General features: G+C 40.1%; 5 protein-coding genes across 11 annotated transcripts in view; 3 read left to right on the top strand and 2 right to left on the bottom strand.

The window, feature by feature from the left end:
- Positions 1-12,959, bottom strand: part of LOC103706247 (DEAD-box ATP-dependent RNA helicase 20-like) — a 23,662-nt gene extending 10,703 nt beyond the window's left edge. For 2 of the 5 annotated variants that reach the window (XR_005511183.2, XR_005511185.2), the window contains exons 1-4: positions 12,583-12,954; positions 2,809-2,901; positions 2,524-2,688; positions 2,274-2,369 (exon numbers count right to left, since the gene is read on the bottom strand). Coding sequence is in view for 2 of the 5 variants with exons in the window: in XM_039124901.2 (XP_038980829.2) it covers positions 2,274-2,369; positions 2,524-2,688; positions 2,809-2,901; positions 12,583-12,903 (675 nt within the window). In the remaining 3 variants the exon portion in view is untranslated. Of the gene's footprint in view, positions 1-2,273; positions 2,370-2,523; positions 2,689-2,808; positions 2,931-12,582 lie in introns of all 5 variants that reach the window. The other 3 variants (XM_039124901.2, XM_088703397.1, XR_005511186.2) reach the window with 2 other exon arrangements.
- A 17,381-nt stretch (positions 12,960-30,340) lies between these two features.
- Positions 30,341-34,978, top strand: LOC103706246 (trans-cinnamate 4-monooxygenase-like). Its single transcript, XM_008790299.6, has 3 exons — positions 30,341-31,177; positions 31,891-32,024; positions 34,166-34,978. The coding sequence occupies exons 1-3, from the start codon at positions 30,393-30,395 to the stop codon at positions 34,762-34,764; spliced, it is 1,518 nt and encodes a 505-aa protein (XP_008788521.1). The 5' UTR covers positions 30,341-30,392; the 3' UTR covers positions 34,765-34,978.
- Positions 34,979-37,216: 2,238 nt separating this feature from the next.
- LOC103706245 (mediator of RNA polymerase II transcription subunit 10b-like) lies at positions 37,217-40,493 on the top strand. Its single transcript, XM_008790298.6, has 5 exons — positions 37,217-37,544; positions 37,651-37,731; positions 37,815-37,917; positions 39,440-39,529; positions 40,190-40,493. Exons 1-5 carry the CDS (start codon positions 37,222-37,224, stop codon positions 40,259-40,261), a joined length of 669 nt encoding a protein of 222 aa, XP_008788520.3. The 5' UTR covers positions 37,217-37,221; the 3' UTR covers positions 40,262-40,493.
- Positions 40,494-41,017: 524 nt separating this feature from the next.
- On the bottom strand, positions 41,018-59,607 carry LOC103706243 (phospholipid-transporting ATPase 1-like). 3 transcript variants are annotated; one of them, XM_088703396.2, is made up of 9 exons: positions 56,901-59,307; positions 55,441-55,765; positions 54,414-55,278; positions 54,089-54,212; positions 52,869-53,088; positions 48,668-49,126; positions 48,299-48,563; positions 43,815-45,584; positions 41,018-41,318 (listed from the first exon to the last, which is right to left on the bottom strand). In XM_088703396.2, the coding sequence occupies exons 1-7, from the start codon at positions 58,321-58,323 to the stop codon at positions 48,383-48,385; spliced, it is 3,597 nt and encodes a 1,198-aa protein (XP_088559522.2). In that variant the 5' UTR covers positions 58,324-59,307; the 3' UTR covers positions 41,018-41,318; positions 43,815-45,584; positions 48,299-48,382. The 3 variants fall into 3 exon arrangements, with proteins under 3 accessions (XP_088559522.2, XP_089781200.1, XP_088559521.2); XM_089925074.1 differs by lacking the exons at positions 41,018-41,318; positions 43,815-45,584 and adding an exon at positions 45,628-45,962 and having other exon boundaries at positions 56,901-58,484; positions 58,930-59,256; XM_088703395.2 differs by lacking the exons at positions 41,018-41,318; positions 43,815-45,584 and adding an exon at positions 45,628-45,962 and having other exon boundaries at positions 56,901-59,607.
- Positions 59,608-62,551: 2,944 nt separating this feature from the next.
- On the top strand, positions 62,552-69,483 carry LOC103706242 (transcription elongation factor TFIIS-like). The gene is made up of 2 exons (XM_008790295.6): positions 62,552-63,141; positions 68,090-69,483. The coding sequence occupies exons 1-2, from the start codon at positions 62,983-62,985 to the stop codon at positions 69,080-69,082; spliced, it is 1,152 nt and encodes a 383-aa protein (XP_008788517.3). The 5' UTR covers positions 62,552-62,982; the 3' UTR covers positions 69,083-69,483.
- The last annotated feature ends 1,786 nt before the right edge of the window (positions 69,484-71,269 follow it).

Here is a 71,269-nt window from a genome sequence, read left to right as displayed (position 1 = left end):
GCATTTTCATGCTGGGCTGAGACCAAGCTAAGGTTCCAACCTATATTACCTAGACATTTCATTTTTAAGCTATCTGGAAATGTTGACACTTTCGGATACTTGGACACAGCATGACACAACATAACTGGACACTCAACTTTGAAAAGTCCTTTCGTTATCAACAAAAAGTGTCCAACACTTGGAACCTATTTTTTTGAGTGTTATGTAGGAGAGTCAGTTTTAAGTGTCAGGACATTTTAAGTAAAATGTCCTAAATGATATATGGACACTTCAACTGAAGTGTCCTAATATTTTTAATATAAATGAAGTACATCAACGCTTTAAGCAAAGTGTCATTATATTTTTAATATAAAATTATCATAGTTATATGAACACTTTTAAGTATTCCAATTAAGATTCGTCGTCTCGGTATCGGACCTCGTACCGTGCCACACTAGCATAGCATCGGTACGGTACAGTATGAAATTATTTTGGCGTATCGAGTTGTTGGCGGAGGCCTGAGGGGCCGAGTCAACGTTGGCGGAGGCCTGGAGGGCCGAGTCAGTCCTGCCGCCTGCCAACGTGGATGCGCTGGAGGAGTAGGGTGGGTTATACCACTAGGGGGTCCCTGAACCCACTGGCGAGGCCCTGTCGGAGTCCGGAGTTGGGCGAGGCTTGGTCGGAGTCGACTCGTGGCGCTATGGGCCCCTGCGCTAGTTTAAGGAAATAAAGTTGCGCCTTTACTAACACCTGCGGGTTTTGGTGTAATGGTAGCGCTTGATCCTGACAATTGGTATCAGAGCAATAGGTCTCGAGTTCAAAACCCAGGCATCACGTGGGGGGGAGGATTGTTGGCGGAGGCCTGAGGGGCCGAGTCAACGTTGGCGGAGGCCTGGAGGGCCGAGTCAGTCCTGCCGCCTGCCAACATAGATGCGCTGGAGGAGTAGGGTGGGTTATACCACTAGAGGGTCCCTGAACCCACTGGCGAGGCCCTGTCGGAGTCCGGAGTTGGGCGAGGCTTGGTCGGAGTCAACTCGTGGCGCTATGGGCCCCTGCGCTAGTTTAAGGAAATAAAGTTGCGCCTTCACTAACACCTGCGGGTTTTGGTGTAATGGTAGCGCTTGATCCTGACACGAGTGCCGGTGTACCATCGGTACCGGTACCGGTACCGAACCGGTATGGGTCGGTACGTCCGGTACCGTCCAGTTTGGTACGGTATAGCATACCATGATCCCAACACATATTATTAAGTGATTTAAAAAAAATAGTGAGTAAATTAGACAACTTGCAAACTCAAGGATATTACATTGCATTCATTTGTTAGATGGCGTCTATGATTCTAAGTTTCTCTTTTGTCAAATAATCATCGAAACAAAAACATTGTGCATGTATACAACAAATGTCGTGTCCCCATGCTAGGTTTTTAGATGCTGCTGTGTCTGATTCTTGAGGACACTTTGACACTTGGCAACCCTGCCAAGTGTCTACATAATAGTAGTTCCAACACATGCCAAAATTGAACATGGGATGGCCAAAGTCAGCCCACAGACACCACTACTAGCCCATTTTGCTGTAACTATCTACAGTTGAAGCTATCCAAAATGCCTATAGAGATGAATTGTAATGGTATGTAACATTACATGTGAAATCCCAACACCACACTAAGCTTCTGGATCCTTGACTGATAAAATACTCCTTAATTATGACACTATTACCAACCCAAACCCATCTAATTTTAATTTTTTTTGAAATTTGGCAATACAAATATGGTCTAATTCTTAATGTTTCTAAAATCTGAAGTTTATCGCCATATATTGCAGATTTTTAAGAAATAGCATTATTTAGTATGACTGCTAGACTTTTTTTGAAAAAAAAGCAATGGAAATATGGCCTCTATGAAACTAGACCACAATCAGAACACATCCGATAAATATATGGCGATAAACTGCCACTAATTTGGCTTGCTTGATAGCTTATAGCTGAACCAGCCTCTCTTGAGTTTAAGCCTGAACTATCATGCATCAATCTCTCAAGCAACCCATATTAAAGACTAGAACCCCCTCTTCACCCTATAGAAACTCCCTCTCCACCTCAATTGGCTGCTACACGCTAACAACCAATTCATTATTAAAAAGAAGCATGAAAGTGCATTATGTGCAAATGTATCTCATATCATCATAAAGGTAGGACTCAATACAAACTGTGACTATCGGAGCACAAGTGACAATGTAATCGTGCTGTCTCCTAATTGAAATGCAGTAAAATCACCATTGATAAAGGAAATTGTGACAGACCTCTTTTTCTATTTGCTGGGAAAGCTCTCTTGTGGGAGACAAGACTAATGCTAATGGTCCATCTCCATGCCTGAGAGGTGGTTGAGCCAAGCAATGCTGTAAAAAAGTGCAATAACTAAAGCAAATGCTCTTCGGAAAAAATAAAGATCCAGAAATGTACAATAATAGAATAAAATAAACTATATTGAACAGATGTACAACATAAAGAAGCACTAGTAATTTTCATGAGCAGAAAAAGAACTGTTGCTACCTGAATCATGGGAATAGTAAATGCAGCAGTTTTCCCACTCCCGGTCTCAGCACAGCCTAGAAGATCTCTCCCACTTAGAGCAACTGGCATGGCTTGTGCCTGAATAGAGGTTGGTCTTGTGTACTCATGAAAAGCAATATCTTTCATGATGCTTGAGTGCAAACACTGAAGGCAAAATAGACAAGATGTTATATAAATTACCCAACAAGGCAATTTAGTCTTAGTCTTCCATATAACTAAATAAAATTTTAGGGAACACTCAGAGGCAAACATAGGTATAGTTACCATATCATTAAATGATTCAATGGGTGCAGCCGCAGGAAGGGAATCAGGAGAAACTGTAACATCAACATTTAGCCGCAACCTAACCTCTTCAATCTGGAGAAAGTTGAGATACATCAAATCCACTGGATAAAAAAGAAAAACGAGATACTTAGTTTAGGTTTATGTAATTTCCACCAGCTCACTGATTTTATATGGGAATTGATTAAAGATGAAAAAGCAACATTAGGAGCACAAGTTTGAACATCAAGTCTGAGCAACCCTAAATAGGCTACTTATGTTGACACCAATCTTCTCCACAAAACACAATGGAAATTTTACAGCAAAGAGTTCACTTGTATATCACTCTCCTGATATAAACCCCATCATAAACTAAGCCATATTAGTTAATATAAGCAATATGTGTCACGCCCCAAATCCAGGACATAACATGGCCGTGCTACCAAGGGGTACAACCCACGACAACACGAAACCAAACATTTCATTTAACTTTCAAGTTCATCTCAAACAAAATATAATAAATAAAAATCCAATTTCATTATCCATTAAATGCAACCAATACTGGTTTAGAGTGTCTAAATTCAAATAATAATACTAAACCCATAATCCTTAATATTCAGAAAATCATTAACTACAAATTCATAGTCAATTTAAAATACTAAAATTCTTCCACAAGATCGTCAAGCTTTCTAGCGCGAACTCCAAGCCTAGACCATCCTTCGTTTCTATCAACCCTATTCATCTGAAGAGGAAAAGATAAAAATAGAGATATAAGCGACACAGCTTAGTAAGTAAATCTTACTCTACCTTATCGGATCAAGTATAAGTTTTTCCATATCAATGCATCATTTAAGAAAAATAGTGGATATTACAAAATAAAGCATTTCATAGTATAGTATGTTCAAACAAATCATAAAGCCAATTGTGTATTCATAATTCATAAATATGGTTCCAAGTTCATTTTACAAATAAATTCACAAATCATTCTTCTGCCATTTAGCCATATCATAGTTCAAAATATTGCTCACAGATATTCATACTACAGTCACTTTATACCCATGACAGGGTATGTGTTCATAATCGACATAGATTCTTATTTCGTATGCCAACTTTATGCCCGCTAGCAGGGCATGTGTTCGTATGGATGTTAGCTCCGGATGTCGATTTTTCCAATTCTAGGGATCATATATAGCTATCTGAGAGCCTTTAGAAAACTTAAATTTTTTTCTTAAAATACATACATATATAGACGAAAAATACTAAATGGCATAATCAAATTCATATCTCACAAACAAGCTATTTTCGTTAAAAATATTTATGAAAATATTTTTCATAATAAAGCAAGATTTTCATAACACATATGATGATCCATAATTTTAAGAAAGCATGATATCTCCACAAGCAAACTTTATGCATGAAAAACATGATAATTTAAAAAATAATAAGAAGTGCACAATTTACTTACTTCTTTCGTCTTAGACCGTCTAACTTTACTAGGCAAATCAATTAACCCTACGTAAAAAAATTAAAAGCGAAATTAATTTCTATTCGATGATTTAATAGGATTAAAATAATAAAAAAAGAAGATGGTTGGTTGAGTGACAGTGTTCGGTAGCTCTAGGCAAGTCAGGTCTAAGCAACTCGATCAATGAATCATGGAGTATAGACTCGATCAGGGCCAAGGTCTTTCGATAGAATTCATAATTAGTAGGTTCTAGGGACACTTAACATGGTCGGAGTAATCGGTCTAGCAGGCAGTCCGAGCACCAAGGCAGATCAGGGCCTTTGCAGGAATCAGCTCGGGTTCATAGATCAGGTCGACAGGACCCTGTACTGGGATCCATAGATCTCCTAGAGAGAAAATAAGAGAGAGAGGGATGGGCTCTCTCTTCTTTCTTTCTTTCTTTCTTGGTAAAGAGGGGAGAGGAAGGGAGGTGGGTTGGTGGCTGTCGTGGTCGTGGTCCGAAGTAGCAGCAGGCAGTGGTGGCGGCTAGCAGAGGGTGGCCGGCGACGGCGGCTGGCAGGTCGGATTCAGCCCAAAAGAGGGCCGAACAAGGGGTCATTGCTCGGTCGATCTCGGATCCCAATCCGCTCACCGGTGTCTGGGGCTTCGGCATCTACCAGAAGTCGATGCAGGGGAGAGGCTGAGAGCTTCGGCGACAAGTGCTGATGGCGGCGGTGGTCGAAAAAGAAAAAAAAAGGATCAGTAAAAACAGAAAAAAAGCAGGGGGTCTGATTTTCGGTCGATTTTCGGCCGATTTCACGGTTGGCGGCCGTGTTTCGGGTCATGGAAAGAAGGGCAAGAAAATCACAATATTACCTCAGCTCCAAAGGCGTCGGCGACCCCAATTTCTGGCGAGCACAATGACCGGCAACTATGAACTCAATGGAAAAAAGAAAGGAGTGATGACCATCGGTTGAGGGATTGGAGGGGTGGGGAGGCGTTTATATAGAGAAAAATCGGCTCAAACATGGAAGGATTTGGCCTCCTTCCGTTTTCTCCTCCCGACGGAATCAGGGAAGAAGAGGACTCATGTTCGGAGTCCGATTCATTCTGCTCCCACGTGCACGGCCATGCGAGCCATTGCTCCCATGGGCTTACGACCCAACTCATGTGCAGGCCAGTGATGGGCCAGGCCAATCAAGTGGAACAGGTCCAGATCGAGACTTCACAATATAAGCATCGGTGCCAAGAACTCAAATTTAAGAGGTAAAAGAGTAGAATCTTTAAATAGAAACTTCTTGCACTGCCAAATTTGCAACTAAGTTACATAAAAGGGGACAAAAATTGCAAAAATTTTAGTCAAAATTGAGTACAAAAGCTTTTGCAACTTAAGTTGCAAGGTTGGAAACCTTTTCCATCCCATCCGATCAAGATAATACCCCCTCACCTTGCTGGCCTAGGTTGCACACCTCCTCCCTGCCAGCGTGATCCCTCCCCCTCTCCAACGACCATTTCAGCCAGTCCCCTCCCTGTTTGGCAATTCCCCATCCTCTTCTACCTCTCTTCTACCTTTTCTACCTCTCTTCTACCGCCACCTCCCTCCATCACCAATTGCCCATCGTTGTCCTTCTTTTCCACCACAACCTCCTTCCTCTATCATCGACCGCCCATCATCTTCCTCCTCTTCCATCTCATCTCTTTCCCCCACTGTCCACCATCCTTGACTACTGTACACTATACTCTTCCCCTTCCACCATCAATCACCTTCTTGCCTCTCTTCCACCTCCTCCAAGGTTGTCAAAACACCTAGATGGTCCTAAAGAATGGCCCCCCTAAATGCCTAGGTGGCACACAAACATCTAGAGATAAAAATAACAAATTCAATGATAGTCTTGCATATTCAAATTATCACATTTATGATAAACCTACCCTCCGCCTAAACCTCTTCTCTTGCCACTTGCAATGGAGGGGAAGGTTTAAAACTAAGTGATGGCAGCTTGTTGGATGGTTTTTATTGTAAAGATGAGGGAAGACCCAAGATCTACGCTTTGATCTTAGAGTAGTCTTAAAGTGCTCTAGGAAATACATAGGTACTCATTAATGTATCTCAAATTACTCAATAGTAAACACACTTCTTAAAAGATATGCAGAAAGATGGATGAAATTTACCAATAACATCAGAAAAGTTAGGCGCCCATTTGATGAAAAAGTGGTTGCCAAGAAACCAAGCACCTACCTAGGTGCCCAGACAGCTGCCCCCCGTAGCTACCTGGAAGGCGGCTAAGCAGTGGACTATCCAATCACTAGAAAAGACTACCTAGGACCAAGGCAGCCACCTGTGATACCCTTGACCTCCTCTCTCTCTCTCTCTCCCCCCCTCACCCCCCCCCCCCCTCCCCCTCCCTCTCTCCCCCCAACTCCTCTCTTCCACCACCAGCAGTTGACCATCCTCTTCCATATCCTATCTCACTGGTGATCTAATCTCAACCATACAGCCAAACAACAGCAAATGCATTTGCAATTATAGTTGCAAGCAACCAAACAAGAAACAGTTACTGCAACTGCAAATAGATTGCAGCATTTCTATTTGCAACTACAAGTCCTCTTTACGTGCAAATGGATTTGCAGGCAACAACCAGCCCTTTAATTGTGCCGAGTCAGAAAATATCGCTTGCAAAAAGATTTCATGACTGTGGTCTAAAGCAATACATCATTCTCATCTAACTAAATAACATTAGATCATCATTATTGCCAAGCTCATCAATTATTGTCAACAATAATTGAAAAGACAATGCCACAGCCAAGGTGCACCATTGCATTAACAGCAGTGCGATGAAAATGCAAGTTATTTGATTTTCTGAGCTTCGAACTAAAAATTAGACTTGAAAAGCAGTAACAAGTTCAGAGATTGTCATGAAGACTATGGTTCAAGTAAGCTTAGCTGCTTGGTGTTGAAAACTGATATTGGCAAAACAAGAATAAATTCTGATGCACACATGTTTAAGTCAAAAACAACACTACAGGTATCATACATTTATCACAAAGTCAACTGATCAGAGGATGTTAACATGAATGTATATTCTTAGGTATCACACATTGATCACTAATACTGTGAATAGACATCAGAAGAGAGTCCTTAAGGCTGAACAACAAGCAGAGGTACATTGGAAAGAAGATAGGAGAATAAATTTTGATGGCTGGGTTATCTCCAACATAAGATTCAAAAGAATATAACATAATGTCAATGGAATGAAAGGCTTTAACAAGTATAGAAAAAGTAATGTAAGACTTGGAGTAGAGATGACCATCCAAACAAGATTAAGAAAAGTAAAACATTGAGGCATCATGAAGACCTTCAATAAATGTATGGACTTATAATATACTAGCAAAAATGTACATGCAAATGCACATGTAGACAGAAGAAATATAATAAAAAAACTGACAATAATTGAATTATGAAAGTTCACCAAAATTATACTAATATATTATTCCATAAAATCTTGTTAGAATTATAGTTTTTAAAATAAAAAAATTTGACATATAATTATTATGTTGCATAAGAGGGTGGGCCTTGATGCAATAGTAAAGTAGCTCCATTGTAACTAAAGTGTCACAAATTCAAATACGGAAACAACCCACACCCATAGTGTGGGTAAGCGTACATCTGACCCTCTCCGGACCCCATAGCGGAAGGAGCTCATGCACTAAGATACCCCTTTTAATTGTTATATTGCACAAGATCAAGCTACTCAATGGTATTATGCTACACTTATTATATAATTATATACGTATAGCATAACTTATACAATTATTACATAATAATTCATAGTGAAATTACAGTTTAGAGACATATTAGACCAAATGTTTGAATATTGTTATAGTCTATGTGAAACCTGTAATTTTTCAGAAGGCATAACTTTTCATAGAAATACCGGATTTTGATGATTTTGGATTTGTTGGAAAGGTCTTTTTGAGATCTATAATTGATATCTCACAGGTCTCGATGAATATCAATCATATGGCTCTTAGGTCAAAACATGGCTGAAAAATATAGTTGTAAACTAAGGATGATTTTTTCCAATTTTCTGGAAACATACAACTTATTGAAAAATTTTGGATTTCAATGATCCTAGACTCATTAAAAAAAGAATTTTCAAGTTTTACAATTGATATCTCACAGCACTCGGTGAAATTCCAGTATTTTATAGGTCAAAAGGTGGCTAGAAGCTATGGCTGAAATTTTATAACAATTTTCTTCCATTCTTTAGAATTTTGTTGATATTAGGAATCGTTTAGAGAGTAATTTTGATGGTCAGGATTTCTTCAATTAGATTCAAAGGCCCTGATTGCTTCTGGACAGAAACTTATTCATACTTTTGTGTATAATATAGATAAATTCATTGAGGAAGAATAATGCAAAATACAATAATAGCACCAGTCATAAGAAATATATCCATATGTTGGACAACACAGATTGTGCATATCCAATGATTTTCGAAGGTATGAGGACACTGAGATGGAGGCATGGCAAAAAAGAAGAAGACTAAATATATGTGTAAAGAGGATGTTTGGTAAAATGACAACTAAAGAGTGAGGAAGATCTTGATATAAATGGTAAAAGAGGCTTTTAAGTTTATACTGTAACAAAGATTACCATTTGGCTAGGAATTCAGTGGAAAATGGCATATAAAGCCAACTCACATATGAGGCCTAATAGTCATTTTTAGTGGTACATTGTGCCAATGAAACTTTATGTATGACTCCAATATCAATGTGTATGAGCAACTATGCAGCAAGCAGAAAAGGTTGAATTATAATGAAAGAATCTACAGATAAGATGAGTTTAGCAGATGCGAGGGCAGTGAGATAAATCTATTGCAGAACAATAAAAGATAATAAATTAAGGTTTCAGTATATTAAGGAAAACTTGAGCAAAACCAATATGGCAAAAACGTATTTAAAACAAATAGTGATACTCAGATAATGTGCACAGAAATCTAAAATAGGGCCTTGAAAATAGTAGTGAGATGCTGATGCAGAATGAGTTGCTGAACAATTTCTCGGGCAAGAAGAAAACATGAAAGCAAATGCAGAGTTGTTTAATAGCTAACAGGCAACATATTTGCAGAATGGGGTTGTTCTTCATTTTTCTGAGTTGTTTGAAATGACCATAAGATATGATTAAAACTGAGGAAACATGTACAGTTGAATATAGTTTTTTTAACATCAGGTAAGCAGATGGAAATTATTTTGCACTGGCTCCAAGGCACAGAATATTGCTGCAAAATTTTGTAATAGAATTGCATTCCCTTGGCTTGTCTGCTTATCTATAGTGGCTAATGTATTTTCTCTGTATTCACTTTTTATCTCTTATTGATACAAGTATGCAGAAGCTTATTTAAAGCCATGAAATTTTTGTCGGAGTTCTTGCAAAACAGGTTGGTGCCACAGTGAGATCTTTCCATGAATTGATAGCATGCGAAGGTTAGATTGTCATTTGCAACATCATAAGCAAGATTCCAAAAAATATACACTTGATCAAAGATTTAAAACACATTGTTGGGAAAATCAGTGACCACTGCAATAGATTAATGATGCAATTATAGGAACTTTTATGGGCATGGCCATCTAGGTCCCTGACATAATGACTAGTGCACCAACAGTGATTCACTATTAGTAGAATCATGAGGCATCATGAGAATCAAATCATGGAAATTAAGTGACAAAAGAAGAGCTTAGGAACAAGGAGATTGCAAAGAGATATATGGGAGATCATAGTGAAATAAGACGTGTAATTAAGTCAAACTTAAAAATACTCAAATTTAAGACGAGTTTAAGAGCATTTAACAGGAAGGAGAAAAAGAAAGAAGACAAAAGAAGAAGCTTGTTTTTTGTCAAATTTGAACCGTCACTTGAAGGAAATCAATATTAGTGCAACCATCATGAACACCACTTGGAATAAAAAGCACCTACAAAAGCAATAACTCACGGAATTCTAAACAATTGCGTCCTATTAGCCATGAAGTTGCAGCAATATATTTTTATAGTTTTTTTTTTCATCTTTGTACATTTGCTGGAAGCATAATTGAAACGTGCTGCTGATTATACAACAAGGATTTAGGTAATGTAACAAGCTCATCCATACTATATGGCACATATTATGCTGAACAGGTACAGACATGAATGTAATGTCCTTATATATCATGCCTACTAAGTTATACCATTGGCATCAATGTGTGCCAGCCAGCGCGGATCAATACAAGCAATCACATGCCCATTTTTTTGGTACTATTACACTTGGCACATAATTGGGGAGAACATAGCACACATGAAGCAATGCTATGTTTTACTGTGCAAGCCCATCACTGGCATGAGTAAAGCGTGTGGTATTTTAATCCGTGATATAGAATATATATAGATATATATACCGATTATACATCATTATCCAAGACCACATGACCATGCAACTAGTTAGAAGTTAGAACATATTACTATGAAGCTCACAGTCCAGTCCAAGTAGAGAGAAATTTGGCAAACTCCATAAATAAACCTAAACATAGAGCAACAGTTTTGTATTTTCTGCTTTGAGAACAAATTGCCCATGCATCAAAATAGAGTCCCCCCTTGAGGACTCGAATCATGACATCCTAGAGGATGATAATAGTGGTGCTCACTTTAGTGGTGATGAGAGTGATTAGGCCTATGGATATCGCGAGGAATACTCAATGAGATAGAGGATCATAAAAAGCAGGACAACTAAAGAAGATTCGGGCAGTACAATATTTTCCAGGCAAGATGCTCATGAACAAAAACATTATGATGCATAAATGAAGATATTGTTGCAAATGTGTAAGCATAATCTATTGAAAGGAATGGAGAGGCACCCATCTTCCAACCAGTGGACGAGTTATGTGAAGCAAAATAAAAAGATGTTAAAAAAATCACCAAAATAATTTGTGATGCAGCTAACGATATCTGCCAAATGGCTAACTTTTTAGATCATTTTTGAGGCAATATGATTAAAAATTTACCCTTGTCCATGCAGAAAAGAGGGGAGCATCTCGCTCCAATTCTTCCCAGGTGGAGACATTATGAAGATTTCAAGAAAATAAGAGAGTATCTACTTTGATAGTCAAAAAGAAGAGATGGAACCCTCGGATAATCAGAATTAGCAGTTCAATTGAAGACATTAACCCATTTCAGTAAAGAAAATGGCCCAAATAAAAATAGAACCAAATATCCCACTACATGAAATAAAGGCAGCACTTTGGATCACTATATGCGCAAAGAGGATCACCAAATTCCCTGTGAGTTCGAGGTGGTGATTTCTTCTCTTAACATGCTCATGTGCTTTTTTTGGGGGTGGGGGGCTGGGGGCACGGGGTATAAAACAGACATTCATGCGCATAAATCCAGGCCTTTCTACTTCATCTTGTTTCCAATTATACCTGCTTTGACCTATGAGGACCATCCTGCATTACAAAAGGTCTGATACCATGATAAAATACGGGAAGAGAGAGAATATGTGAAAGATATTCGTTTATTCTCTGTATCTTGTATTCAGCGTCACAACAATATGTACATCAATAACAATGGGGCTAATAAGAAAAGTGTATCAAGACTAATAAGGAAATACAAATCATAATTGGACTAGTACAGTAACAATGGTAAATATGCTTAACAGCAATCAACACTCCCATTCAACTGCGTGAGAATGAGGCAACAAACTTGCAGGACAACATGGGTGACTAAAAAGCACAAGAGCTCGGTCAGCCTAACATGCTCAAGATGTCATCGGGGTTTGAACAAGATTACCCACATTTAGCAATGGAGGTGTTGATAAAATAATGGCATGTTCGAATGCCAAACAAACCTATTGTGAGAACAAATCCACCATGTTTATACGAGGCCAAAAAGACAGCCCATGCCATAACCAAAACCCAGCAAGCAAAACTCATTAAAGAAACATTCAAGAAGAGCATCACCAAGCTCAATGAATACCAATGGACACAAAAAATCAAGAACTCTAAAAAGATTAATCATTAAAGCATTATCCAAGAGAATAAACAACCTAATCTGTCTAAAGAACCCGAAAAAGAAGATAAAAAAGGGATCAAGAAACCTACAAAGCCTAATATGCAAGAAGGATACCAGTAAGCTCACGGAATTCCAAATATAATCCCAAAACATTAAGGCATTAACCCCAGAACCCGAGAATCTAAACCGACCAAAACCTTAAAATTCATTCTACAAACCAAAAAAATCGTGACCTAAGCGCAGCACAAATGGCTCCACTACAAGAAACATCCAGAAAGGAATAGTAAAACGAAGACCTGCTCGGGACTGAGGGCAAGAACACGATCAGAAGGCTCCCATTGCCCGAAGACGGGCTCCGGCACGGAGGGCGCCCTCGAGTGCTGCGACTCCAGGCTGCCGCCGTCGGCGCCAGGCCGGCGGCCGGGGGCGAGGAAGGAGGAGGCGGCCGCGGCGGCGCCATCTCCGGGGGTGGAGGACGGGAGCCTCCGGACGGTCTCCAGGGTTCCGGCGGAAGGCTTCGCGGTGGCGCTCCGGTGGTGCGGTGAGGGGATCGCCGCGGTGGGGGATGGAGTTGGAGTAGCTGCGGCCGCTCGGAGATGAGGCGGAATATAAGACATCCCTTTCGTCTCAAGCTGGTTTTCTTGGATGGGTTCGGAGATAAAACAAGGTTTCCAGGTCTGGAAATCTTCGCTCGTTTATATAGCAGGTTGGCGTCCAGGACGGACAAACGGTCCTCTGGCCGTTTGATTGGAATCAGACGGATGTTTGATCGGGTGGATGTTATTCTCGCTGTCGGTGTGCCATCGCTTTCGCTTGGCTTTAGCGTATAAATCACAAACGGCCATATTTTAATGGATATATTGACGAGAATCTTGGTACATCACTCTGCGTGCTATGAGATGATGAGAGCTTCTAATGGACGGCTGGGATGTTACCATACAGTGGGGCAGTGCTTGACGGGTGGCTGAGATATCGCGTTAGGGGAGATCAGGTTGATTTTGTTTTCTTTGCACGATGTCAGCGTGAAGGACCTGCGAGGACATGCAAGCCCCCAAAGCAACAAAACAAAACAAACAAAGTTTTCGAAAACCAAATGCTTCTAGCTTAATTTCAATCACAATTCATAGAAATGGAGTAAAAACAAAGAGCAGGGAACATGGGAAGCCGATGAAAAATGAGGAGGAGGTGTGAATGATTAAACATCTAAGTGAACCAGCATTGGGATGTTCAAAATTTTGAATTGGCTTGTTCTAATTTCATGTCATATTATGTCTCAAATAATAACTTCTTGTCATGCTTGCCATATTAGTAATCATTGATCCATCTCTTAGATAATTATTAAAATAAAAAAATAAACATTGATAGCCATTTTAAATTCTTTATGGATAAGAGTGGCAATGCTTAATCCGTTTATTTAGAAAATTCAAAACAATGTTTCTTCCAAAGCATTGGCCGCTTTAATGGGATTTCTAATTTTTCCAAAACCAACATCAAAGTCATCATCTATTTCGTTTAATTGATGAAATGATAGGATGATGGAACTTTTAAAGATCAAAAAAATAACTAAATGAAAACTGAGAGACTCGCGGATATTTTTTTAGAATTTTTTCTCCTAAATTGGCCGCAAAAATGGTTTGAGTTGAGATCTTCTCATATTCATAGTTGGAGTGGAGAGACCCAATTTGCCAATCATAGCTATCTATATGACTATATATAGTATAATGATTGTTATAAAATGGATCCCATATAATATGACGTCCAATCATGAATACCCATGTATCATCGGACTAAATCTCAATTGTCGCGCAATATACATATCGGTATAATGGGCAATTACAACTCAAATATTTTTATGATTATTGCACGATACATAAAGGATCTGAATGTAATTAAAAATTTTAGAAAAAATTAGAGCAACATCCTTTCAACTTTGTGCAAAAAATATATTCACTCCAAAACTTTAAATTCTTTTCAATTAGATACTAAAACTTATTTTTTTGTCGCAAAGTGACCTAGCCATCCATCAAAATCTTAATACTATTAACTAAGTGAGAAAAAAGATTAGCATACCCTCAATTCTAAATTAGAGAGAAAGGCATTTCAGGAATAGAAGGCATATATTAGATTGTCATGTGACAATTATATTGCGACGAAGAAAAACGTTTGGAGATCTAATTAGAAAAATTTAAAGTTTCAGGATGAATGCATTTTATTTATGCAAATCTCACTTCTTTTATTGTATGGACTCCATGAATACCTCAAACGCTTGATTGATAAGTCCGTGGACTAATCCATGGAATTTCTTTCCCAACTTCACCCAGAAAAATAACATCCAACATTTTTTTCTTAGGATACTTTGATGATCATTGGTTTAAGATTACAGCATCGTCTCTCAAAACTTCGCATGCTTCAAAACTTGATAGATGTCCACCATAAGAAAATATAAAATATATAAATAAATCTATCTTATCCTATCAACTTAAGGTTTTGGAACAAGTAGAAATTTTGATATGGTATCATAATAGAGGTCATATGAGGCTCTTGCTAGATATCCCCGCATCTTATTGGTTTTTTTTTTGGGGTGGGGTGGAGGTGAACATCAAATCTACTGTTTTCTAGTCCATGACTTCCTCACGAGCTTCTCCTCGTATCCCTTGGACGCTTACTCGCAGAGGGATGCCAACTAGATATAATTTGATCTGCAACTGGATATTGTGTGCGAGATTTGAGATCGCCATGATGAAATTAAACCATAGATCACGTCCTCTTTTGATTGCAGATCTGTTCATGGTTTTTGAGCTGATATGGCTTCTGTGTTGGTCAACCCGGACAGTTTTGTCTCATAGGAAGAGTGACAGAGTTGCTTAGGCCTTGGTGACAGAGGCAGAGTTCTTTGGACTTTGGTTCCGGGTTGGGTCTTTGTCTTGAGGGAAGAAGATAAAAGATCATGGCGCCAAAGTCCTTTCAAAGTTCATGTTTGTGGACTCTTGCGTCCCTCTCTCTCCTCTTGTTAGGTTTTTATGTTTTGATTTGTTTTCAAAGTAATGCCTGGTGTACGCCTTCAGGTTGCGGGTCGAGGGTCCTAAAATATTAGGTGGATTTGTGATGGAGATGTTGTTTCTCTCGTTGAAAAGGTTTCTGTGGTTTTTCTTCTATCTTGTAAAAAGAGATTAAAAATTATTTTTTTATGAAAAAACCCATATTTCATGAAAAAGAAATTATTAGCCTAACATATCCAGACATTAGTTTCTCAAAAAAAAAACCTAAAGTAATGATCTCTAACACGTGTTTATTAAGATGAGGCAGACTTTATTTTGGTTGAGATTAGTAAATAATTTTTCATATAAGGACCGCTAGTGGGAATTTTGTTTGAAACCTCAACACGGCAAAGTCATAAGCGAGTATGACGCTAGATGACGGAATTAATGACGCATGGAAATGGGATCACACGGTGGAATGGTACTCGGCCAGCTGCGACCCCCGTGAATGTGGGAGTTGGTGAACCGCCTTGGCCTCTGCCGCCGTCGCCGTGGTAGGTGTATCCTCTGTTCCACTTTTATTGGACCTTTTTCTTCCTAAAAAAAATATAATAAATAGAAACAGTGGTGGAGCAAAAAAAAAAAAAAAAAAAAGGAGTGCAGTGAAATTAGGTGATAAAACAGTCGATTTTTTTTTTTAATTAGAGAAACCATGGGGTTGCTATATATTTCTAAATAGGACCCCTGGTATATCTACCTCTAACTCATCGAACTTATAGGGATAAATCATATTCCACAAAAAATTTCACCAAAAGATCAGGCTTGGGCAAAATAGCAGAGTAAGTACAAGTATTAGTAGCATAGCAAAAATACATTCCTCGTCATTAATATGTTTGCTCGTGGTAATTGTGGCCCATCTGAAGAATCAATAGCTGCATCAAAGATGCACTTATAGTACATCATCTAATCTAAGATTTCTTAATTAGCTATGTACAAGAGATTATTCTGGATCTACGCCGAGGTATTGACGGCGATTCTCAAATATCTCCTTTCCATTGGTTTTCAGAATCCATAATAATCGTGTAATAGTTTAGGAGCATGTTTGGTTCGTAGGTAGGATCAGAATAGATTGAAATTAAAATCGAAATGGTCATATCTTCCGATGTGTTTGGTTTATGACCGTAATCGAAATGAAATTTGAATGTTAGAAAAAAAGTAGATATTAAATTTTGAAGGATTGGGGCATTCCTATTTTTCTCTGAAATTGAAATAAAAATGGGATCTTCTCCAACCAAACGGCTAGAATAAAAGTCATTTATTTTTATTTTCATTTCAGAGTCCAACTTTTTATGGTCAAACATATCTTAATATTTCTATTAAAAAGCTGGATTAGGGTAACAAACACTCGTAATGATGATGTGGGAGAAATCTGCAGCTTTGCTCTAAATTAATACTTCAATTAGGGTCCCCTTGACCCTTTCCTTTTCATTGTTTGGTAGTTTTTGGTAAGAAGAGGTGAGTTGGCGAGGGACGGAAGGAAAGGAGTCCAATTAGGGTCCACTTGAGACCCTTTCCCTTTTCTTGTTTGGTATTTGTTTTGGTAAGAAGAGAGGCACCAATCCGATACTAATAAAGTTGGCAAGGGAGAAACGGAACTCATCTACCTTCGTTCAAACAACATACGTCTCTTGCAGAACACGTGATATATAGTTTAAATTTGAGGCCATGGTAGGTGGCACCAAGAAATTCCAAGTTTTTTTTTTCTTTTAATGAAGGCTACTTTAGTGGGTGAAGGCAAAGATAGCAATGGGGCATTGGAGGCGGAGGACCTCTCCATCGCCTTCATGGGTGCGGAGATCATATCCCTCATTGTCGCCGTCAAGGTGTTAGGCCTCGTTCAAGCCTCACCATGATCATCCTTAGTGCCCTCCTCATGGGGACGTCCATCAACATGATCCTCCATGCTGGTCGGCCACCGTCCACCGTCCACCGTCGGGCCCATGGGGCCACCTCGTTCGCCACCGTTGTCGTTGCAGCAACACCTTTGCGGAGGGATCGGTCGTCGCTATCCTTGATGGAGATGCGGATCTCGTAGAGAGCTGGCCAGGCCACGTCCTACTCCACCCCTAGTGGAGATGTGGATCTCGAGGAGGGCTGGGTTGTCGCCGCCATGGGCGGCGAGGTCACCTGCAGCGTCGGTTGAGGCGAAGCGGAGGAGGAGGAGGGCTGCTCTCAAGTCCCGTCCATGACGGCGGTGATATGGGTGTCGTCACGAAGGAGGAGGAGGAGGAGGAGGAGGAGGAGGACGTGCACGGCGGTAGGGATGCCGGTGTCGCCGCAAAGGATGCTGAGGAGCGGTGGAGGCGGCTTGACCTTGGCCCCATTCAGAAAAGTAATAAAATAATCACCTCTATCGGAAAAAATGATAAAAATAAAAAAGGATGTCAATGTATATCTAATTTGTTGCTAACCTCTTCAGAAAAAAAAATATCTCTTGATACACAAAAGGAATGGTCAACATAGCTCCAGCTTTTCTATAAAATAATATAAAAATGATTTTTTTTTGCATAAATATCTTTTTAAAAACTCAAACTTGCATGAATACTCTCTTAAATTTATATTTATTTCTGTATTCTCATAAAATACTATTTTTACACAAATGCCACTAATATAACGATTCTTCTAACACCATTAATAAAAACCATATTTATTTTAATTAAAAATAAAATATAATTTTAAAATTACTTTTTTATTCTCCATCGCAATTACTTTATAAAAGTTTCTTATTGAACATCTATCCATTAGAAATATTTTAGTTATTTTAATTTGAAACTATTAACTTTTTAACTATGTTAGATGGTGTGGGTATATATGCAAAAATAAAAATAAAAAAATATAAAATAGTAAAACAAGTATTTTGTAAGGTATACATGTAAATATTATTTTTGGAAAGGCATCTATTGGGAGGGTATTTATGCAAAAAGTCCTATAAAAATTTACCATAACAAAAATTTATATAATATATAGACATACATATGTATATGTGTCTGTATATATATATTTATTATTTTTTCTAAAGCTATAATTTGTTTTTTTGGTAGAAACGGCATTTCATATAGCTCTAACTTGAGTACATTCAGCCATATCAAAGAAAAGCAAAGAGTAAAAGGTGGGAGGAATATCTCCTACAGATGTCCGTATGATCTCCCCGGTATGCCGGGCAACAAATGAAGCAACCCAGTCTGCCACACTGTTCGCCTCTCGAAAAATATGTGAAGCCTGGAAATCGCTCAGCTCCTGAGCCAATCGCCGAATCTTACGAATGAGGGGATGACCATCACCATATCTGTCCACTCCTCGAATCCAATCGATCACCACAGAGGAATCTCCTTCAAGACATATATGCTCAGCACGGAGTACCCGCCTCGCATAGGCTATACCCTCCCAGGCTGCCCGCAACTCTGCCCTAACTGCGGTAAGTCCCGGCGTACGGCGCCCACCACCAGCTATCAGCCTACTTAGATGGTCTCTGATGACAAAGCCAGCTCCTCCTGACACCCCGTCCACCGACATACTACCATCAAAATTCACTTTGAGATGACTAGGGGATGGGGGTACTCAAGAAACTAGGGCGAACCTGGGCGCTGTGACAGCTGAAAGAGTATTCCAAGTGGCCCTGGCCATCTCAGAAGAGAAACTAATGGCAGCTGTAGCAACCTCCCTAGCATAAAGCATGGCTCTGTCCACCATCCTCCGTGGGGGTAATCGCCTGCCCTCAAAGAGGCCAGCATTTCTGTCCAATCAAATAGAATAAGCTAAATATATCCAGCAAATGTCGGCCTCAACAGTACTATAATTTGTTTGTTGCTATAGCATTAGGTTGCTTGATGCACCTACTTCCAAGCCCAAAAAGCGTGAGCTAAGAGGGTGCAAGGTTGACCATCGAGTGCTCGGATTGTCTGGCTCCGTGAGCACGGTGACGGGATAAGTTTGGTACAAAAATATGGGTTTCTTCACTTCTAATATGGGTGGTTCTATATACACCCCCCCTATTGCTCAGGACACCCCCCAAAAATTAAAAAAAAATTAAATACTCTCTACACCCCCCATTTGCTAAGGACACCCCTAAAAAATTAAAAATTCCTAAATTACCCCCCACCCTCCCCACCCCCTCACCTAAATTGCTCTCTACACCCCCCAAACCCCCCCCACCCCGCTCTTCCCCTCCAAAACACCCGCCGGTTTCTCCCTTCCGCCCAAAAAACCTCGCCTCAAGCACCTCGCCGGCGGCCAAACCCCCTCCATCTCCCAAAGCACCTCGCCAACGCCCAAAACCCCCCCGTTCCCCCTTCTCCCTCTCGTCGCCGGCATTCTGTTCGGCTGCACAGAGCCGGACAGAACCCTTCTGTTCGGCTGCACAGTGCCGGACAAAAGCCTTCTGTTCGGCACTGTGCAGCCGAACAGAAGAGTTCGGTTGAGGGTTGCCGAACAGAAGGCTTCTGTTCGGCACTGTTCAGCCGAACAGAAGCCTTTTGTTCGACGATCCAGTGCCGAACGGAGCACGAACCGTGAAAAAAAAAAAATTTCGAAACAAGGTGGAACACGTACCTTTGCGGCCGATTCTTCGTCCCAAATCACTAGTTGCTTGTCCATGCTTCGAATGGGGCTTAAATCTCCTTCAAAGATCGCCTAAACGATGTAAATGGATCGAGGGGTTTAAGGGGGGTTTGAGGGGTGTTTTTTTTTTTTTCTTTTCAAAACGGAACGGAGGAGGAGGAAGGGGGGGGTGTACTGAAAAAATTTCAAGGGCAATATGGTAATTACACTAAAGGTTAGTTTGGGTATTTTTTTTTTGGTTTTTGGGGGGTGTCCTTAGCAATAGGGGGGGGGTGTATATAGAACCACCCTTCTAATATCTAAAGAAAGCCTTAACGTGGACCGATTTTAGCCTCCACTTGTCTCCCAATCCCTCCGGTTTCTCTTCCACTTGCCAACCACGGAACCACCAGCGTCGCCATCATGAAAGTTAGGACGGGTCGGTTGCTCGGTGCTCCTCCACCGACGGCTACTATTCTCCATGCATCTCAGACTTTTGGTGGGCCTGACCATCCATTATTGGATGATTTTCTAATTAGATTTTTATAAATTCCATGCTAGATATCATAACCATTAAATTTAGTTAACAGGTCACTAGATTTTGAAACATGAAAAGCATTGTGAATGGTTGTGATTACTTTATTGTTTATTTTAAAAATACAGATTTTATTAAAAAAATAGAGAGAGATACCATTGAGATTTGCCTACTTTCCATCCTGCATGGAGATTTGAAAGAGTTATACAATAATTATTTTTTTTTCAGAAAATAATCCCACCCTTGCCTACCTTGATCATGACATGGATTAGTACCATACATTCATGTCATGATGATCTGCTCGTAAAGGAGATGATCCTTCTGGATCATATGATCCTCGTGACCATATTTTTAGCAAGTTATAAGTAACAAGTACATGGATGTCAACATTGTTATTATACAATAGATATGGATGACGACTCTTATAATTAATATCGTAGCGAGCCATTATATATATTTCTAAAAACTAGCATTACTTGTTATTGAACAACGTCTTTTGAATTTAAAATATGGTCCATAAATGCATCCTTATTATAACAATCACACTAATACCATTGCAACAATATACGGAAGCTATGCGAGATTTCAAAAATAAAGTATAAATACGTACCATATTGTATGAATAAAAACACCATCCTTTTGTTGTAATTTTGCACAAGTGACCAAGATAAGAATAACCCTATTTTATAAAACTTATCGGCAGCTCGACTTTTTTTTTTTCCTCCTTTTTTTCTTTTTTTTTTAATGTATGATGATTTTGGCATGGAACATAAGATTATAAAAGATTGCTAATCTAATCAGAAAATCCTAATAAATACGCCCCCCATATCAAATGCAATTCTCTCCTTTTATACGGTAGTAACAGTCATCCATTGCCATCCATATCTTTTACATTTGAGTGGTAGTTGAGGCAACTTCATGTCTTGTTCTTCTGATATCTCCTGCATAGTTGGAAGAAATAAAAAGATGATACAGAATAGGAGTGGAAGGTATCAGAGGAGCCTATAGATAAGAAAATCTCTAGATTTTGGGATGTCCAAAGTCACCAATTTAATTGACTTCCTTATAATAGAATTGTCAATACCTACTCTAATTCCTCTTATTGTTTTGTTCCTTCACTCAAGATTTGTACTCTCACAGGACACGCCCACTGCATATGCTAGGTCAATGATCCAGCTCTGGGGGCAGGTGCTACTAATGTGATGGGGACATCAGCTAGGTCCCCATTTTATTTGCATATTTGCTTATTGTTATTTCTGGGTTTATTTGTGTTTAGGGATTTATTTGTGGTTTATTTTATTCTGGGCTTATTTTCATTTTAGGGCTTATTTGTGGGGAATTATTTTATGTAAGGGGTTTATTTTAATTGTTCTTATGGGGCCCTATTTAAAGGGAACTTGTAAGCTGATTAGGGTTTTTAATGCAGAATTAAAGAACTCTTTTCCCCACGTCTCCTCTCCTTCTCCTCTCCTCCCTTCTCCTTCTTCTCTTCTTCTTCCTCCTTCTCTTCCCTTCTTCTCCTGCCTCCATTTACAAGTTAGTCCGGCATCAACTTGGTATCAGAGCAATCGGTTTTGCTTCTATTGCCAAAGCCCCGATCCGTCAACAGTTTTTCTTTCCCTCGGTTACCATCAACAACAAGAACAGGCCCCTTCTCTCTGTCAGTCCGCTCACCAAAAAAAAAAAAAAAAAAAAAGATTTCTTGTCCTCTCAGTTTGCACAAAAAGGGGCAGAGGGGAGCAACCCTGGTTCACCGAGCTTCTCTCGGTTCCCGCACAAAAGTAAAAAATAAAAAAAAAAAAAAAGGTTCTGCAGCCGAAAGAGAAGAAAGAGCCACAGTCCCTGCGCCGGATTCTCCCTCGCATCCATCTGACTTGCTCCCTCGGTCGTCGCCGTTGCCCCACCACCTGCAACCACCGGCAGCCGGTGTATGGCCGATCGTCGCCGGATCCCTAGATTTCTGTGGCCGCACGAGTATTACGCCGTACGTCGACCCCGGACGCCGGAGCGTGTCGAAGGGCCACGAGTGGTTCCCGCCGCCGGAAAGAAGAAGAACGTCACCGCCCTCCTTGCAGCGTTGTCCCTCGAAGCCGGAGTCACCACTGCGTCGGCCGCACCGCCTGCAACCGCCGATTCGCTCTCCGTTCCGGCCGCAAACGCCGCTGTGTCCTCCTACCACCACCGGCCGCCGCCTGTCGCCTCCGACCACGAAGCTGCGGCCGCAAGCTCCGCCGCTGCCACGCCGTTCGGCCGCCCCGCAACCACCGCCGAAGCGGCCGGAACGACCTCCCGAATCGATCGGGAGGTTGAAGAAGGAGTTACGGTAACGGGTAAGTTCTAAACCCGTTACCCCAAAACCCGTTAGCCCGGGTCCACATCCGGTAAGTTAAAAAAATAAATAAAAAAAAAAAGAAAAAAAAAAGGTCGGATCACGTGACCTGCACGTGTTTCCCCTCAAAAAAAAAAAAAAAAAAAAACTAACCTCTGTTCTGCCGAAAAGGAAACCCTAGGGGTTTCCGCCGCCATCGCCACCGACGCCGTCTTCGCCGAGCCGCCGTTCGTCCACGGTGCCTCCCCACCGTCTGAGTGCAACCGCCGTTGCCCGTCGCCGCCCCGTCGCCGAGCGCCGCCGCCGAGCGCCCCTCCGGCTCCGCCACCTCGTCCGAGCACCCCGAGCCGTCGCCGCTCGACCTCCGGTGACCAAGCTGTCGTCGTCTCCGCCGTCCGAGTTCCACCGCCTGAGTGCCTCCCCGCCGTCGAGCCCTCGCCTCTCGCCGCCCGAGCCCTTCTTCTTCATCCCAACATCCTAGATCCTGATTTTATGATCTGGAACACCGCCTGAGTGCCGCCCACCGTCTGCCTCCCGCCGCCCGAGCCCTCGTCCGAGCCTCCTCCGAGCGCCGTCTCCTCCGAGCGGGTCACCTGCAGCGTCCCTTCGCCGAGCTCCATCCGGCCTTCTCTTCTCAGCCGAGACTAGGAGACATCCTAGCGGTGCCATCACGCTACACCCGAGCTCCACCAGCCTGACCCTAGCCCGAGGTCAGCAGGCCGCAAGCCCAGCTCCCCCACCCGGCCCGCGCGCCAACCTTCCTTGAGCGCGGCCCAGGTCCAGGCAGTTTCAGAACGGGCTTGGTCCAGGCCCGTGTGCCGTTTGCTGAAGCGCGGCCCAAGGCCCTTGGCTGCAGGCCCTGTTTCAGGCCCGATCCAGAGTGTTCTTCAGCCCATTTCGACAGCCCAGGAATCTTTGTGCTGTAGATCCAGGTCTACAACTCCAGCTAGCTCTGCCCAGCGTCAACTTCGTGTTCGAGACTCCACGAGCAGACGATTCTGGTCAACTGTATTTACCACAGGTAATAGGTTCTTCCTCCTTTGGGCTTGCTTATCTAAATATGTTCTAGTTCTCTTGCATGACAGTCCTATTTTGAAACTTATTTTCTTGTCAAACTGCAAAACCTAGAACATTTTCCACCACACCCGTCCTACCTACCAATTAAATCTAAATATTAAATTAGCACACCTTAGTGTCAGGACATCATCAACATCCATAGATCAGATTACTTTCAGACTTGGAATGACCGTAAAACGTGTTTGCAACCTAACTTCTTATAGTGACTAATTTTCTACTTTAATTCTGAACTAACCAAAGTACAAATTAGTAACATTTAATTTTAAGTTATTTTTGTGAAAAGTTGCTGACTTCCGAATTCATAGTAGGTTGCATTAGTGGATTGCATCAGTAGGTTGTCCTGTATTACATTTGGACAATTAGGGTTCATTAGTAGCATTGCATATCATATCACCAACTAGAGTAGTTCCTGTATGCCCACCCGTAGTGGTAGAGAGTACCTCCTCACTGACTCTCAGACCCCTTCATCCACCATGGACCCCAGAGTCATACAAGATATTCTGGAACAATTAGCTGCAATACGAGCTGATAACGACGAATTCAAACGTGAGATCCGTGCCCTAGTACAACACCCTAGGACTCCGGAACCATCATCCCCAATCGCAGCTTATCCCGAGTTTGGTTTGACCACACCGCCTGCAGCTTTTCCCCATCCCCTTAGGAACCAACATCATTCTGATCACCAGCGCGATCTTGACGAGCGACTACTTCGTACCGTGCGAGTAGAAGCCCCCACATTTGCTGGTCAATTAGAGCCGAGCGTGTACCTTGATTGGAGAGCAGCCATGGATAACTATTTTGAGTGGTACGATATGACTGAAGATAGAAAAGTACGGTTTGCCAAAATGAAGCTTATTGGGCAAGCTCACTGGTACTGGCATAACGTTGAACATCGGCGTGAGACCCAGAGGCTTCCACGCATCACCACTTGGGAGGACATGAAAGAGAAACTGAATGAGAAGTATCTGCCATTCTCTTACCGACAACGCCTTATGGATAGGTGGCAGAAACTAACTCAAGGAACTTCAACTGTTGCCGATTACATTGCACAATTTGAGGAGTTTCACATGAGGTGTGGTGTAATCGAAGAGGAGACTGTTACTCTTTCTAGGTTTCGGGCAGGACTCCGTGAGGAGATCCAGAAAGAATTGATCCTCCGAGAGATTACTACCCTTGGCCAGGCATACCAATTGGCTCAAGACGTGGATAGTTTTTTACGAGTCCCTGTGGTGAGACGTACCGACTCTCGGTTCTTACCCCCAGGAGCCCGACCTAATCAAAGCCATCTCCCACAACCCAGACCACTCTCCAACCATCCTTCACAGCCCGGTTCTAGCCAAACACCGACTAGGACGTTCCCGGTGCCTGCTCAAAGTACATCAACTGATAAAGGGAAAGGCATATTAGGGTCCAACCCGCCCTTAAGAAACCAAACCCAGTGTTTCAGGTGCCAAAAGTTTGGCCATATTGCGTCCCAATGTAATGCCAAGACTTATTTAATGACTGAACTGGAAGCAGGAACCCAGGATACTGAATGTGTCGAAGAAGTCTATGAACCAAACATTGAGGATTTTGTAGATGACTTTGGAGATGAAAAGACCGGGTTAGAGTTTGTTCAGACTGAACACCAAAATGAGCCCACTGATAGGAATGACCAAAACCATAGGCTCCATGTGGTGAGGTGCACACTAGCCCAAACAAAGACCGAACAAGACTGGCGAAGAACCTCTCTATTTTATACACTTATTAAGATCAATGGTAAAACATGCAAAATCTTATTTGATAGCGGGAGTTGCATCAATGCCATTGCGTCTGGAGTTGTTTCTCGCCTTGGCCTGAAATCTACCCCTCATCCTAATCCATATAAAGTAGCCTGGGTAGATAAGACGTCCATTTCGGTTTCAGAAAGATGCCTTGTCCCGATTCAATTCCTATCTTATAAAGACGAGATTTGGTGCGACTGCCTTCCGATGGACGTAGGTCAAGTCATCTTAGGAAGACCTTGGTTATACGATAGGGACGTCACACTTCATGGTCGGTCAAATTCGTGTAGTTTTATGTTCCAGGGTCGGAAAATTATATTGAATTCATTGCCTCCTAGAGAGCCCGTTCCTGAGAAGAAGGGTGCTACACCACAAAAGGAAGAGTCACTCCACATCATTACTTCGAAAGAGGTAATGAAAGATATCGAAAGCCATTCACCTGTGTTCGCCCTTGTGGCTAGAGTTATTAATGTGGAGTCAAATGTCGAACATCCGGCCGTCGTAGTTCCTCTGTTGGAGGAGTTTCACTCTGCTTTTCCAACTGATCTTCCAGAGGCACTCCCTCCAATGCGTGATATCCAGCACGTAATTGATCTCATTCCTGGAGCGTCACTGCCAAATCTTCCCCACCATAGACTCAATCCAAACGAGCACACTGAACTAAAACGCCAAGTTGACGAACTCGTCACTCGAGGGTATATTCGTGAGAGTTTGAGTCCCTGTGCTGTACCTGCACTCCTCACTCCCAAGAAAGATGGCTCTTGGAGGATGTGCGTCGATAGCCGTGCTATCAATAAAATCACGGTAAAGTTTCGTTTTCCCATTCCGAGGCTGGACGACCTTTTAGACTACATGTCTGGTGCTACAGTTTTTTCCAAGATCGACCTAAAGAGTGGGTACCACCAGATTCGGATTCGTCCTGGGGATGAATGGAAAACAGCATTCAAAACCAAAGATGGACTCTACGAATGGTTAGTAATGCCTTTCGGATTAACAAATGCTCCAAGTACTTTTATGAGGGTGATGACACAGATCTTTCGATATTTCTTGAACAAATTTGTCGTTGTATACTTTGATGACATCCTCATTTATAGTCAAAGTCAAGAGCTCCATCTTTCACACCTAAGGCAGGTTTGTGAAGTCCTGCAGAGAGAAAGCTTCTTTGCAAACCCTAAGAAGTGTGCCTTCCTGACTGATCACGTCACTTTCTTAGGGTTCATAGTATCTTCCAAGGGTGTCTCTGCTGATCCAGAAAAAGTAAGCGCGATAGTCGATTGGCCTGAGCCCAAGACCTTAGCCGAAGTACGCAGTTTTCATGGTCTGGCTACTTTCTATCGTCGCTTCATTAGGAATTTTAGTTCGATAATGTCTCCCATCACAGATTGCATGAAGAAAGGAGACTTTATCTGGACTAAGTCGGCATCCCAAGCATTTAAAGATATTAAGCATAGGATGACCGGAGCACCTGTCTTGCGCCTCCCTGATTTCACTAAGGTATTCGAGGTCGCATGTGATGCCTCTGGAGTTGGCATAGGTGGTGTGTTAAGCCAAGAAGGTCACCCTGTCGCGTTCTTTAGTGAAAAATTAAGTGACGGCAGGTTGCGTTATTCCACCTATGATAAGGAATTCTATGCGGTAGTGCAAACTTTGCGACATTGGCGACACTATTTGCTACCGCAAGAATTTGTCCTGTATTCAGACCATGAGGCTTTAAAGTATCTCAATTCTCAAAAGAAATTAAACTTTCGACATGGCCGATGGATTGAGTTTCTACAAGCCTATACTTTTGTGCTGAAACATAAAGCTGGAGTTGAGAATAAGACTGCTGATGCGCTCAGTCGACGGATCTTCCTCCTATCCATGATGAGCACTGAAGTAATTGGTTTTGAAAGGATCAGGGAACAATATACCACCTGTCCTGATTTTAGTAATGTATACCTGACCTTACGAGATGGAGTAGAGAGAGAGCACGATGATTTCTTTTTACACGATGATTATCTCTTTCGCTCCGACCGATTGTGTATTCCTCGAACTTCTTTGAGAGATTTTCTAGTATGGAAAATACACGCTGGAGGACTGTCTGGGCATTTCGGGAGAGACAAAACCATTGAGATGGTGGAAAGACGTTTCTTCTGGCCGAGTCTCAAGAGAGACGTGGCCAAGATCGTCGCTCAGTGCCGCACATGTCACTTAGCCAAACAACGTAAACAGAACACTGGGCTTTACACTCCACTACCAGTTCCTGATTGTCCGTGGCAAGATGTTAGCATGGATTTTGTGTTAGGGCTTCCACGTACCTCGACCAAACATGATTCCATTTTTGTAGTAGTGGACCGGTTCTCTAAAATGGCTCATTTTCTACCATGTTCTAAGACTTCTGATGCTTCTAGGATTGCGAAACTCTATTTTGACGAAGTCGTTAGACTCCATGGTCTCCCTAAATCTATTGTGTCCGATAGGGATGTTAAATTTATGAGCTATTTTTGGAAAACTCTTTGGCACATGATGGGTACCAAATTAAAATTTTCCTCTGCCTATCATCCCCAAACTGATGGCCAGACCGAAGTTGTCAACCGAAGTCTAGGGAGTCTTCTCAGATGTCTAGTAGGTGAGCATACTAGGACTTGGGATCTCGTGTTACCAACTGCCGAGTTTGCATATAATAGTTCGGTCAATAGGACCATAGGCATGAGTCCTTTTGAAGTGGTGAATGGTTATAAACCTAGGCAACCCATAGACTTGATCCCCATGTCTCATCAACATAGAGTCTCTGAGTCTGCACAATCATTTGCTTCACACCTGCATTCATTGTATCAGGAGATCAGCAAACTTATTCACTCTAATAACTTAAAATATAAATCCTTTGCTGATTTGCACCGCCGTTATAAAGAATTAAATGTAGGTGATTCAGTCATGGTAAGAATTAGACCTGAACGACTTCCTTCAGGAACGTTCAAAAAGTTGCAATCTCGTAGTGCGGGACCATTCAAAGTCCTAAAGAAAATCAGTTCGAATGCGTATGTTGTAGATCTTCCTGAAGACTATGGGATTAGTGCGACATTTAATATTGAAGATTTAGTCCCATACAAGAAATCAACATTCATTCCTTCTGACCCTTTTGTTGATACATCCACTGTTGTTGATCACCCTGCTCTAGCACCTGCTAGTGAGTCTCCACCTCCACAGTTTCATGCACGCAGAGAACACATAGAACATATATTAGATGAGCAGGTTATATCTACCAGGAGAGGAAGCTACCAACATTACCTTGTTCGGTGGAAAGGTCGACCTGAATCAGATGTGTCGTGGATTTCGCGAGCTGAGTTGCAGCGCCTTGACCCGGATCTTCTAGAGCAGTACGACAGCCGCCCCGATTTACACTCGACGGGGTCGAGTTTTTCTCACCCGGGAGGAGTTGATGGGGACATCAGCTAGGTCCCCATTTTATTTGCATATTTGCTTATTGTTATTTCTGGGTTTATTTGTGTTTAGGGATTTATTTGTGGTTTATTTTATTCTGGGCTTATTTTCATTTTAGGGCTTATTTGTGGGGAATTATTTTATGTAAGGGGTTTATTTTAATTGTTCTTATGGGGCCCTATTTAAAGGGAACTTGTAAGCTGATTAGGGTTTTTAATGCAGAATTAAAGAACTCTTTTCCCCACGTCTCCTCTCCTTCTCCTCTCCTCCCTTCTCCTTCTTCTCTTCTTCTTCCTCCTTCTCTTCCCTTCTTCTCCTGCCTCCATTTACAAGTTAGTCCGGCATCATAATGTCACTCTGGAGTCTGGTCATCCTCTCATGTTGAGTCATATCTATTGAGTTTTGCCTTTTATCTCCAACACTTTCACTTTCCTAATTCTGTATTAAGTATTGAAACTCATTAATATAACAATTATTTGAATGGAAGTTACCTTTTTCTTGCTGACTACAAAGGTACCATTTTATTCACAAAATAAATATAGCAAGCAATCAATAATTACAAGTAATGACACCATATCAATTATGACAGTGGAGGGTGGTTCATTATTTTGATTTAATCTTGGTTGAGTTGAAACATTAGAAAAAACCTTGTAAAAAAAATCAGATGACCCAAGTTGCCAAGTGATGTACATCAAACAAGATACAAAGATGTCACCCATATACTAAAACCAAGATTAATTACCACTAACCTCCATTTCGGCCCTTGCTTTTCCTATTCTGCTGTTAAAAACTTTGGTAAGATACATCAATAGGGGGCTTGGTCTTAGTAACATATTTTTTTTTCTTTTATATAACCATGCTAAATTATCAAACCATAATCAAAATAAAATATATAAAAATAAAATGGCTAGCTAAGCCAAGGACATAAACTACAAGTATCTTCATCCCCTTTTTTCTATTAACCACTTTTGATTCTGATCTGGCAATCACCTCACAAGCAAATACATACACCGCAGTACCACATACGAATTATACGGTTGGCAAAAATCATGACCATCCATCAAATGCTTTTCTTAGATTGCATCACGTTCATTGCACATGCCAAATAACAGCCGCAACACGCCAGTTCTCAAACTTTTCTTGTTTTTTTCCCTGTACTATATTCGGCTAGCCATCTGCCGATCCACCTTATGCCACAGTCTTGTCTCCAATGATTTGAGCGCGCACCCGTTCTTCCACAGCACGCGCGCACATCTTACCGTCCTCACCTACCCCCTCTCCCGCCACCCCAACATCCGTCAAATCTAACGGCTCCCGTCAAACCAACCCGCCTTAAATCCACCCCCCGCTCCTACCCCCATTCGCTCGCAAACCAAACCTACTCCACTCTTCTCCTCATTCTTTGGCGATGGATCTGGCGCTGCTAGAGAAGGCCCTCCTGGGCCTCTTCGCGTCCGTCGTCGTCGCAATCGCCGTCTCGAAGCTCCGGGGAAAGCGCCTCCGTCTCCCCCCCGGGCCGCTCCCCGTCCCCGTCTTCGGCAACTGGCTGCAGGTCGGCGACGACCTCAACCACCGCAACCTCTCCGCCCTCGCCCGCCGCTTCGGCGACATCCTCCTCCTCCGCATGGGCCAGCGCAACCTCGTCGTGGTCTCCTCCCCGTCCCTTGCCCGCGAGGTCCTCCACACGCAGGGCGTCGAGTTCGGCTCCCGCACCCGCAACGTCGTCTTCGACATCTTCACCGGCAAAGGCCAGGACATGGTCTTCACCGTCTACGGCGAGCACTGGCGCAAGATGCGCCGCATCATGACCGTCCCCTTCTTCACCAACAAAGTAGTCCAGCAGTACCGCACCGGGTGGGAGGACGAGGCGGCGAGGGTTGTCGCCGATGTGAAAGCAGACCCGAAGGCGGCGACGGAGGGGATCGTGCTCCGAAGGAGGCTGCAGCTGATGATGTATAACAACATGTACCGGATCATGTTCGACCGGAGGTTCGAGAGCGAGGAGGATCCTCTGTTCTTGCGGCTCAGGGCGCTGAATGGGGAGAGGAGCAGGTTGGCGCAGAGTTTTGAGTACAATTATGGGGATTTTATCCCCATCTTGAGACCTTTCTTGAGGGGATACCTCAAGATCTGCAAGGAGGTCAAAGAGAGAAGGCTGCAGCTCTTCAAGGACTACTTCCTTGAGGAGAGGAAGTGAGTATATATAATACTACTATTTTTTTTCCTTATTATTTCTAGTGTTTATATTTTCTTTTGCATATAGAATTCTGGTCTTCTACTATAGTGATTGATTTGAAGTTTGGATTATGTTTTTTCTGTTTTTAAATTCCCTTTTTCTGATTGTTTATTTGTTTCTACTTTTGGTCTGGCTTCTATTAGGATTTGTTCTGTTTTAGTCCTTTTAATCTATTCTTTTGTGGTAGGATTGTGTCTTTTCTGTTTATCCTTTTTTAGGCCTGGATTTTAGTGGATTAACATATAAGAGCTCCCTATTTCGGTTATGCTTGGATGCTATGCAATTTGGTCCAGAAACTGTTCTATAAAAAGAGCAGGCCAAGGAAAGTGTAATAGGATTACCAAAAACAAAAAGTAAAAAAGGGGGAAGGTGTGGATATCAAATACAGGGGTTTATTTATTTATTTATTTTTTCCTCTTCCGTTCCTTTTGGTCTTCTTTTTTCTAATCCATACGCTTATGCTGATATTTGTTTTGGAATTGGTCCTCCTTTAATTTAATAATGTTCTCGTGTGGCTATTCTAAAAGGTTTCCTATCTCTTTTTTAATATAATAATATTCTATTGCATCTATTCTAATAGGTTTCCGTTCGTTGATGGCAATCTTCTGTTGTCTGAAATCTGAATATATGATCGATCGATTGATTCAGTGCTTTCTATTTGATGGAACAGGAAGCTATCAAGCACCAAACCGGCAGATAACGCAGAGCTCAAGTGTGCAATTGATCACATCCTTGATGCTGAGAAGAAGGGAGAGATCAATGAGGACAATGTGCTTTACATCGTTGAGAACATTAATGTAGCAGGTATTTTTCCTACTTTCCTTTCTCTTTGGAAGGGCATTATTTAATTATTTTCATTTTTTGAAATTGTAATTCTGCACGTTAGTTAGCTAATGCTTCGAGCAGTCGTACCTATACAGATACGAAGATATTTATTGCTTGCTGAAATCGGTAACCATAAGTATAGCAACAACTACCAAGATCTGTTCCGGTTAATTGTGGTTGGTCTAATAACCTTACAAGAATTTATATTGAGGACCATGGTATGCCGTACGGGTGGCGTATTAATACTCGATATGCTAAAAAAACTCCGTATCGTACTATTCCGACATTATGTTAGTGAGTTACCGCTATGGGGTCCGGTACCGAGACGGCAAACGTTGTCGAGGACATCTCTAGTGTTATTTCAAGCTTTGTTATATTCCTTTTCACAACTTTTTGTCCTTGGATCTTCTCCTTCTCTTTTAGGTCCTCTGAACACTCGTTTGGTTTGCGGGAAGAGAGGAAGGGAAAGTGTGGTCAACGGAAAAAATGAAAAAACACTTTATGTTTGGTTGGAGTTTACAAAGGAGAGAGGTGGAAAAATAGCATTCCCATCGAAATAAGTTTTCTACATTTCATCGAAAAGAAAAACCCATGCGGGACATAAAAAACCACTTTCCCACGGGATAGGAATTGCGGTATTTTTTTTTAAAAAAAATATCCTTAAGCCATCATGATCTTCCTAACAGTAATTTTTAATAGTTAACATTAAACTATTAAAAATATACTATTAAAATTTACCACAATATAAAGAAGTTGTGATAATTTTAATATAAAAATATATTGATAACTATTTAAAATTATCATAATATAAAGAAGTTGTCTAGCAATTAACTAAAAACTCAACCCAATAAATATTTTTAGTAGCTATTTTTAAATATTTAAAAATAATTTTAAATATTTTATATTTAAAAATATTTAAATATACTATTAAAAATATATTATGAATTGTGGTAATTTTAATAGTTAGACAAGTATCCAAATATAATATGAATTATGGTAATTTTAATATTTAAAAATAGTTCTTAAAAATATAATCTGATCTTTTTGGTGTGAAACTTTTAAAACCTCCAAACCTTGGTATTCCAAGTATTTGATTATAAAAATTATGCATGTGATATTTTTTTTCTTGTAGTTCTTTTATTAAAGGCATAATAGATATTTTACATAACTTTTTCAGAAAAGTAGATGCTCAACTAAACATAAGTTACTTTGGAAAATATGTTTCCTATATCACTTTTCTTTAATCAACAAAATATGCAAAAACAACTTTCCAAGCATCATATACTTAGGCATCCGTTTCCTAGGAAAAACATTCCAGTAAGGTAAAATTTTTTCCATGAACCAAACGAGTTTAGAGATAAGGATATTAGTTAGAAAATTAGCAGAAATAGCCAACTTACCTAAATTCTTGAATGAATATCAGAATGGGAGGTAAAGAAAAAACAAGAAGAAAAAAGAAAAGTTTGAGGTGTAGATAGATGACTTAGGTTGTCTTGGAGGACCACATCATGGTTTCATAGTTGGAACATTTGGTAAGGTAGATCCAATAGATTCTTTTTTTTTTCTCTCTCAAGAGGATTGTTTTATGCCTTCCTTTGTCTTCAGAGGCTAAACAGTGCATGCATATGTTGTTTGATAATATGAGCTGACTTATCTCAGTTGGGATTCATTTGCCTTGGGACCATTTGTGGCTTAGAGGTTGTTTGGATGTCTGGTTGCCCTTTCTGTGGGACATCCTTGACATGGTGGTAGGGTCCAAGTGGAGTAAAGGTGGGGAGAGGAAGTATTGGAAGGGATTGTGCCAGTTGGTTGGCACCACAGTTTGAAAATGCTTGGTATAAATTTTATCACCTTTTACAGACCCACTCTATTTTCCTACCTTGTGGAAACATCACACGACGAAATCAAAGTTCACTGCTGATATCTTTTTAGTAAATGTACATTTGTATTTGCTCCAATGCTCCTTCATTATGAGATTGTCTTTGGGTTATCATCTAAAAATATACCACACCACCAACGATGTCACATGGCATCAATGAGTTCCTTGACTTGAATCCAGGACTGAATGGGTTATGCCATTCTTGCTCAATACTGATGCTTCTTTTGCATTGCTGGTGCAGCGATTGAGACGACATTGTGGTCAATTGAGTGGGCCATTGCAGAACTTGTGAACCATCCAGAGATCCAACAGAAGCTCTGCAAGGAGCTTGACACCGTGCTTGGTCCTGGTGTCCAGGTTACCGAGCCCGACACCCACAAGCTCCCCTACCTTCAAGCTGTCATCAAGGAGACACTCCGCCTTCGCATGGCGATCCCCCTACTGGTCCCCCACATGAATCTCCATGATGCCAAGCTTGGTGGCTATGATATCCCTGCTGAGAGCAAGATCCTTGTGAACGCCTGGTTGCTTGCAAACAACCCTGACCACTGGAAGAAACCTGAGGAGTTCCGGCCTGAGAGATTCTTGCAGGAGGAGGCCAAGGTGGAGGCCAATGGCAATGACTTCCGCTACTTGCCATTTGGGGTTGGCCGAAGGAGCTGCCCAGGAATTATCCTCGCATTGCCGATTCTGGGGATCACCATTGGCCGCTTGGTCCAGAACTTCGAGCTGTTGCCACCTCCAGGACAAAAGCAACTCGATACTGCTGAGAAAGGTGGGCAGTTTAGCCTGCACATTTTGAAGCACTCTACCATAGTCGCCAAGCCTAGAGTGTTCTGATTGTTTCGGTATTCTAAGTGCTCCTGGGCATGTTATCCTTTTATTTATCTTCTCTTTTGAATCTCATGGGAGGGAGGGTCTTGGATATTGTGAGAAATTACTAGTGTAAATTTATGGAATATCACAAGCTGCAATCTTCTAGTTTGTATTCCTTGTATGTTTGACTAAATAAGGAATTAATATTCAGTCTTGTTCTATGGACAAGGATATGCTAGTTTTTTCTCTTACTGTTCCCTCTTTTGATTGAAGAACAAAGATTCATCAAAATCGTAAACATGTAATTCAACTGAGTGCAATGGAGGCAAGTTATCACCTGACTGAAACTGGATTCCAATGAGTTACTTGGTTGGTGTTGAATATAATCATATCTGAACTGATAATCTGATACATCCATCTGAAAACGATTTGTCTGCATATTATGTTATAAATCAATTTAGAATAAGATAACAATGAGCATCTTTCATGGACAATCATGAAGCATGGTTTTCACCATGTAATCGCATTCAGGGTCGAAGGCTGTGCTTCTGAAACTGTTATAACAACTGGTAGCGTCTTAAGCGGTAAGTAGTAACTACTTTAAACCAATAAATTGAGCTAGAAATCATATGCGAATGCCCATAAATCCAACAGGAACTTTGCAACCAAAGGTTTGGGGATGTTGGAGGTCATCTATTTGGGAATCTTGGGTCCAGGTGATCGACTGCCTGCTTCAATTCCTCTTTCAACACCTTCCATCTTTATTTTTTTTTTTATTTTTTTGCTAAAATGAAAGTATCATGCATAACGTGTACGGATACAGCTAAAAAAAACAAAAAACGGTACATTACGGAGAGCACTAGGCAACTGTACCTCTCCCACCTATAGGTGATCATCTGAATGGTTGGCGATAAAAAAAGCCACCCAATCAGCAGTCCCATTTGTCTTCCTAAACACATGCCTCGCCTGGATGACCATCCCATCCCACAACATGGTAGATCCTATACCACATGAGAGGTGTTGGGGTGACCAAAGAGGCTCTTCATACATACAACTGTGCTGGATTCGTATTTTCTTAATAAAAATACTATACTAGCTAGTTTTGGTAACAGTTTCTCTGGGGCATGTGCTATTTGCTGTTGTTGCTAAATTTTTTTCTAAGACATCTGTCATAGCTCACATTCATAATTCATCTTTTCTCAATTCCATCCCAATTTATGTTGTTTCTAGAGGGCTACTTTCATTGCCTTTCCATCCCTAGTATTTTTGAGAGAGAGAAGGGAGACCATTCAAAATTCGACTCAGAAACTCCGGTTGCTAAAGCAGAAGAGTATGGTCCTTGGGACAAGCCCTAGTTTAATTAAATCTAGCAAATCCCACCTTTATCCCAATACTCTCACTTACCTATTCTTGTTTCCATGTTCTCGAGCTGTTTCCATGTTCTCCAACTTTAGAGGCAAGTACTTACCTATAATAAATGTTACTTCATTCCCAAATAAATCCAATAAAAGATTGATTTGGAAAATAACAAAACAGTTTTTTATTGTAATGATAATTCCTGATAATGGAGGTGGTTTGCTGTATGGAGATACCACCGTTACCGAAACCTTGATATGTGCAAATTTTGAGAGGGTCTAAATAAAACTAATAACAACTAAGATATTTAATTAAGGCAAGTACAATAAAATTAATGCCAACTACCATTGAACTTCCATTTAAGCCATCAATCTCCGCACTGTACAATTAAAACATTCACCTAAGATAGCAAAAGCAGGATAAAAAGAATGTTGGCTTTTACCTACCCTACCGATATATTAGATATCGTTGGCCAATATTATAGGAGCCTACTTTCATACAAATCTATACTATTTTTTGAGAGGGTCTAAATAAAACTAATAACAACTAAGATATTTAATTAAAACAAGTACAATAAAATTAGTGTCAACTACCATTGAACCTCCATTTAAGCTATCAATCTCCATACTGTACAATTAAAACATTCACCTAAGATAGCAAAAGCAGGATAAAAAGAATGTTGGCTTTTACCTACCCTACCGATATATTAGATATCGTTGGCCAATATTGTAGGAGCCTACTTTCATGCAAATCTATACTATTTTTCTAAGCAAACTCATTGGTATTATAAATGATTGCAAATTAAATTGATGCTGCTTGATTATAACTAAATTGCAGTAATTTATTTTGGATGTTTTTAGGAAATTCCAAGAAAAAAATTATAATTTTATGCAAAACTAAAATATTGTTAAAATCAAAAGGAGGCAAAGCTTAATATGCCTTTTTTAGGTAGGTAGAAGTTTAATATGTCTTTAATAAATCAAATATTGAGCCGGAGCTAATTTTAATTGGTTCCAACTTAGTGATCTTGCTGAAGAATCCAATAACGACCCGATCCGATAAATGTTAGTCCGGGTCGGACTATGACTGCTCCGTACCCAATCCATTTAGGAATTACCGGATTGGATGATGCATAATATTTTCGCGCAGACTCGCGATACGCTAACCGGAATGGATCCCTCGCCGAACCCCTCCTCCACCGCTGGCAACGGTGGCCTCTCCGCCGCCGCAGGAGCCGCCGCGACGGCCGCCAACGCCCTAGCCCCCACTGCCAATGCCCACGTCAGTGGCGGCGACGGGGCCTCCGCCGCCGGCCCGGCGGACGACCGCTCCAAGAATCTCAAACAGGTCATCAACTCCATCGACAAGACCCTCGGCCTCCTCCACCAGCTCTACCTAACCGTCTCCTCCTTCAGCGTCGCCTCCCAACTCCCCCTTCTCCAGCGCCTGTAATCCCCCCACCCCTTCCATCGTCCTATTCTCCACTCTCTTCTCGGCCATCCTCCCCATCTCTCTAATTTTAGGGTTTTTTGTTCTCTTTGGTTGTGAACAAAGAAACGCGCTTGTTGCTGAACTCGACACGATGCAGAAGCTGGCGGAGAACTGTGACATCCAGGTCCCAGCGGAGGTGGTGAAGTGAGGCTCTTAATCTTGCCCTTTGGATTGGCTCCCGTTCTTGAAAATTCGTTCTTGTTGCTGATAAGTTTGTTGGATTTCAGCTTGATTGATGATGGGAAGAACCCGGACGAGTTTACCAGGGATGTCCTGAATAGTTGTATTGCCAAGAACCAGATCACCAAAGGAAAAACGGATGCTTTTAAGGTATTCCCCTTTTGGAAAAACTAGGGCATAACAGTTTTCTAAGTGTTTGTTGGAAGATCTTGTTGTATAGTTTGTACGAGTAACTAGAAGGCATTCCTGACAATGAATTTCTAATACAGCATTGCCTCTGGGGTCGTTTGAATTGGCTCTATATTGTTTGAAATCATTGATGATCATTGCTATTTTCTTTCTTATTTAGTTTAATGGTGGTACTTTATGGATTGACTGAACAAATATGAACCTTCCTTGGCGAATAAATCCTTTTTCGCATTTTATATCTATCAAAGGCAATATCCCCTATTTTTGCAAGCCATGCCAACATCAATGGTAATGGCTTACTGGATTGCTAGAAAACTTCAGTAAAAATGACATATATGCTATAGGTTAAATCTCTTTGAAGTTCTGATAGCAAATAAAGATGCTGCAACATTTGAACCACATCTGAGAATCACATGTAGTGTATAACATAAGTTATCTAAAAGGGTGTTCCAGTGCACGAGGTTCCCACCACTGCAAGGTCTAGAGAAAACTAGATGTGCGCAGTCTTATCCTTGCATGCAGAGAGTTTGTTTTTATGTTTTCAAACCTGTGACATCTTGGTACCATGGAGCAAGCTTACCATTGAATTAAGGCCCGCAGGTCATAAAACTTGAAAATATGAGTTTTAGGAAAAATAGTCATGAAATGTGTTTTACGAAAGATAAGATTCTGTGGTTGTCTATTTTAAGAAATCTTGCAATTAGCAAAAGTCCCTTATGTCCTTAAGGATCCACATTTCTATAAATTTTTTGTGCAGATTCCTAGAATGAAAATCGATAATTTAATATGGAGTAAGCTTAAGGAGCCTTCTAGTACACTTTCTCAAACTTGCTGTTCTAAACCAGTGCTGCTTGCTCGTGGTGCTAGGACACTACTCACCTAGTCTAAGGTGTCATGAATTCATTTCATTATTGTCAACCAGTACTTGGCTTTTTGTGCAACCCAAGGTGATCACTAGATCCCAAAGCTTTTGGGATGGTTCTGACAAAGAAAAGTTGGGCTCTAATAGAGTTGGGACTCGATCAGTGCCAGCTTGTTTGTACCAATCTAAAGATCTTTCAGCTGCATGCAGCATTTGTTATCTTTGATACTTTAGTGAATTCTGTCGTTCAACAGTCAACTTGGACATAATATTCAACAATCAACTTTGACTTTCTTGCCCTTCATAACTTCAACCTCATCACCTATGTATTTCTCATCTTTCAAAGTCCAACTTAAATTATGAAGTACCATTTGGTCTTGTAATTATGTGAATTGATGTATTTTATTGTTGGTGATTAGATTATTTGGGCCATATAGGTCCCATCCATGTGGAGCAGATTTATATCTCATAACAAATTCATTATGTTTATTATTATTATTATTATTATTATTATTATTATATATATATATAATATAAATTTTTAGTTGCTGTTTCACAATTTTGCTTGCCATCCTATAACATGTTCAGACCATGGTTATCTTCTTTTGTCTGCTTGTATAGAGCTTGCGGAAGTACCTTCTGGAGGAGCTCGAACAAGCCTTTCCTGATGAAGTGGAAAATTATAGGGAGATACGCACATCTTCTGCTGCAGTAAGTTAAATTTTTAGCCTCCTTCATGTCGGACAATGTTAGGTTGGGTAACTATACCTTGGGAGCGGTTTGACTGCTGACTAGTTATATGTGCCAAATATTTTATACATTTTGGCAACTTCACTTCAGTCAACCACAAATACATTACTCTTTTTTATGAACAGGGCCACATTTTTTAGCAGAGTACCAAGTTGTGCTCCTTTAGTTTTTGTTTTCTCGTAAACATTAACATAAAAGCCAAAAAGAGTTCCTATCTTTTTCATTGGCCTGTAAGAGGTCTGTCGACAATTTTGCCTGTATTGTCAAGCCTTTTGCGAAATAGGAAGCCTCTTTTTTCTGCTTCTCATTCAGCATATTTGTCGCAACTGTGCTGTCTAAGGAAATGAGTTCTGTGCTTGCATGACCATTACTTGCATCACCTTAACATTGTAAAATGGAATACAAATTTGTTCAATGGCATCCATAATAAAATTGTTCGCCTTTATGTTTGGAGAGTACCAACAAAAGGTATGTGATCATTTGAATATATTGTCTCAATTAAATACAGTATGATGACACCGTTGCCACCTTCTACTTGCCGTGTTGAGTCTTGTGTTATTCATGCTTCATTTGCATCATGTTGCAGCTTGTCTATTTAAACATTTTCCTGTTATCATGCAGGAATCAAAACGGCTGGCTCAGTCACAGAGTACTTTACCTAATGGGGATGTCAAAGTAAAGGCTGAGCATTAAGTTCTCTTGATCTCAATGACTTTATTATCAGCTCGCAAAAAAAAAAAAAAAAAAAAAAATCTGTTCTCTGGTTGTAGTCGTATCATATGGAATTTTGTTTCAGTGTACTATTTAAGCTTTAATTTATTGGAAAGATCTCAGGGATGAAATATCTTATTTCTGGTTCTTCCTGTACGTTAATCCACGCATCGTGATAAGTTAAATATTATATCAGCCTTTTTGTGCTCGGGAATATCATGACTGTTGATTTCTGAAAAGATGTAACAAATACGATGGGATTTACTAGTCAGTCCATTCAGGTTCATCATTTTGGGCGTCCCATGTCAGCCAACCTTGAGCTCTATCCTGATGATGATCAGCTTAACCTGAGGACTTCAGCTTAAGCATAAAGTGATGATTTGATGGTGAGATTGCACCCAGAATGACTCGGACATTCGCAAGGCCTCCTTGCAATAAGCACAGGGAATCATCGGGATACAGGGTTAACAAGTGGAGGAAATAAATCACCTTCGGAAATCGTCAAAAGCCATTTTTCTGTAGCTGTGTGTGATCCTTGAGAGCCTTAAACAGCAGCAAAGCCATCGCAATTCTAAGCAGAATATGATGATTTGTTGGGTTCATTTAGTGTCCTGTCCAAAAGCACCCTGCCCTTCCTCCGGCTCCGAGGAACAAAACCAGCACCAACAATGTTAGGTGCTTGGAGGATGAAGCGGACTTCCTCATATAGATTGTAGATTAAGAAACATATGATATACATTTAAATAAAAAGGATGATAATTTTCTCTTGAACAGTTTTTATTACAGTCTTTCTCGAAATCAATTCTAGTTATTCCCCAAGTGCATTGTAGGCTTTGTTTTGGAGAGTGCAATTCCTTTTTCTCCATCTTTTCAGTTCTAGGATAAAAAAAAAACTCCAACCGAACTAGGAATGTTTAATACGAAAAAATTTCTTGTTTTTAGCTGTTCTTTCCACCTTTTAGGAGAGCAAATTACTCCACCGACCGTCGTGTTCCTGGATTAAATCCGTCCCACGGTTGCCTCACAGGCTGAAATGATTCTGCAATGCCAAGCAGGAAGTGTAGATGAGCATCATGAATATTGGAAAGAATTCCTCTCAACAATTGAAGTGGGCTGAGATTATTCCATGAGATGAGCATGGTTTCGTGGAAGAAGCCTCTGCAACTTGAGACTCTAAATCGATTGAATGGAAGAAATGATAGAAGAATCGACAATGTTTCTCTTGTTAAGTTCAAGATACTTGAGATTGCTATTTAAAACACTTGATTATTACACCTAACCTTGGCGAAAGAAACTGCCGGTGGACTGATAAGCTTTATCCATCAGATGGATTTTATGTACAGTAAGTAAAACAGAGGAAAAGCAAAATCCTCAGGAAGCGTGTCATAAACCTTTTGAATCCTTGTAAACATCTGGCGATCGCAGCGACTGCCAATTTTTTCATTGCGAGTTCCCCAGTTGTTCGGATTAGAACACTTGTGTTTTCAGAATTAGCCGAGACTTAGCTCCGTTAGCCCGGCATGAAGTGCTCGATAGAAAAATTTTGAAGAAAATCTGAAGAACGAATTTATTTAGAGCCTTTACAAAAAATAAATGATATTCTATCTTTAATAAATTTGGAATACTCTTTTCCTTCAAAAAAAAAAAAAAAAACATAAAGAGTATTGGAACTTCCCTTTGTAGAGTGCAAAGAGTAATTTAATAAAATAGTTTTTTTTAACCTCCTTTTGTCGCTCATGGCTTCAAAAGACTTTAGTGATGAGATGATAAAGATCAAGTAAACTAGAAAACTAGGAAAATGGCTACCTAAAAAGAAAATTAGCATGGCATGTAACAGAAAAGCCAAACTTGCGAGCCACAATGGAAGCAGGCAGGCAAGCATTAAGATTCTGTTTTGATATGGGAAAGACATCCAATATTTAGTGATTACATCTGCTTTCGCTATGAGGATTATCAGATGCCTCACACTCTTTCCCCTCTCAACATACATTTGCATTAAAAAAAAATCACATTGAGGTTCCCTCTCCGCAGAAAAAAAATCATTCTTTAAGCAATTTCGAATTGAAACCCTCAAAATCAAGATCACACGATAAATTGAATTGAAAAAGTTGAAAAAATATCCCACAAAAAAAAAAGTACCTTCGGTTTAGGGTATTGTGTTTCGTATATGAAGTCCATAATTCCAACTCTCTTTCATCAAGCTCAAGGATTGGGAAAGGGAAAAAAAAAAAGAAGAAAAAGTTGGAAAATGCTCAAGACTCCAGAACATAGGCAAATCCAGCACGAAAAGAAATAAAAAGAATCTCCGATCACAAAGAACTTGACAGGAAACGAAGGAAATGGAGCTTACGGCTGAAACACAGGCGATAAAGAAGGAGCCGGGCTCCACGACGAGTTTTATATACCTGGTTTCGACTTTAGGGTTTCGCCGGAAAATAAAATTACAACAAAATCATCGAACATGTTTCAAATGACCAATGGATCCTCACATGGACACCCGTTCACGGTACAAGATCACATCAAGATTGGCTTTTCTCAATGAAAGCTCTTTTTTTATATTTTTAAAGGAATTTTCTCAATGAAAGTTACAGGTATTATACAGCCTTTCGATGATTCAACTAATAACATTTTCAAAGAAAACTTATCGTGAGTTAGATGTCACGCTATCGAGATAGTAGGATTACATGTACATTGGTCTCGACCAGGACGGCCCAATACATTTGGAGGCCTAAGGCAAGCTTATTAAGAGAGATTTTTTAAAAATAATAATAATAATAATAAATTTTTAATAAGTGTAAAATACTTTAAAAATTTATTTAAAAATAAACCGTCCAGCTTTTTGAGATGCAAAATTGCTAATTAAACTTTCAATAATTTTGAGGTGCATATCCTACCTAAGTTGTTCATAAAAACGGTTAAGATTTTTTTTTTCTTTAGATAGGTTGGATATGTATATGACGATGATGTTGTCAAAGTAAAGAAGAGATACTGAGAGCCTGCACATTATATTTGAGTCTTGTGTTGTTAATGAATAGCCTAATCCCAAGAAAGAATCTTGCATGAATAAACCATGATCCCACAGGCCACATGCGACAACACCGTGTGATTCACGTGACTACTGGTTTCCAGACCCCCATGTGAACTGATCTATATGGTATACCTATATTACCATTTACCACATTATGATGCAAGGTAAACTGTTAATTATGTGGAGCCCAACCTCATGATCTTGATTGTGCTTGGGTTGACATCTACCATCCTGAACCTCAAAATGTTGTGCAACCAAAAGCAGCTTTGAAGTTCTCCAAGCAAACCAAGAAATTAAACCATCATGCTCAGACATCAACCAGCTTTGATTTTAACTTTGTTTTTCTTTCCTTTTATATCATTCTTCATCTCATATTCTTATATAAATCAAAAATGCAATGAATCCAATATACTTTCCCATCCTTTGCCTAAAAAACAGAAAGAAATAACATATGGTTAACTGGTTTAGGCATTTCATCAAACATCTTTAAGTCAGAGAGAGACTTACAAGTTACAACTCAAGTGCAGCGGGTTGACGATCTGACGTGAAGAAGATGCGGTTGCACCGTTGCAGTTTCACAGACGTGAGTCAGGGACTCAGGGGACGGCCGAACGGGAGCCGAGAGGGAGGTGAGGAGCCGAGGAGGTCGCGGGATGCCGGGGAGGCAGAGGAGCCGACCTCGCCAGCTCGCTGGCGCGGAGAAGACTTGCAAACTTGCAGGCAGCCGGGAGGGAGGCGAGGAGGTCGCAGCCTCGGGGGATGCCGGGGAGGCAGCGCGGGGAGGCGGAGGACTAAGGAGACGACCTCGCCGGCGAAGAGGATTTTAAACTTTAAAGGCTTGGGCCGATGTTGCAGACTTGCAGCATGTAGAGCAGTAGAAGAGGAGCTCAGCTGCAGAAAAGGATTGAGGAGGAGTGGAGAAGGATGATGAGGATTTTAAAGAAAAGGATGATGGGCGATGGCTGATAGGATTGGGACGGGAGTCACCGGTCACGGGATGGCGTCGCGGCGAGACACCCTCAGTAGCTCAGGCGTCTTATCGAGGTAGCCGTTGGCTCCTGCGGCCCTGCCTCAAGCGTCTTGTAGAGGCTCTACGTACACTGTAGGCTGTAGCTAGGAGTGGGATTGTGGGTGTGGGAGCTGGGAGGCTAGGCCTAGGAGTCGCGGTCTGCCGGTCTGGCGGGGGCCTTCCTTCGAGCCGGGGCCTTGGGCGACCGCCTAGGTCGCCTAAGGCTTGGGCCGCCCCTGGCCCCGACAGACAACATCTATTGTAATTTACGTGAAAAATTGTATATTAGATTCTCGAAATTCAGGCAACACGTGCTGCTAATTAAGGATGATAAAAAAACAATTAGGCGCAATCAAATATAATACATAATGTAATCAAGCATTCTCATCTTAATGCATTTACTAGTTCTTCTCTTAAAATCAAAAGTTTGCTAGAATTGGGTCAAACTATTTTCTCAAACATTATATTATCAGAAATCAGTTTTTTTTTAAAAGAAATATTATGGTAAGAAAAGATTTTTTCTGCAAACTTAACAAGTTATTAATTTGTTGCTTTGTTTGATGCGGATTTGGATTCATTTTATTGCTAAACAACAAACCTAGGTCTGCACGAGCGGAAATATTAAGTTTATTTTTATTTTTTTTGAGAAGAAAATATTTTAAATATTTTCAAAAATATGTTGTTAGATTGTAGAGGCCAAAAATAATAATAGTTGCACATGAAAGGAGAATTTGGCGTGAAATGGAGAAGGCTACGGGTTGCTACTAATGTGGACCAACCATTAGTCCTAACTTTAGGAGATAACTGGCTCTAATACTATGCGAACTAAGTACGTTTATTATTTCTACTTCCACTGTTCACTGAGAGGCATCAGATAATGTCACCCTGGAAACACGAGAATCGCCTCATTTACCATAAACATTGAGGCCTTTGGTGCTCTCTCTCTCTCTCTCTCTCTCTCTCTCTCTCTCAGCAGAGAGTCAACGTTAGGCTTACCAAAGGCTATCTTTTGTATATTTATCATAGTGTTAAGAAATTAAGAATGAAAGAAATTTCTCCTGAAGACACCTAGGATCGTCGTCAAAAACTACTGAAGCAGTTAACTCCCATCATTGACAGGTAAGGCTACTAGGTATCTTGATCCTGCGGTCTTGATGGAATTCTTTTTGAGAATACTGTAGTTATTCACCACTATCACATATTTGAACCTGAAACATCTCACTTGGAGAACAAGGAAGGCACCAACCAAAGTAACAGTTGCTGGTCCCCTGGCCAAATAAAAAAGAGAGAGTGAAGAACTACCGCAAGAACTTTTAACAAATTTCCCAATTATATAAATACAATTTTCCAAAGATACAGGAACACACACAGAAAAAAGGAGGAAAAATGAGTAATATTTTCCCAGCTATGTACCCTTTTTACCCTAGTTATCCACCGTCGGATTAATTTCACATGGTTTTGTATTATCAGATTATTGTCCAATCTAACAATCGATCAGCCCAGGCGGCCTGTCCCAACCCTAAAGTCCTTGCCGTTTGCGCATCTTGAGGTCTTTCATCCAGGACGTGAGTTCTCTGCTTTCTTCATTGCTTCATAGCAGGCAGGTCCTTTTCATGGACCATTGTCATATGGAAGCTCATAACATTCTGTACAATATGATAAAATTCAGTTTTAACTTGTTTCTGGTCTAGCACGCTCGAGAGCTTGTTAGCAGTTAAACGTATACATGATTAAAATTTCTCCAGCACGGGAAAAAGTGGACAGATTTATGGCCCCAAATGTCCGAGCAGAAGACAAAAAGAGAGCAATTAGAAACTTTGTACACTATTTTGGTGCAGCATGTAAGGAGATAAAACAAAGACATTAGAGAAGGGTGAATGAAAGGAGGGAGAAAAATATAAACTGAGACTTCTCCCAGCAAATCTATTTCCGGCTACTGCGAAACTTGAATTTTCACATAGCCCTGTACACAGAGGCATATCAATCACCTCTCTACAAAATCCTAATAGCACTAGGAATTCCATCCCCAATGTAACAAAATTTAACCTTTTAACATGTCCTACTCAAATCTGAATGACAAAGTATTGCAGAAGCCCCATGGATATACAGTAGCAGATGATTCAATTTTGAATAGAAATGTGTCAGGTTGGCACATCAGGTCCACCAGCCAACTCAAAAGAGTCCAGGTTGGGTTATTCTTTCACCCCCTTTGAGCTGGGACTAGGCCAGTTCAAGGTCAATATCATGCCCTGAATTTGATGTGGTCGGTATGTATGTGCACATGCTCTCTATTGAAATCCAGGATTTTATCATGTCAACTCAGGTGGGCTCGAAAAGGAGTCCAGGTAGGATTGCTTACCCAGCTGAGCTGGGATAGGTTAAGCCAGATCAAAGTCAATATTATGCCCTGAGTTTGATGTCTGAATGATGTGTATACACATGCTCTCTATTGAAATCCATAATTTTATTATGTCAATTCAAAGGCTAGGAGCAGTCTTAGCATGGAACATGTTACGATGATCAGGTCTAGTTGTTTTACAAGACTGTATGCTGCAGATGGGCAGCCAGGGGGCTGCCTAGTGAGTAGGCACTTGGCAAATGATAAATTAAAAATAAACCATAAATAAAAGAAGAAACTTAGAAGGATAGTTATAATCTAATAAATGAGAACTTATCAAATAAGATGTAGTAAGTCAATGTGAAATATCAACTTGGCAACATTCATGAATAATTTATAAATCAATCTCATTCCACGTAGTCAAACAAGATGCAAAATATTAAGCCATGTACCTAGGTGGTCCTGCCTAGGTGGATGTTAAGTTTACATCCAGTTAAATTGAAGAAAAAGAAGAAAAAAGAGCAATACATCATCGTAAATTTTTGACACTTGTAGTGCTTAAAATAGTTAGACAAATTAAGTGCCACCATTTGTACCGCCAAGAATGCCTTAGTGTTGAGCCCTTTAAACAACCTTCAACTCAATATTGCTATCAATCTCAAAGTCATACGTTCAATATGTCTATCTCTAGCAGTGTACTTGATAACAAACTAGACGGCAATCCAATAGATGATTTATCCAGGCTGCCATTCTCTAGATTGGTTCAAATTCTTAGCTCTCCTACATATCCTTTTGTACAAGACAATTCACTACAAGAATAGGCCCTACCGTATTAGGCTACTTGCATTTCCATGTAATTTGGCTGTTGCCACCTTTTGTCCTATATCATATCTAGTTCTCTATTTGATAACTTAATTGGACCTTTGATCACCACAAAACTGTTCCAGTATCTTAATTTCCCCTCAAATACCATCCCTTTGGTTAGAAATGTTTATTTTTGTCAAAAGGCTAAACATTGTAGATAGATAGAATCATCCAAGATGGTTTAGCTTAGCTAGGTCGAATTAGTTTTGTTCCTCCAGAAGTCGTGGTTGAGCTCCATCATGAGGCATGGTCCAGAAAGATTCCACTTGATTTCCTTTTTTGGTATTTGGACTCCTTATGTGCCCCCAAGATTGTTCCACAAGCAAAACTGCCCCCATACCAACATGCATTAAGTGCACATTTTTCCCTTTTTTTGTGGCCAATTTGAACTAGCCCTCTGCCCACCCCATGCTGAACCAATACCTTCCCATTCAAAGTACATATTGTACCAGGTGGTCATGAAACAAGTTTGTATCTCGATTTTTAATTCCTTGATAACTAACACAAACAATCTTCAAGTGGAACTATGAAAAATCAACAACATAAGGAAATTAAGAAAGAACTTTAAACCCCTTTTTTTCCATTTTTCGTAGGTATGTGTATGTTATTGTGTGGCAAGGGAGGCTACTATCAATTAAAGTTTGCAAATAATATAAAGGTGAGGCTATATCTGAGATGCCAACAGGAACTAATGAAAATTCTGTCCATACTCCTGAAGCTATTATAGATAAAAGATGGATAAATCGCACTAAACATATAGGGATGAAATAATGTACTTACTGTAAAGTTTCTGATAAGCTCCATAAGAAAGCCATACAATGTCTGAATGCAAAGATATTGACTAGAACTTTTATGAGATATATTTCAGATCTCTATTCCAAATGGCCGGGTCCTTAATTTTTCAGCTTCTCTGGCTATTTGAATATCTGAAGGCCAGAAGATCTGCCAGGTCACTTTGCAAATAAACCGAGGAAGCAAGGCTAAAATTGTAGTTAGCAAAATAGTGAGCCAATAAGTCCATGAACAGGCTAAATGAAATATTGTCCTGCCAAAAATTATAATAATGAGCCAATAAAATGTATTAGCACTTAACCAAGAATGGACAATAATAATAATAATGATCCAGCATTAATCAAAAATAATACTAACCAGTAATTGGGAAAGTTAGGTATCAAATCAATTATCACTATGCAAACATATGTGATGATTATAGAACCCCATATTGCTATATGAGTAATCAATACCCAGCGTCGGATGTCCATTGCCAAGTGAACATTCACAAGCACAACAACTGCAATTGTCCACAGACTGCCAATGCTCCAGATGTCAATGGTACTGTTTCTGTAAGTGAAAATAGGAATATAGAATAGAACAACACTTTGCCACAACGTATCAACCATTGTGAGCCAGAAGAGATGCATATTATAGCTCTCATGTCTATGCCCTGCACAATAAAGTTTTGGACACTGAAGGAGTGTTTTATGGCTCAAGTCCTTGTCCAAAATACCAACCACAATTGTCGGGACCGATGTATAGATGAGAGAATACAATACACTACTCCAATCAGTCAAAGCTGAAGTTGTAGAAAATGCTGTGCATAAGATATACCTGCATAATAAAAAAAAAAACAAGCCACAAGGATATGAGGCACAATGTACTGTCTGAAGCATTACCTTATTTGCACATACAGCATTTGTTTGAATGATTCATGCTTTAAGATGCACCAAGATAGTACTTAGCTACAATATCTAAAGCTCATGAAGTATGCTGATTTTTGATTCCATGGCCTTTTAAATAGAGGATGTACTACAACAGAACTTATTCTTTTATCTTGCAGGGTATTACCTAAATTTAGTAGAGAAATCATTCTATAGCAAAAGAAACCAACAGAATAACATCAGAGAATTTGTTTTGGCGAGGATTTACAGAATGAGATGAAATAGAAAAACTCAATTTACAGGAAGGAAGATATATCACAGCTTGACATCAATAAATTTGGCAAGGAAGTTTGGGTTGAAATGAAGAGGAACACCAGACAAACAGCCATTTGTACTCTGCATTGTGGGAGAACTGGTGTAGCATATGAAATTGACACCAAGCTACTTGCATGCTAAAAAGCTTCCCAATTCCCATGCTTTTTCATAGGCAGTCAAGGCCAAGTTTTCATAACTTGAGTCGCAGCCACCAACAATAAATATTGCAGCATTACAGTGCTTTTCATTTTACAGGGTATGTGCTATTTTCAGCCGCCAATGTTTCATTTTGTACAACCAGCTATCTATCCCCAATGAAAATCCCATAGATTCATGTCATCAAACTATATAATTTATTTGATGCCCGACTGGCAATTGAAATCTAGTTGGACCTGACAATAGTCTATGAAGCCTCTCACTAAGAGGAAAAGCAGAAAATATCCACTAATCTAGTTGGACTCAGGCAGGTTAACTGATTACTGAAAGTAATCAATAACTTGTAGAATTCTGAACCTTGAAGTGAAGCAGTCCTGCAAATCTGAACTTCTAGTGATTTTAAAGCACTACAACTATACTAGCAGAGAAAATCCGTACCCTCCCTTTCTTCAAGTTTTTGGCAGCCAAAGATTATCCACATATTTATTGTTTGGATTGCTTGCAACCAAACGATTTATTATCTTTGGAATTCTCTTGTGCAACTTCCGAACTGTTTTTGGGATCCTTGACCTTCCCTTTTTTGTCAGTTTCCAACAACTTTCTTTATTAGTTATAAAATTACTTCATTTCAGTTCAATTAGATAGCAGCTATTTACTCTCATCCATCATTTCGACACTTTTTCACCTCTTCTCCTTCTTTGCGGACTTTGGGACCTTTTCCTTGTTTTGTCATTCTTTTGCCATACAGAGTAGTTTGGTTAGCTTTTCTGAGCAGTATTTTGAGCTTCTAAGTGGCCTCTTTTGTGGCCAAGTCTTGGGTCACTTTCAGCCTCTCAATCTTTTAGACATCAAATGTTCAAGACTCCGTCCTTTTGAGAATCTACACCTCCAAAGTGATATTCTAACCATTGTCATCTAATGATGAATGAATCTGACCTCAAGACAACCAATCCTTGCCATTATGTTGGCAATGAAAGGTACAGTTCTTGGAATCAAAAACTAGGTCTAGCATTAGATGCTAGGAGAGGGAAATAGCATGGATATGATTGGAAAGGTGAGTGACAAATATTCGCTATTTGCAATTCAGAACTTAGGATGGCTAAGGGAGAGGGAATTGGAGGATGGTTGAGACTTGAGAACAGTTTCAACACCATTATTTGGTGACTTTTGTTTCTAAGAGTCTGTGTAAGTGCTCAACTCATGGGCCATGACATTGTTAAGCCTGATATAGATTGCTGACTCATTCCCTAAGTGCTTAAACTTTTGAGTTCTAATGGTCACATAACATGGTTATCATGGCAAACTTTAAAGCTAAGTTTATTGGACTCTGTGAGTTCAAATCTCTCCCAAATCAGTTCTTTAATTAATTAACCTGGTTGCATCTTGCCCCCATTGCGATCTCCACATGCATGATCAAGCTGACTGTTAGAGGTAGTAAGCCTAATATACATAGTTAGTTGGCCCACTCCCTAACAGCTTAAGCTTTTGGACTCTAATGGTAACAGACGTGGGCCCATCCCGATGGTAAGCATCCAGACCATGCCACTTATGTGATGTAACATGATGTAGGGGTGCTGAGCTCCTTGGAAAAGTTGAATTAACAACAAACCAATAAAAGTATCGGCGTCTTTTTACAACCCCTAAGGAACTGCCCAACATTATTTAGTTTACTTGTTATAATCCATCTTGCTCATTTACATTTACTTCTCTGATTTCTATATGAAGTCAAGTGCAGCCAGAGAGCGTTAACTACTAATTTTTAATCCACTCAGAGAGAAGAAATAAACAATCTAAAAGTTCTATAATTTAACGCCACCATTCTTGCACAATATTTGTTCCAGGAAGCCAATGCCTCAACAATCCTTCAATTCTGAGCACTAGAACTTCAAGGCTGATACTTGCACAAAATGATGCACTTAGGACTAGAATTTAATATAATCTGTACCTAGCTCTTGATAGGGATCCATTGCCTCATCAATAGCTATCCTTGTTGAGCTCCTTGGTCAGGACTACCACTTCAACACTTAACTACCTTATTATGATCTGCTTACATCTGGGTCAGAGTTAATGTTTAGGCTTGTTCACAGCCCTACGCCTCCACTGAATATCATGGTGTACTAAACATATGAACCATCATAAAAAAGGAGTGTTAAAAGAGAAAGTCAGCACCTCTTTTTTCCCCCTCATTAGATAGAGGCCTCAATCTCAAAGTGATTCAATTCCTTTTCTAGAGTTACACTTCCATGCAAATAAACCAATTGTAGTTCTAGATGTAGCAAGTCCATTTGAACTTCTTCAATGCAATGTTTAGTTATCCTTATGTTCTTCCATTTCCTGTGGTAATATTCTGACATATTACATGCTGTACTCTATTCTAAATATTCCAATCATATGGCATTAAACATTTCTTCACTGCTTTCTTTTCTTCCTTTCAAATTCACAGTGGAAATGGGTTCCCATTGCATACCTTCCCAAATATATCCATTAAATCTTTGTTTATAGGTATATGATGGTATTTCCTCATATTTTATATGTTCATTATCGAACTATGCATTTGTTTTATGTTAGGCAACCAGCCAATCCTGGCTTTAATGTTTTATTACCATCCTCTTTTTGTTCTGCACAGAATCATCATAAAGGCTTAACGAATCTTGGCATTGCACAAGGTAATGCAGTATATCATTTAGAGCATTTTTCATGTTCTTGCTCTCCCTCTCTAGTGTCCCTTTTCCTTCTCCACCTTCTCTCCTCTTGTCATATGAATTTATCTGACTAGCAACTTGTGGCAGTGTTGACCGAGCAATATATTGGACCCACAACTTCTGATTCGTTTCATTCCAATTATCTAGCAATAGTGCAAGTTAGCAGGATGCCTGCCCCCTTGCTTTTCTTGTGAAACTATGTCTTCAGATTATTGAGATCTCATTCAAATACTTAACATACTATCCGTTTGCTTAAAATATATAGAACTCAAGTGTGCTTAAAGGGGTACATGACTACAGATTAAGCCAACATTGAGGATTTCCCATTACAGAATATTGAACTCCCTCCCTATTGCACTAAAAACCAAACTATTAGCCATAGATGGAGCCATGCCTCTCTCTCTCTCTTCTAGCACTAGCTTTATTAATTAACAAAGACAGAAGCAACATGCTTAAGAAGTGGTTTTAACATATAAGAAAATGAAAATGAAGATGGAATAGAAGATTAAGCATGCATACCAGAATAGCATTAACACAAATACAGCATTCCGGTAGAAGTTGTACAAAACCAAATAACCAACACGCTGATAATTCCAGTGACCATGTACAAGAAGCAATTTTTTGAGAAAACGAAATTGACCCATAGCAAAATCTGATGCCATTACTGCCTGACGACCTTCTTGACCACATATGCCAACACCAACATCTGCCATTTGGATCATTGATACATCGTTTGCCCCTGTCAAAATTGATGTAAGTGGAAAGCTACTTGGTTATTGAAATGATCAAAAAAAGGCGGTAACTAAATCCATGTACTGGTATAGCCAAGGGACAGTTCTTACTTAGGTTTGCTTGGAAAATAACTAGGCTGTCTTTTTAAGATTTGCCAGAGTTTTTTTTTCGCGTGTCCTATTTTGAAAGACTAGAACTTGAGTTTTCCAAGCACAAAAGCTTGTGCCTCTTAAAAATGCTAGATCAGATGGTTCAAGTTGTTCATAACACCTAGAGTTCTATATAAAGCATTACTATCGTCCCCTTTCTTTTGTTTATTGACTGTCGATACTATCTTCCTCTTACCCCATTAGCAAACTACAAGTTCCTTTCCCTCTTAACCAAACCAAAATAAAACCTAGGTAGGCCTCTAAAATGCCATATCTTCTCTTTTATTGGGCATACATTATCTTCCCTTACCCTATCAATATTTCCTAACTTCAGATCAAATAAGATTTACCCTGTCATTAACATTTTATCAGAATACAGGCATTAATACATCAATAAACACAAAAAAATGTTCTTTATTGTTTCTTTGGCGTATTTAATGTTTGCACTGTTTAAGCGCTCCACATCCAAATTCTGGTACATATATACTTCTCATGCGGAGGATGTAGGAAAAGGAGGGGAAGACCAAAGGTGACACAGGTGGAGGTTGTGAGGAAAGACATGGAGAAGCTTGAAATAACATCAAAGACGGCCCTACATAGCAGTACCAGGCAAATGAATATCTCTAAAGCCAGCACCAGATAGCTGGATGGTTATGGTTATGGTGATAAACAGATTTTCTCATATGGAACTACAATTGGATCTCAGTCTTGCCCGGTGCACTAACACTCATGTGAAAGAATTGCTGCATTGGTGGAAGGAAAAGCAAGTTCATGGTAAAATACCTGAGTGCAAGTGGCAAATAAAACACAAAGCATAGACATAAGAACAGCAAACAAACTTGCAAATAGTTCACTCACCATCACCTATAGCCAGAGTCATATCATTTGTCCTGTTTTTAACTAAATCAACAATTCCAGCTTTTTGCAATGGAGCAACCCGACAGCAAAGCACAACCCTACAAGCAGTTGCCAAATCGAAAAGCTGTGGAAGTAGGAAAGAAAAAGGAAATTAAGTTGACTGAAACAAGCAATAATGCTGGTTTTCAGCATTAGAAGCCAGCCCTCTTCTTCAAGCATTTCCACACAGTAACACTGAAGGGAGGCTATGATGCAAGAGATCAAATGTCCCGAAAATTAATAGTGTATCAAACATGCTATAAATGAAATAAAGCAGAATACATACCTCTGTCTCCAGGTCTTTCTCTAAGATGTAAACAAGACTGTTTCCATCAATTATGAGTGCCAGTGGAGCATTTGCTAAACTTGTCAAAATCTCTCCACAGGATCCTGTCATATTAACAACAGCCACATTAGACCCAAGAGCTTGTGGCCCTCTGTTAGCTATCAAATCCCTAGAAGTTTTTGCATCATCAGGAGTCTCAAGATAATTATAGAATTTTTTCTTAGACTTCAAGGTCCTAGTGGCACAGTTTGTTGATTTTACTCCATATTTGGCCTTAGCATCGGCCAACAGACTCCTGCATTCCCTCTCTGAAGCACCATTTATAATAATTTGATGCATATCTTGCGTCAGGAGCTTGCATGAAAAACCTATCGAAATTGCAGTCTCTTGCTTATCTCCTGTGAGAACCCAAACCTTAATTCCTGCTTGACGTAGGGATTCTATAGCTTCAGGCACACCATCTTGCAGTTTATCTTCAATTGCAGTAGCCCCAAGAAGGCTTAAATTGCATTCAATAAGAGCAGCTGCCTGACGAAGCTTAGCTGACCTCTCACTTAATGATGTACTAGCTTCTTCATACTTGATCTGCCATTCCTCGAATTCTCCATCACTGAGATCTCTCGCAGCAATTACCAGGGTGCGTAAACCCTGTGATGAATAATTTGTCAAGTGATTCTCTGTTGCATATTTTACTTTGCTGCTCCTGTCTCCTTTGTGCCCCTGGTCATTCAGTTCGTCAAGAACACTGAGCATTGAACTATCGGCACCCTTAACAAACACCTTCACAGCACCATTAGGAAATCTAATAACCACAGACATTCTTTTCCGCACACTATCAAACTCATGCAGACCAAGTACTTCCAACCTGGTTTGATGGTGAAACAATGATTTTAAAAAAAACAATTAAAAGCTTCAAAAAAAAAACTAAAAGGAAACCACCCTGCAACACTGTAGCCTAACAATTCTTGCAATAGAAATACCACAACTGGCATAATGTATCTATGTGATACTGAACATGATAGTTTACCTTAGCCTATCACCATTGACATCAATAACAATGTGGCCTGATGTACGTTCAATGAGAGCATAACCATAAGCTGAAGCTGCAGCAACTAATGCTTGTTCATCAGGAGACTCACCCTGATAATCAATTGCTTCTATCTCATCATGTGAGTCATTGGCACTAGGAGACAAACTTCGGCTAGCTATTGGAATGACAGTGTTACAGGCGGCCAAAGTAAGGAAAAACTCATGAGCAGCAATTCGTTCCTCTCCAACCAAGTCTTTGTGCAATAGTGCCAAAAGTTCAGGATCAACATTGATATCTGAACTTAGCTTCCGTCTGGGACCTCCTGATGCCCATGCAGTTCAAATCAGCATAAGTAACAACTTTAGGATACAAAATAGTCTCTGGAATGGCATCATAAAAACAGATAAATATTTAACCAGTTTCCATATGTATGACATGCACATGTCTCACATGTCAGTTTAAATAAATCTGGTAAGAATGCATTTGTAGTCATCCTAGATCATCATAGTGATCAATTTACATATATAACATGCCGATGTTCTGATAAAGCATTAGACACTTATAGAGCCTCCAATATGGGGGGAGGGGTGGAAATGAATAGAAAATTCCTATTTACTTTTTATTCATTCATTCTTTCATTCATAAGCACAGATAAGATGGAAACAGGCAAGAAGACCATAAACATAACCAGCAGGCTGTATCCTGTACAAGGGTAAGCTTTCTGAATCTTACTTACCAACTCATATGAAGCAGGATTAAAATTTTTTAATTGTAAATCAAACACCATATGATAAATAAGTAAAATTCTTACAAATCCCCATAAGAAACCATAGTTACTTAAAAACTAAATGCTGAGAAACAAGAAAAGTAACCAATTTTATTGAATGTTACTAATAGAATAATCCAAATTATAAGGATTATAGCAACAACAACCATAGATTTTGTTACAGAACTGGCTTTTCTATCATTGTACATAATGTCTTGCATGTTTTTTGATTTACTCACATTACTTGAGATTATGTAATTAAGCCCATGAACTTAGGCCAAACAGGTGGGCTACTTTTATTGCCACATGACTACACTGTGTGTGGAACTGCCTCCCCACCCAACCGACATCCCACCAACCAAATCCTCGTTCTTACTCTTCTCTTTTTCTCCTACTTATTTGCTTAAAGTCACTACATCACTTTGTTGTTAATTTTATCTGATAAACATGATTGTATGTTTAACTCAGCGTAAGTAAAACACAAACACTAAAAGAAGGGGTAGAACCTACATTGCAAACATACAGCAAGCAGAACAAAACAATAGCATAATGAATATCTAGCATAGCAATATTCTGGCATTTATCAATGCTGCATTAACAATGCTAACAACTGAATGAAATCAAAGTACCAAGAGCACATAATCATACTAGAGAACAGCATTTAATAGTAACTGCACAGAATAAAAATCACCTGAAATGCAAATTTCCTGCAATGAGTGACTAGTTTTACGCAAGCTTCCATAATCCTTTCCATACACACTAGCCCTCCGAAATTCCATCTTATTCTCAGTCAGAGTTCCTGTTTTATCTGAAAATACATAACGTATCTGACCTAGATCCTCATTTATGTTTAAGGATCGACACTGAAACCTTGAGCCTGAACCACTATCATACATCTGGGCATCCCCAATCATGAAGTATGACTGACCCAACCGGACCAGCTCCATTGTGATGTACAAAGATATAGGTATCATTATTTGAAACACTATGACAGAGCTAAAAAATGAGACAAGTGTCTCCATAGGAATTCCATAATATCTGTATTCCTTTCCATTATCTCGACCATTTGTGAAATAGCTCCTTCGGTAATAAGGTAGGGTATCAAGCTGATTACCATGACGTTTTAGCCATAACCCCATCCCTATTGCTACCACTGCACATATGACAAAGAGAAAAACTGACAACCACAGGGTTTCCCTGTTCATATAGCTTTCTAATTTGCTCCTTTTGGAGTGTGACACTGTGCTGTTCAACATTGCTTTGGTTTCCTGACCAGCATAAACCACAACACCAACAACCCATTCTGTATTCTTAAGTTGGCAGCCACGTAAAATAATGTTTGACTGGCCAAGGGGAATCCTCTGCCCATTGAATTCCATATTGGCTGTAAATTCATAAATATTTCTATTTGGCTGCTCACATCTGATCAACCCTGTAAATGGACCATGCTCCCAGTCCATGAAAGTTGTTTCTTGCCGTGCATATCTTGTCTTTAAGTTTGATTCACCATCTAAATTCATTGTCAGAACATATGCTACTCCATTCGGATCGCTAGTCCTTAACAGAACTATGTCACAAGGGATTGTTTCATCAGAATGGATTCTCACAACCTCTCCAGCACGTATAGTTTTCCATTTCTTTGCCTGAAAGTGGCCAGATTGGAAAACTTGTGCCTCTCGGTTATTCTCTTTCCGATCAGATCTATGCCTGCGCCAATCTTCATAGCCATCTTTAATAGCAGTCACAGAAAGCACAAAGAGGAGGGGAAATAAAGACACCGTCCTTCCAAAGACGGCCAGAGGAGGAAGCTGATTAAGAGCAGCAATTGCTAGGAAGTATAAATATGCTACTCGGTGGAATTGGATGAACAGGTTTTTGGGCAGAAATGTGATTACAGTATACTTACTTGTCCGGATCTCATTCCCACTGAACTCGTACTTGTCATTCGTCCTTCTTGGATCATTGATGTATATCACTCTTGAATTCTCGTCAAAAGTAAATGAGTCTTCAAACTGCACACTCTTGTGCCGAATCCTCTGGGATTTGCTAAATTTGTCCTGCCCTGTAGAAGTTGCGGATGGTTCAAGCCTCGTTGGAAGGCCCTGTAGCTCCATAGTACCCCAGGAAACCTACTTCAAGGAACTGTGACTCTGCCAATTCAAAACAGGTCCTTGCTTGCAGCAGGATTATAGTCGTCTATATTATCTCCGTGCAAGCCTTAGCTTTAGCAGACATAGCTCCAAAAATCGCAGTCCGCAGGAAATTGCCTGCCTTTCTGTCATCGACCGAAAATAAATCAACATCAACCAGAGGAATTTCAATTTCTTGAATATTTCAATCTAGCATACCAGGCAATTTCCTCGATGATATATCCCTAGTAGACGATCATCTCTCCATTGTTCACCATATCTTATCAAAAGTGTGATCTAGCTATTAATTGCTTCAAGAATGTTGATACTCGATGATTCACAGTACAAGAAATATCCAGACTCCAAGAAAACTATTCAACCAAGAAATTAAGCACCTCCCATAGCCCCACACTGCTCAAATCCTTTTTTTTTGACAGCAACGAAAGGCAAATATAACAAGAACGACGCCAAACTGTGCTACCAAGTTGTCAATAACCCTAATTTACGCAAATTGCCCTAACTCTTTGCAGAAACCAACATCCAGCCAACGATAGACAAAAGAAACGGAAACGCAGAGCCGAAATCACCTACCTCCAAGGATTCGAAAGATCGTTAAATTCTTAAAAAGATTCATCGGATTCGATCCCTATCGTCTCGAGACTCCCCAAAGATCCAACCTGAAGCACCGCATTGCACTGACCCCGAGATCATCGGTATCAGATCCGGCCTCGTTGGGCCTCCATTGCCAGATCCGAGAGCCCCGGCACGGATTCCTCGGCGCTCCAGAAATCTTGATCAGACTTTTCCACTCGGATCACAGGCGTAGCAGGAGAGAACTAGGGTTCGAAAAAGGAGGCCTTCTGGAGAGAGAGAGAGAGATTCGAAGAAGGGGTGATGAGGACGGGTGGAGGAGCGCAAATATTTGTGTCCCTTTTGGAATTTATAGCTCGGCTGTTTCCAGAGCCGTATATGCCGAATCTTCGCCTCCCCTCTTCCCGTTCGAAAACTAAGCGGCCCAAGAATATCACAAACCACTCTCAATCCAACATGGCGCTCTAATCGCCGTCGATTACCGACATAAGAAATTCGAACTAATTAACTAGTGCCACGTGTGATTGGACCTTCCAGTGATTTCCCCGGTCGAGTGATGGAGTTGGAGCCTTGGATTTGGTGGTGCGTATTTGGAGAGGTCTGATCTCCGGTTGTTTCGGAGGTTTTCCGACGTTGGCGTGGGAACCGATTCTCCGGTTATTTCCGCATCTGGGGTTTATCCCCCGGACCAAATCTTGTGGAATTGAACATGCTCATGCTTGCAGCCTAAGTTTCAATAATTCTCGAGCATTCTACTATTTACTGCAGGAACAAATGTAGATACTTTTTGCAGAAAGAGTAGGTTATAATTTTTTTATAAAAAAATAGAAGCAAATTATATTTATACCAAATAGCTTGAAAAATCTATATTTATTTTTTTGATATTTATTTTTATACAACACTTTAGCTCGTAATTTAATAGAATATTTTTTAACTTTAAATGTGGGACTCAAATGCTATGTCGGGAACAAATTCACAAATGACCAAAAATGACCATAGTTGGGATTGATATGGGACAAAAAAATTGTCACGATATATTGCTTCTTTGAACCCAAGTTTCGAGACCACTTTATCCATGAGATGCTTGTAGTGCCATGGGGGTTTGCTCATAGCCGGTATTAAGAATTTTTTGTTTGGTCTCACATGCCACAAAGTAAGCCTAAAATAGCCTCCTTGTCACATGGCACTACGGCCACATTAGAGATTTTACACTACAAAAAATGACATAATATGTCATAATATGGTGCCATGAAACTAGGGCTCGTTTGGTTCGCGGAAAAAGAAGGGGAGAAAGTGTGGTCAACGGAAAAGTAATTAGATGCCTCTTGTTTGGTTAGAGTTTTCAAAGAAGAGAGATGGAAAAGTTGTATTTCCATGGGAATATGATTCCCATATTTCATGGGAAAGTCTTTTCCATGAGAAACATGGGAAAGTTACTTTCCCATGAGGCGGGAATCACTCTATTTTTATTTTTTCCTCAAAAGGCCCTTCAGCATTAAAGAAGCATTAAAAAGGCATTAAAGACCTAATTTTTATTAAGGGTATAATAGAAATTATACATAATTTTCCCAGGAAAGTGGATGGTCAATCAAACATAAGCACTTTAGAAATTTGTCACTTTCCCATGGTCAACCAAATATACCAAAAGTACTTTTCTAGGCATTCTCTTTCTAGGAATCTACTTCCCAGGAATCATATTCCTAGGGAGGAAAATACTTTCCGCGAACCAAACGAGCCCCTAGTTACAAATTGGATGGTGATAATGCCTTCTTCCATATTGAGAGAGGAAATGTGCACATATTATGGAGTAATACACAAATATGAAACTCGTGTAATAATTCTATTGACTAGCATAGGAAAAAAGTGACTAGAAGGAAACCCCATTCGGGAAACATATGTTAATGATATTCCAACAGGAGTAGTCTATGCCTTGTGCATCATTCTCAAATTTTGCAACAAAAAAAAAGAGAAAGAAGATGCTTCATAGGATCAATTATCATCAGAGGTATCATTTTCACTTTGGTCATCACAAAAATTTGATGGGTTCCTATTTATGCTACTTTGCTTTAAGGTAAAAATCCTAGACTACGATGCATCTAAATTTATTATATAGCAGTCTAGCTAATAGCAACAATAGATCACGAGTATGTGTAAATACGTGACATTGAGCATCCTTGTTATGAATAAGTGCATGGCAAAATGGAGTTCCCTTGGCTCTGAAGTGCATTGATAAGGAACAAATAACACAAAGCTTTCTAGAGGCTGGGATAACCAATAAGTTGATGCATTGTATATAAGAAGACCTTAAATTTGTCAGCTCCCAATATCTAAATTCCAAAATATTATAAAGATTTTCTTAATGTTGTCAAAAATAGATAGGTTGGATCAACTTCCTATGATTGTTCATAACTCATTGTAGAAGAAACAAAAATAAGTTAGCTGATATTTATATTTTCTTTTTCCTTTTTGCTAGAATTAGATATAGTGACTTTCTAACTCAACCATAAGGGAGGACAAGGATGGCATGGAATCTTTCCTTATATTGTTTTTTCCAAAAAATTCTCTTTTTTTAAATTTAAAAAAACATGCAACATATATCATTTTTTTGTACAATTAAAAGACCTATTTCAGACCAAGTCCATTAATTGTGTCCCACTTACTCATCAAGTATATTAGTGTTATTTGGGAAGTTTTGATGGACATGATGCTCTCTGTTGGACAATGTACTTGGACTTGCTATTTAGATAGCCTAATCAAACTTTAGCTCAACTTAATCCCAACCACCAGAGGAATTGAAAAAATGATGTGATCTAGCTACACTTCAGTTGAACATCCTAAACAATACAAAATTTGTAAATATGTGACAAGTGAGACATGTGTTTATTTGCATTTGCATGCATCCAATGAACCTATAATTCAAGGTTTTATGAATTATCCTGTACAAACTATCACACATTTAATACATCACACAAAGAAATTAACTAAAAAATAATAATCTTCAAACTAAAAAATAATATAAAAATAAATAACAAATGATATTGCTCAAGGACATAAAAGTACACAAATGAGTTTGAATAATTATAGTTATTACTCTTGATTTTCTCGGAATCAAATTCATATTACTTATTATTTATTTTGTCTTAACAAACTATTTTAAAATTTTCGTTTTAAAGAAGCTTACAGCAAGGCTTGAGGGTAGGAGGTGAAAAGAAAGGGATATAAGAAACAAACAAAAAAAAGAAGATGATGTCGGCATCCATCTTTTAAGTGGACCCACTTGTAGCATTTTTATTATACATACATATACACACATATATACATACATACATATATACATATACATATGTACATATATACATATATATATATATACATATATATATATATATATATATATATATGTATATATATATATATATACATATATATACATATATATATATATATATATATATACACACACACACATACGCGAGCGCACACAATTATGCTTCCAAACCAACCACAAAACAAACTACCTCAGAACCCCTCCTACCTGTCACGTGACCCACGAGCTATCCACCGTTTCCTTCTCTTTGGACAGGTACATGAGCCATCGTAGTAAAAAAAAAAAAAAAAAATTATGTCTAATGACTTTCGCTAACACTTTGTCGCCATATCCTCCCCAAATTTCACCCTCCCCTAAGTCCAATCGGTCCGAACGTGGCACCATCCTTGGCCGTCAGATCTCCCATCCCTATGCCTCGTCGTCCAAGTACTCGCCCTACCGTCGCACCCCCGTCTAAATACTCGTCCCAGCAAATTCTTTCCAATTCCCTTCCATTATCGCCCTCGGAGCGGATGAGAGCCGGACGCCGGAGGGGAAACCAAAGCCCTTTCCTTTTCCTCCTCTTAGATTTCTAAGGTTTTTAAATATATCCATAGGGTTGTTCGCTTCCTGGGGTTTCGATTTCCTCCTCTACGCCTTCTTGGCGTCGGATTTCGTTGCCCGGAATTTTTTTTTGCGATTTTTTCCTATTTATTTTTTCATTCTTGGTCGGCAATCTGGGTGCCATGAAGGAGGAGCTTCTGGAGGCGTTCGAGGCCGCGAAGAGGGCGGCGGACGCGGCGGCAGAGGCTGGCGGCGCGTCGCCGGAGGCGGATCGGTGCGTGGATGCGCTGCGGCAGCTGAGGAAGATCCCGGTCACGACGGAGGTCCTGGTGGCCACTCAGGTACGCCGGTGTTTTCGTTTCTTTGGATCTCTGATTCCGTATTCGCGGCTTTGGTCCTCTTCTCTTCTACCTTGTGAAAACAGTTTCCCTTTTCTGGTGTCTATTTATGTCTTTTTAGTGTTTGACATGAGTCGGTTAGGGTTTTGATTTGATGTAACAATCACGTTGCTTTAGATCGAGGAAAGCTGATATTTTTCCGGCTAATATTGATATTTGTCTAAAAAGCTAAGGTATTTCTCTTTTTGATTTAGCTATCAAGGTGTGTATTATTGGTTTCATATAAAGCATTCACTGTTTGTTTTTTTTTTAATTTTTTTATTGCTTTCTGTTTGGTTGATTTTTCTTTTCTTGGACAAGAGGTTTGAGTTTATTTTTTTGACAATTGGTCGACTGGCTATTTGACCTTTCCCTCCGTTGAAGATTATGTTTGTGGTTTATGGAAATCTTTACATTCTGTGTGTTCTGGGTGGCAAGGAAAACATAGAGTTGTGTTGCAATTATCTGCATTATGGCCTTTTAGATTAATTTTGTGGAGCAGTTCTAAAAATGTGATTTTGTTACGTTATTGAAGTGCATCGTTATCATGGGATCTAAGTTACTTTGTTGAGGAGATATTGGAGTATGTTTAGAATCGAATCAGCTGTTGCTTGATTTGTTAGCCAAACTTAAATTGTGGTTTGTGATAAAAGTTACTCTACATATGCATAATTGGAGTGATTTTGAATTGATCATCTTCTTCTTTTAGTTGGCTGTTTTAGAGAGGTTCCTGTAGTTATCGGCAATCATTTTTTGCTTCCTTTGCTTCATTTCTGTTGGATTTCTGTGATTTGAGTTCCTTTTTATTTCTTGATCCTTATTAGTACATTTACCAATAGAGCTGAGATGGTGCGATATTGAACTAATACATGATGTTTTTCCATTGCTTGATATTATTTGTTTCTTGATTCATCATCATTGAAAGAGAGAAGTTTGGATATTGTGTTTTTTATCCTCAATGCATGTGATTGTGGTTTTGTCTGTCATAGCAGGAAAAAGTTAATGAATGCCCTCGGGACATTTGCTAACATAAATACGTTGTTCTACTGGATGTCTCCTCTCAAATCACTACCTAGCTGTGTATCACACTCATTTCCTCTAATATTTTAAGAAAGTGGTGTATGAGTAGTTTCCATATTAGAGAAGGTGTATGAAAGATTTAAAGATCACGACCAAATTCAATTTATATTCAAAATAGAATCACAATACAAAATAAAATTACAGCAAGAGGAATGGAGTTCCAAAATCCCATCTTGAGCAGTGTTCCAAGGGGCTTGAAACATGTAGACCTATATTAGTTAGCCAAGCTACTATTATAGGAAAAAAACATCAAGCTTAGCAAATGCCTTGAGGATGACCTTAAAGGCAAACCCTCTCATTGGTTGGCAAGTGTGCATTTTACATAGTATGTGGAACCTTTTTACAGAAAACAGTAAACTGTTTCCCCAAATGTAGATCACTGCAGGATAGGACAATGTTAATAGATGCCTTTTGAGCAATTGTGTAACCTAATTGTTGCCTTTGACAGTTGTTGAAATATGAAATCATGATTGCATGGCTAGATAGCATTTGGAGCCATCGTGTTTTTTTTCTCCTTTAAGACCTCTTAGCCAACTTGGATGTATCGACAGAATTCATTCAAATCTTTCTTATTTTAATTCTTTAAATTTTGCGAGCATGATGCTTACTAGATTCTAAGGTCATAACTCTACGACATGGTGATTCTCAAATACATGCCAGACAACTTGGCGCATGTCAGGGCATAGCCCGTACAAAAAGCTCTCAGTCCTAAGGTTATGCGACTTTGGAGACCAAAAGTAGTTTCCTTTTCATATATCACTGTGTCTCGTTCTCATGCATTCGGCATTAATCATGTAGAGATCTCACCTTTTCATCGAAACCTGTCGAACATTGGCACTCTTCACCATGCAGGATCTTTGAAAACCATGTGTTAGGTTTTATCACCCTCATGGGGTGAAATGTCTATCACTTATTGCATAAAATAGGTTTCCTAGCATAGTAGAAGAAATATAAGAAATTCAGGAAGGTGAAATCAATCTTGATTTCTAGAAATGACACAATATGTTTAATGAATGCTGAGGGGCACCCTTAATCAGACGCCTAAATGATCTCACTGTGAAAAAACTTAGGGAAAAATATTGATTAAAAAGTGCACTCTACCACCAATACACATAGTCTTCTTTAAAATAACTTCAATAACAAAAAAAATGCTATAGCGAATAGTGAGCTTGTGTATTATGCAAAAAGTTTCTTGTGCCAGTGTGGCATTGGTTTAGTATGTCATGATTCGACAAATCCCTCACGAATCACATTACTCATGGGAAGCGCACCAATTCCCTCATGCCATGTGGGTACAAGGAACTTTTTGTGTGATGAGTGGCAAACCATAGCATTACTCTTAAATGATTCTTGTAAGAAAATAGAACAACAAAGATATTGTAGAGGAAGAAAAAGAAAGCATATATTCATTTAACATGCACGTAAAAGGCGATAATGTCTAGATAATAACCAAAACAATTTCTTCTAGAATAAGAAAGTCGCATATGGGAAGTGGAGTATTGATTTAAACTATGGACCCAACAGAGCACTTGAATAGAGAGGCACTTCTCCAGTTAAGACTAGAGCCTAACCAGGAAGCTCGACCCACATCTTCAAACATGAAACATTGTGATCCCATGCGTTGTATCTGGCATGTAATTTCTCATTCTATTTCAAAATCTGAATTATTTCCCCCCTTTTGCATCTGTCAGTAAATGACATTGAGCACTGTTTTGTTATGATTGACTTATTTGTGTGCTCAGCCGTTCTCTGATCTTAGATGAATAACATCATGATATTGGATATACAATATAGGATGCTAAAGAGGCAAATAATTTTCATAAAACCAGAAGTTTCTATCCACATCTTGCCCCTGGTTGATAGCTTGTCACAAGTTAAATCCCCTTCATATGGTTGCTCTTTCAGCTGCTTGCACTGAAAGCTATGTAACTGAACTCCTAATTTCTCTGCTTCAGTCTAAACCAGTATCCTGCATCAGTCTGAAAACCACAGGCTCTTCAATTCCACCTCATTTACTGTGATGTCTCTATAATCACGTACTTTTAGGGGCGCAATATCTCTGCCATTCTAATTTTGGGTTATTCAACTGATGGCCACAAATGGAGTTAAATTCGGATTTGGGTGTCTGCTGGGCTTATTGACGCCCTGGTCATGTACAGCCCATCTGAATTTTGCCATGCATTCTATGAGTTCCTATGCAAAGATGTTTTATATTCATTATCTACCCTGGTAATTTAGCTGCCATTTCACATTTTTCTTTAGTGGAGATGGTTGTTTAAGATATTTTAAGCTTCCAAATGCTTTAGGAAAATCATAGTTAAGGTAGAGATCAAGAGCAATCATGACAAAGCGTGGTGGATTTTTGGTGGAGCTAGATGGGTCAAGATAGAGGTCCATTGATGATTGAGAGATTGGGTGTGGAAATGGCATGTTCTGGTCTTCATTTGTGGTGTACCATCGATCATGCATTTGTATCCATAGACTTGATCTTTAAGTCGTTGGAATTTTTTTAATGTCTCTATGCATTTAGCTTCCTGTTAGTTTGTTTAGTGAGCTTTCTTTACAAAAAAAAATCTAGAATTTATGTAAAATTGACTTAAACATGAGAATATATTAGATGGATGTGTTGTGAAACTAGAAAAGATAAATAGAAAAAATGAGTATGTTAGAGGAGATATAAGAGTTGCATAAATTAGGGACAAAGTGATGATGAGTCGATTGAGATGGTATGGGTATGTTGGGTTGTATCTTTCATGTGAAAGAATGATTGATATTCTTTTGCAACGTCACCTGTCAGATCGCGCTCTGCACATATTTCAAAGCACTCGGAACCATTTATTCATCTGTCTGCACAGATCTCGAAGCAACCATTGTGTGATCCAACAGTGGATTCATGTAAAGGTGAATCCTTCTTTCGCGTGAAAGATACAACCCTGTCCCGTTAAATTCCTACCCAAAAGCTTAAGCTAGTAGATTTAAGGGCTGTGAGCATTAGACCAACCAAGGCTCCATACCTATCTGATGTTGGATTATTCCTCCATAATGAAGATTTGAGAGGGCTCTTGTAGTAAGGAGAGGCATTTTAATTTGTTTTGGAGGATGTGGAAAAAAGGAGGGATAAAGGCTTGAGGCAACATGGATGGAGGGTTGCGAAGAAGAAGATATAGACAAGCTTGAAATAGCACCAAATGTGGATAACACATGCACAAAGAGGGTAGCAAAAAGTAGGTAGTATTATTAGGGGAAATATATTTATTTAATATAATAGATGTAATTTTGACTATTATAAAAGAAATGCTTTCGCAAGATTCTTTTACGCACAGATTATGCTTGAATATTCTTTTTCTTTTTTTGCAGATGATTACATAAGTTATGCATGGGATTGGGTATTAGTTTTCTGTTTGCTGTTTTTGTGATGAAATTCCTAATAAAATGTCCAGCTTTGAGGTGTTAATGTGGATTGATGGGAGAATGGTTTACAGACTTAGTTCATGCAATTCAAATGGGACCAATCTGGTGCTGTCATGGCATAATCTCTTAGTCCATAACACTTACAAAGTGATGCTATGTCTCCAGTTTCTATAAATTATCATTTTGTCATCTGAGAAGAATGTTATGAAACCAAGTTCAGAAACACTACACAAAATGTAAGAGCACTTATATTATATCATTGTTTCTAGTAGGGGTATTTTCTATTTCTTATAATATCCAAGCTTATTATTCAATGTGAGAATAACATATGTTCACAAGTTCTCATGTTTTCATAGTTTCCTCCCTTTCCTGCTTCACTTCTCACAGTTTGGCTATTTGGACACTTTTTCAAATTTTTCAGGTTGGCAAACGTCTTCGCTGTCTTACAAAGCATCCTCACTTGAAGATTCAAGCAATTGCTTCTGACCTGTTGCAGTTCTGGAAAAAGGTAGTTATTGATGAGACTGCCAATGGTAAAAAAAATACTGAAAGTAAGAGCTCTGTTAAAGTTGAAATCAAATCTGAGAAAGCAGAGACTGCTAAGGTTGACAAGGTTTCAAAGGCTGGGTCTGATAAGGTTGACAAGATTTCAGATTCAGAAAGTTTCAAGGCTGAGAAGAAAGATTCAGATAGATTGATGAAGGTTGAGACTTTGAGGTCAGAAAAAATAAAGATTGAGACAGGGAACAATGAGTCTTCAGGTCAAAATATCAAAGTTGAGAGGATCTTGAAGGAAGAGAACAGGGATTCTGTTATTAAGAAGCCATCATCGGTCCCAGTTGGTCCACCAAAGCTGACATCAATGATCAAATGTAATGATCCTCTGCGTGACAAACTCCGGGAACTACTTGCTGAAGCTTTCTCTAAAGTTTCTGGTGAGACTGGTGCAGATGATAGGGATGAAGTCAGAAACATCTTAGATGAAGTAGATGTTTGTGACCCAATTCGAGTCGCTGTCGCTGTGGAGTCTGTGATGTTTGAAAAGCTAGGCCGTTCTAATGGTGCTCATAAGCTTAAATATAGGTCCATAATGTTCAACTTAAAGGATGCCAAAAACCCTGATCTGCGAAGACAAGTTCTCCTTGGCCTAGTGAAGCCTGAGAAACTAGTTGAAATGACTCCTGAAGAGATGGCTAGTGATGGGAGAAAGCTTGAAAATAAGCAGATTAAAGAGAAGGCTCTGTTTGAATGTGAACGTGGAGGGGCTCCTAAAGCTACAACTGATCAGTTTAAATGTGGCCGGTGTGGACAGCGGAAGTGCACTTACTATCAGATGCAAACCCGGAGTGCTGATGAGCCGATGACAACTTATGTAACATGCGTAAACTGCAACAACCACTGGAAGTTCTGTTGACCGCATCATGCAGCAGGACATTTGCAGCCAAGTTTGTCCAGCACCTTGTCTTTTATCATGTTCAGATTTGATAGACTAGGTCTTCAGTCTCTAATGTCGTATAAACTTGTTGTCCTTGGAGAGTTTAGTTACTATGGCACCTGCAATCTTCAAAATGGTCCATGTATTTCCGTCATTTGTTATTTGCTGCCCCAGTTAGTAGTGAGCTCTGATCCAAGTGCACTTCTTTGGTAGTGCACCCTCTTCTCCCTTTGGATATTTACAGGTAGAGAAACATGAGAAGTACATCAACCAGAAGTGTTAGTCATGTCTACTTTCTTGCTGATGTCTGAACCCAGCTTCATTCAGTCAGTATTCCTGTGACAAATGCAGGTATAATGTTTAGCTTTTATTTTCTGGTAGCAGCCATTCTGATATATTGCAACATTATTTGTGCTCCTCTTGGGTTTGTATCACCTGCTTTAGGGTGCCAAAACTGAGGGCAATTACAGGTGACATCTGACTGCTGTCACTTGGTAATATTAGTTATAGTATTAGTGTACAATGATGGCAGAATTAGAATCAAAATTTTGATGTCATTTAGTTGTGAAGGCTTGGCCCTTTGCATGCTTCTGGTGTATTTAAGCACATCCATGCTGAGGTATTTCTCCGGTCTCCAACCTACACTCACTGCTTTGGGCGGGTCCTCGGCCTTGATGTAATTGACTTGAGGTACTGAAGACTTGCATATCAAACATTAATCAAAGTATGATTGAGAGCAGTTGAGCCATCATTTGGATGAATTTGATGTATGCTTTATCAATTTTGAACTAATGAGTGATTGTTGTTGTAATGTCCGGGCCCAAAACCAACTGGGCCCAATACTTTTGAGGGCCAGTTAGGAGTGTTGGGCCTGATTATTGTGTTGTGGGCCCTACTGTCAGGGGTGGCAACCGTGGAGGGTTGCCACCTCATGCTGAGAAGGAATTGACAGGGCCCCAGCTGGCCGGCAGAGGGAGAGCCAGCTCTTAGGGGCCCTCGATCATGCAAAACGGAAGCCCGCCACCTCTCACCCTGGCAACCAATGCCGGCCGGCCTGAGACAAGGGGGCCAGCTGGAAGCTCCCAGAGTAGGAGGGAGGAGAGGATGGGACCTCTCAGATGGGGTCTCATCCCTTAAACGAAATAATCTAAGCTTTCAACTTTTAACCAGTTGCTGTACCCTCTCACCCTCTAAGCCCCTCTAGAGAAGCCGGACCCTTTGGAGCGGAAGGTGGAGGAACTCAAAAGCCCCAGGAGAGAGAGCGGAAGGATTTTGGGAAGGTACTGCTTGGCACAGCCACCCTGAAACCAGGTGAGACCCAGTTTACTTAAGAAAGTGGTTTTTAAACTATGAAAAGGGGGAGTCCCTGGAACCTCTGTGGAGTGTTCTCCCCCCCGCCCCCCCTATTTCAACAGTGAAACAGAGAGGAGGAAACCGGCACGGAGGAGGATGAAGAAGGGAAAAAGGAGGGGGGGCAGACCATTTCCACCCCGGGCCAGGCCCATGCGCACGGGCAGGCCATGGATCGGCCCGAGTATAACCCAGGTCCAGTAACTGAGCTGGGCCGAGCCCAATTGAGCTCGGCCCAGGCCTAGTGCCACCGCAGCCCGAGTCGTGGTTGCCCTAGGTCATCCGGCGCGGCCACAGGGCCGCCAGCCCGGCCGGACCACCGCCTCTTCTCCTGGAAGAGGTGGTGGTGCCACCGTGAAAGAAAAACCAGAGAAGGAAGAAAAGAAAGAAAAATAAAATAAAATAAAAAGTAAAAGCTTATCGGACCCTTAAGGCTTCATCCTCTCCGTCCATACCTCGCCGTGGACGGAGCGGGTGGAGACTTTCGGGTATAATCCGGATCTCGACCCATCTCCGAACCTCCTTCCCCTCTCCGGCATCACTTCGGAGAAGAGGAAGGGTCGGCCTTCCGCTGCTACTGCTCCAAGGTGGGAACCCCGACTCGGCCGAAGGGCCGGAAAAGTTCCACCCCAGTTGCCGACAAGAGGAAGGGGAGAAGACGACTAAGGTTCCAGTGGAGAAGAAAAGAGAGAGAGAGAGAGACGGAGGGTGGCTTCGGCCGGAGGCGGAGAAGAAGGCCGAAGGACCGGCCGGAGCAACTGAGGTTTCTGATGGGAACGAAGGAGAGAAGAGAGAGAGAGAGAGAGTGACCGAAGG

This window comes from Phoenix dactylifera, chromosome 8, assembly GCF_051530095.1.
Source record: "Phoenix dactylifera cultivar Ajwa chromosome 8, Ajwa_hap1_PhDact_Kaust_v1.1, whole genome shotgun sequence".
NCBI lineage: Eukaryota > Viridiplantae > Streptophyta > Magnoliopsida > Arecales > Arecaceae > Phoenix > Phoenix dactylifera.
Note: the sequence above shows the minus strand (reverse complement) of the source record. Positions and strands in the feature narration are given on the sequence as shown.

Bases quoted from the DNA above. Each gene is read 5' to 3' on its own strand.
- LOC103706246 (XM_008790299.6), top strand. From the start codon at position 30,393: ATGGATCTGGCGCTGCTAGAGAAGGCCCTCCTGGGCCTCTTCGCGTCC. The intron at 31,178-31,890 runs GTGAGTATATAT...TTGATGGAACAG, and splicing joins TACTTCCTTGAGGAGAGGAA to GAAGCTATCAAGCACCAAAC. The intron at 32,025-34,165 runs GTATTTTTCCTA...TTGCTGGTGCAG, and splicing joins TGAGAACATTAATGTAGCAG to CGATTGAGACGACATTGTGG.
- LOC103706243 (XM_088703395.2), bottom strand. From the start codon at position 58,323: ATGGAGCTACAGGGCCTTCCAACGAGGCTTGAACCATCCGCAACTTCT. The intron at 55,279-55,440 runs GTAAACTATCAT...CCATCAAACCAG, and splicing joins GTCAATGGTGATAGGCTAAG to GTTGGAAGTACTTGGTCTGC. The intron at 48,564-48,667 runs GTTAGTATTATT...AATTTTTGGCAG, and splicing joins CCTAACTTTCCCAATTACTG to GACAATATTTCATTTAGCCT.
- LOC103706242 (XM_008790295.6), top strand. From the start codon at position 62,983: ATGAAGGAGGAGCTTCTGGAGGCGTTCGAGGCCGCGAAGAGGGCGGCG. The intron at 63,142-68,089 runs GTACGCCGGTGT...CAAATTTTTCAG, and splicing joins AGGTCCTGGTGGCCACTCAG to GTTGGCAAACGTCTTCGCTG.
- LOC103706245 (XM_008790298.6), top strand. From the start codon at position 37,222: ATGATGCATAATATTTTCGCGCAGACTCGCGATACGCTAACCGGAATG. The intron at 37,545-37,650 runs GTAATCCCCCCA...TTGTGAACAAAG, and splicing joins CTCCCCCTTCTCCAGCGCCT to AAACGCGCTTGTTGCTGAAC. The intron at 37,732-37,814 runs GTGAGGCTCTTA...GTTGGATTTCAG, and splicing joins GTCCCAGCGGAGGTGGTGAA to CTTGATTGATGATGGGAAGA.